This window comes from Mercenaria mercenaria, unplaced genomic scaffold (genome assembly GCF_021730395.1).
Source record: "Mercenaria mercenaria strain notata unplaced genomic scaffold, MADL_Memer_1 contig_3175, whole genome shotgun sequence".
NCBI classification, from domain to species: domain Eukaryota; kingdom Metazoa; phylum Mollusca; class Bivalvia; order Venerida; family Veneridae; genus Mercenaria; species Mercenaria mercenaria.
The window spans coordinates 1-63,463 of record NW_026461291.1 but is presented as its reverse complement, the minus strand read 5'-3'; the positions used below and the strand labels follow the sequence as shown (position 1 = coordinate 63,463).

Sequence of the window (63,463 nt, the reverse complement as noted above, 5' to 3'; positions counted from 1 at the left end):
GCGTGGAGGCCCGGGATCAACCAGATTTACTTTTGGGGTGTATGTCTATAATTATTCTTCTTGATGAGCGGGCTGATTTATCTCAGACGAGTAAAATTAATGTAAAAATGTTCAAACAATCTTCCCTAACATCAAAGCTCCGTCTAATGTTGCTCTCATGCTGAAAAGGACATTAGTTTTCTATAAAAAATGTTCTTTCATACAATGATAAGGATGTTGCTACAAAGACTGGATATCAGTATAACACGCCACAGAGGTAAAGGCAAAATGCGTTTTAACAAATTGTTTGCGGCGTGAAATTAAAATAAAACTTCGTTAGGTTGAAAAGAACATTCAAATCCATATTAATTAATGATTACAGCATAAACTGAGTTTCATCAATTGCTCACGATACCACGTGTTCTACCTATCGTCTGCTTCAACAAGAATTTCGCGCTTAATATTCTTCAAAATAAATGAAAATAAACTGCGCCGTTCTCCATCAATGATATTTTGATAAAAATGAAATACATATAAACTATAATGATAAATCATTAAGTTTCAAATGATTTTGCTTTTGGCACCAGCAAATTCATCGATTTATTTTGAATCTTAACCATACTTTGAAATAAATTAGGTTTAAAAAAAAAAAAAAGATTTATATTGTAGGAAATTAGACATAAAGTAGCTAGAAAACGTAGGTTTGTAAACTTTTCTAGTGCTTCTACCTCCCGATCGCGAGGTTCCGTAAATCACTGCTCCGGTTATAAGTGCCCAAGTACGAAATGACGATGGGAGGGATGCGAATATTAATTCGGGATCCGAATGTTTCACGAATAAAAAATACAGTCCTTGTGAATGTTTAGAAATAGCTTTTTGGTTGGTTTAACAGCCATATTTTATCACATATAAAGGATATTTATGTTGAACTGTGATAGACGTATTCAGTACATTTTGCCTTAGCGGTCACTTACAGGTATTAATCATTAAGTAGCCAGTCAAGAAGTTTCGCAAGCGGACTATTCTATTGTGCCGAATAAAAAATACTTAGACATGTTTTTGATATACTTTATGGGCAACACTTCGGCTGATACTACAATAATGGAGCTTATTTGAAACTGAATAGGGAAGATCAAAGTTTAGACTAGTATCTACAATGTTTGACATAATTTGTTTTAGACAGGCACTATGGATATATATATATTTCAGAAAGTCGCATATTTGGCATTAGAATTAAGCACACATTTAAAATTGGAAAAAGTCCCATTTTTAAGCTGGATATTTTTCCAATTTTTAAAGTTGGAAAAAAAATCCAGCATTTAAAATAAAATAGGAAAAAAGTCCAATTGGATTTTAGATTTTTTAAAAACAGTTTGTTCTGCCCACAGAGTATTATAATTAACGTTTTATGTATAAGAGTATTTATTTTATCATATTAATTACCGCCAACAATAAATCTGATTTTTTTTCCTGAAAATGTCCAATCGGAGTTTTTCCAGCTTTTAAAATGGGATTTTTTTTTTATTTATCGCTGAATTCGTCTCAAACCCAGACAAAATTACAGTACAACATAAAACTTAGTTAAATATACAATTAACTTCTTTGATTAAAATTCGGAAAAAATCCAGCACGCCGAAATATGGGCAAAATGTCCGATTGGATTTTCAAAAAATCCGACCGAACACCATATATCCAATCGGATTTTCGATCGGACAAACTTTTTTAATTGATTTTTTGGTACATAAATAAATTTGAAATATAACAAAACTCATTAATTTATTGCTCAATGGTCCCTAAACTACCATCCAAACCAAATTATGATTTCCTCTGCCCATCTATTTCAGTTGCATTTTTACTTGAAAATGTGCATAATTCCACTTTAATATTCATTCAACTGAATAGTCGAGCGTTGATGTCCTCTGACAGCTTTTGTTTTTAGTATTATAAATTTATAGTGTTATATGACATAATTTAAATATTAGAATGAATTACATTCTTACCTTGAATGACAAAAACGTGAAGTATGTGAAGAACAACATGCATTTAGTCAATCCCTGAAAGAAAGACAAATAATTTTCAAATAAAGTTATAGTCGCTTTCGAAATCCTTTCTCAAAACATAAAAAAAAGAAAAAAAAGATAAAAGAAAAAAATAAATTATGCGGTTTTCAATTTGGTATCGAAAGAAGTTTCTGCAGGAATGCCTGTAATAAAATCGTTTCAGAAGGCCAGCTTTTATTGTTTTAGTTGGACGATACAGTACTTTTCATTGTCAAATTATATGCAAATCAAAGGAAGCTATGTTTGATCTTTCGATTTGACTTAACAATGCGTAATTCCTCTGTCTGTGTTTTGTGTAACACATTTCATTTAGTACTGCTGAGAATTTAGAAAAAAATAAAAGTGAACAACTGTTGGGAAAGAAAAGTGTGAAATAAGAAAACAACTGAAACCATCTTCTTCTTCAGTTCATCATTCTGACAAGTAAGGTAGTGATCTCTTTAGGGTCGGGACTGCGCATGCGCGATAATGATGTCAAAGCAGGTCCGCGGCAGTCATTTTGTTTTGCTATTTAATATTTAAATTTAAATTGTGACATTGGCCTACAAGCATAGATCATGTATGCGACACATTGTCTCATTATAGAGAACATTTTTTGTGCAGTATTAACACATTCAGTCAATGCACATAAAAGTTATAGATGTGAACCAATTTTACGTGACCTCCAATAATGGCATTTACCTTTGACCGAATCATGGGGTACATTTTTGTATAGTAATGAGAATCCTTCAATGCATATAAAAGTTATGAAACGGGAACAAATATTTTCTTGACTGAACAGTGACACTGACCTTTAACTGAATTGGCTCATCATGATGAACGTTTGTATCTAGCTCTAAGATAATCCATTAATGCCAGTGCAACTATGGAGCGGAAACTTGACCTTTAATGGTGACCTTGATCTTTGATCTACAATCATATGTGTATGCATACTCTACATATGGTCTTCTATTTACAAATCAAGTTTGAATCTAGCTTGAATACTATTTGAGTAACTGCAGGATCAAGATTTGCCGATGAAAATATGCGAAACGTTGAAATGTTTTTTCTTTACAAAAAGTTAAAATTCATCGTTTCAACACAAGTATTTTCAGGCGACATTAGTAAATATCTTACCTTTATCGCGTAAAAGACGCATTGTAATTCCATTAAAGTCATGTTTTTTGGCTAAATTTTATCATAAAAAAGTGAAAAATAAATAAACAAGACGGGAGTCATTTTAAACTATTCCACTTCCTGTTGTAGTCATTCGTCTTTGTATAAAGTTAAATTACACCAAAGAAAGCAAATAAATAGTTTTAAGTATAAATAGATAAAAATACGTATAGGGAGATAATTCTATAATTAATTAACTATTATATTTTTTCTTATGTATCTTCCCTCTCAATGCAACCAAGAAAAGAAATAGCAGAATGATTCGGCTTGAATGAGTTTGTCCATGAAAGGCAAGGAATGGAAAGTGCAACACCCCTAATGTTTCGGCTTAGGTGGATCCCTATTACATAGATATTGAATGGACTAATTGTCCCAAAGGACCAGAAATAAACAACACTGAGCCTAACTATCTAATAAAGTCAACTTTGGCCTTGACCCCACTTTTCAGGAACCATTTATAGCTTATATTGTGTGATATACAAACATTTAACGAATAAAACCAGTTATTGATAAACCAGTTATTGATAATAACAAAATAGTTTTCAAACAGGTGTCTTTTTACGATTTTATGTAAGTTTGACTTTGAAATTTTACAGTTTGACCTTTATTTCTTAAGAAATGAAACATTTTTATCGGTGTTCATGCGAAATGAACGACAAAATAGGATTTGAACATCCATGGATCACTCTAGCGATTCATGTTGGATTTGAATCTTCAAACTCATTGGCATACTTGTTGAGGTCAATATGGTTTCATATCACCCTCTCAGGAATGCAATATTTATATAATAGTAAAACACTTCATAGATACATTGATTTTAGTCCTTGGTCAGTTGACAAGCTCTTACGGTTATAAGGTCAGTAAGGTGAAAGGTAAACGACACAGAAGCATGATTTTCAGAAATAGGTTTCAAGCAGTAACTTCAGTGACCATTTAAACATATCACTCACAAATGACCCACTCTGTTCTTTTGGAGAAATGGACACTGCTTTTCGTTATTTATAGCTTTTTTCTGTTGTTCTAGAAGTTAGAAGATAAATATATCAAATTAGTTAACTATTGCATAAACCATGCATTTTAAATCATACTGTAATTACTTTTTCATTATTCTTACAGTAATTTATATTATGTCTTAAAAAATGCCTATTATATTGATTGTAGGTAACGCAATTGCATGAATTCATACGAAATATTACTGATCCAACCAATTAAGTATATTATACAAGTTATAAGTCAGACGTAATGCACTTAGATTTAAGAGATAAGATACATTGCATGTGTGAATACATCTATTGAAATTCATTTGAAATGCTTCTATCAGATTTCATTCTAATGTCCAAAAATACCCACAGAAGCTTTGAATAAACATTAAACAAGCACCGATATAACCTAATTAGTCTTAACAAATGCGTAAAGTGATCTGAAAGAAGATCCTTAAGAAGAATAGAATATAACAAAGCAAAACAAAAACATACTCTGTTTGACTGAACCTTTTCGTAAGAGATAAAGAAACCTAAACACTTTATACAGTAGGACTAAATTGACTCCGAAATCCCAAAGAAATATTAACAATACTCTGTCAGTCTTTGTGTAGTTTGTACACATTTTTGTTTGACAACTATTTTATAAACAGAATGAGGTATTTTAAAGAGCTAAACTCCAGTGTTAACTTCTAGTATTTAAATTTAGAAAACGCTGAAGAAGTAATTTTACGAAGGTTTAAGTCGTCAACTTGACGGCAGGTTCTGGTAAGTCTTAAAATCTTAAAAGCTGTGAAATATAAAATCCATAAGACGTTGCAATAAATATACAAGGGGTATTCAGTTTAGTTCCTTGCACAGAGACAAACTTTTGGAGTCTTGTTATCCATGACCTAAATGCTGCAAAGTAGCCTCCCAACGCCCTGGCACCAGATAAGAAAGAAATGCTTCTGTACACCCCTAGGTATAATAAAAGAGCCATGGTCTTGAACGGCAAAGTGCACTAACACATTTCAAAAGTACACCTCTCAGCGTGCAGTTAGGTAAATGTGTACTATGACTGTTAAGTAAGTGGTCATTTATCTTGCATTATATATTGTTCACACTTCTTCAATATTTCTTATCTTAGAGAAACAATGCGTGACCTCTCTCTCTCTCTCCCCCTCTCTCTCCGTATATATATATATATATATATATATATATATATATATATATATATATATATATTTTTTTTTTTTTTTTTTTTTTTTTTTTTTTTTTTTTTTTTTTTGATTTGGGTTTTACGGCGCACCAACACAGTATAGATTATATGGCACACAGGACTACAAATTTTGGTTTCACATCTCATTTACATTGAAATGAAAACATGAGGTATGGAATCAAAATTTGCATAGTTACCTGCCTGAATCACAGAGTTACAGCAAAACCAAGTGTTAAGACCCTATTAGTCGCCTCTTACGATCATGCAAGGGTAAGGCAGTGGTTCCAATTCTTTTCATACACAGATCGTCCCAGAACCACTTGGGGCCTATAGATATATTTAAAGCTGTAAGATTTAAAGTATACTACACGAATATAACTTTTTCTAGTATGATAAATATATAAATTTTTATTCGTATAAAATACTCACGAGTACAATTTTGAAACAATGGTAAGGGTAAACATGTAACAAGAAGTTATCATTAGGTTCAACACATCTGACCGAAAGAGTTTTGCTATTGATCATTTAAATTCTAAATTTGACTGGAAACTTATTCTGTCACGCTCTTTGGAATAAAAGTAGCTAAATACGTCTCTAATTGGTATAAGACACTGTTTTTTCCTGCTATTTTTGAATTACCTTACATTTACAGTATTATGGTTTCTTTCTGTTTATATTATTCGAACGCAGTTATTAGGATATTTTTTCTCTCATTTTGTTTTACAAATGCAATGACACTGCAACTTATGCCCATATTACCAAGTAATGAGATCCAAGCAACTAAAACGGGGGAAAAAACCACTTACCTTGTGGGTATGCATTTCGCTATTTACATTTGAAAGCAGTTTCATCATTTTTTTTTTTTTCATATTATTTTAGATACTGTTTTTGCATTTAGCGGCGTTTGGATTATGTCGCAAATGTATCTGATAACATATTATACTGTTATTTTGATACAGGCAGTAGACATTTTTGACCGGTAACTTGATTCAGTATTATATCTTATAAATCTTCTGAAGATAATACTAAAATTTCTTTACTGGCATGTCTGAATCATGAAACGACCAACCATGAAAGGATATCAAATTATGTTAAACTGACATCCATTTCTTGTAAAAGAGGTAAAACTTTTGTTGGTATTAACCAGTATGGTATCATCTACATTTAAGCAAGATGAACATTTACAGTGAAATAAAGTTCTACAGTAGAAATTATTAAATGAATTACAGTTGTGAAATATTTACTAAGCTGTATGACTAGGAGTACCAAATCTGCATTAAGCAAATATAAAACATTTATTTTGACCGTATCCCAGAGTTTCGGATATGCATATGCAACAGAAGTGTTTTATCACCCACTGCACTTGCTAATATAAATTTCATTAAAAAGTGGAAGACTTAACTGAACAATTGAAACGTCGAGGTCTGATAAATCTACAAAAATACAGTTTACTAATATATGCGCAAACATTTGCACTAACCTCATACCCTGGCCTGATCTGTTTTATTGCTTCTTTCGATATTTGATAGAATTAAGACCAGCTCTAGCTGAGAAAAGTCGAGATTGAGCTTTAATGTAATTTTAGGTCGTAAGTTATATCAGTTTTTAACTAACGATTGGCAACTTTTACAACATCTTGGTTTTAACACAGTAATTACATGTACATGTGAGAGGTAGACATAGTGTAGTATCGTACAATCTTGAACAATACATTGTATGTAATGTAGCAATGTAATTATACTCCACACCGCTGCCCGAAAGAGGTTTAAATTTTAAATCGGAAAATTGTTTCGCTACTCTTCGTGGTATAATCATTTCTACAAGACGTTGTCTTCAGACAATCTTTTGAATTTCACATCTTCCATTAAATCATTTCATTTACAGTATGAGGCTGATGTCTGTTTCTATTATTCGAACGGAGTTATCAAGTGCTTTTTATTACTATTTTACTTCACAAATTCAATGACACTGCAACTTATGCCCTCATCACCAAATAATGAGTTCCAAACAACTAAAAAGGCATAGAAACTTACTTTGCGGCATTCACTACGCTTCATACATTTTAAAATCATTTTTCCACAGTATTGTATATATTGTTTCATTTAGCGTGTTTAAATTACGATGCAAGTGTAACTTAATGAGTTTTTTTTTTGACTGCAAAACTTGATTTAGTATTATATTTGGTAAATCGTTTGAAGATTATTAAAATTTCCTTTCTTTACTTGCGTGTCTGAATCATGAAATGATATCTTAATATGTCAGCCTGACATAGCCTTCAGTTCTATACTTAGAATTTTAATTTTAAGTACAGTCAAACTTGCTTGAGAGACCACAACACTCAATCATCAATGACTCAGATAATAATCCTACCTTGCATTCATCCAGACATCTGTATGTCACAGCTTAGTGAAAAGTCATTTCAATGTAATGTTAATTTTCATAGTAAATATTGAATAGTTTTTCTTATTTCTAAATATGATATATGATATGGTTTGATTAACATTATATCTAAATTTCAGATTAAATAGTCGATCTGAATTTATTTTATTAGACTTACAACATTTTCTGATATCATACAATATGCATGTATCTTACAATTTTCCCTCATTGAGAGAAGTTATTCCCGCAATAATTATCAATAGCTTGATAGGTAGGACTACCTGCAGGAGCGGCTACATGGAAATTAAAAAAACCCATTAAAACAACATGCTCAAAATGATAAATTCAAGGTTTTTTGGTCTTGCATATTATATATAAGAAACAAACATGAATTTTTCAACTGCTTTTCATAATTTAAAAATTTGGGTACCATCTCTATAATATGAGACCACTTGCATTAAGATATCTGAAATGCGCGCACCAACTGAAGTATGATACTGAAATCTCACAAATACCACATAATTATAACGTCGTATCGTGTCATATAACATACCTATTCGAAAATGAAAATTGAAGACATATTTGTCACACCCCATATAGCTCCCTTCGGATATAGCTTCCCGGGGAGCTGTATTCGGCACACGTTTTCGTATATAGCTCCTTGGGACAGAGGAGTTGTATACGACAAACCCGAATATGACATGGAAAAATTAAAATACTATAACGGTACTGTTCGAGTAATAAAAAGCATGAATATTTGGCAGAGTGTCATTTTGATATATAATTTTCCACACCACTTGGGAGACAGGCAGGGATTTATAGATTTTATTTCTCGTGGCATTCATACGTATGAGCTAGAAAGCGAGAGTGCGTAGGTACACATTCCCGAAAACGGATATAGTTAGACCAAGAAACGCCAACCTGTACAAGAAAATAATAACTGGCAATTTAAGTTAGAAACATGGGTTTAAAATTTTGTATCTGGTCTAGCAAATATGACCTCGAGTCCAAATACATACTTGATCATACTGTGACAGGCATTCATCTTCTGTACTATGTGACAGAATTATCAAATTTGGAATAAATGTTAATTAGGTGTACCTGAAGATTTTAGTTTTTTGTCGGACTTGACGAAATAAGGTAGTTGCCCCAAAGTTCCAAGACTGTCCAGAAATGTTGACAGGCAAATAGTGGTTTAGTACTAGTTATGACCCTTGCATCAGAATTAAGGCATCATGTTTGAAATATTTGACACTATCTGGTCTTTAAAAATGCGACATAACGAAATGTCCTAAATAAGCTACGTGGTCCATGTTGCATATAAACCCCGAGGAGCTATAATTATACGGAACAAAGCTAAAGGTGTTCCGATTATAGCTCCAGCTTAAGCAAGGGAGCTATATACGGAGATATATACGGAGAATAAAGCTCCGCAGGAGCTATATACGAAAAGGTGTCCCGAATATAGCTCTCCGAGGAGCTATATCCGATTGGGAGCTATATCGGATGTGACATATATTACTAAACCAAGATTGGACACTACCGGAAAGCCTGGTAATTCATACAGCTGAGGCAAACAGAAAGACGGAGACTAAAGATAATAAAAATAAACTACCGAGGCAAATGAGGCAGAAAAATGGCCGAGGCAAGTGCAAGTGTCTCGGTTGCCTCAATAGTCGCTACGGCCATGCTATATAGCATAGTTTTAGCACAACCTATGCGCCCGTTAGTTTATATTCCAGCTTTCACTGTCGCTGTCAGTTGGTTCATGTTCTTGCGAAAGAAGTTTTAGGTCATGCATACCTGAATAAAACCTGGCGCTTATCTGACTGAATGTTGATATATTTTCTAAATTGATTCATTTTGACATTACAACAGAATGAAGTCTTGCAATCATGAGGTTTTGTTCTTGACACGCCTTTGAACATATCATTTCTAAAAAGTCACGATTATAGATCTACGTACAGAATTTCAAAACTTCGTTATAAGATTTCTCTCAAAAATATATGGTCACTTAAAAGTTAAGAATTTATATCAGATACACTTATTAATTGTTCGTAAGTATCGAATCTTCCCGTTTATACTTTTTTAAATATATGTGTGACATTTTAGATTTTGATTAACTTATAGGTATAACGTTATGACAACATTTGATCTTTTACATCTGACATGTGATACGCACTTTTTATCCAAGTGCTGAATTTCAAAAATGTAATATTATTCTAAGAAGATTGACAAAATATATTATGTACTAAGTGCATTAATTTTGTATTACGTTTCTGTATTGTATTTGTATATGCATAAACTGTGTTGCTTCTTTCAAATTTTCGTTTCAAGTCAGCGATGCTCAAAAGTGTATACATGAACATATATACATTTACTCAACTGAAGATGTAAGAACCAAGCAAACATGACCATATGCCTTTAAATTAGCGTTTTAGAGTGACAGTAATCGCAAATACGTTGGCTATTTCAAAACTCTTATTTTTCTGTAGGTCTATATTAACTAAAATGTACGCGAAACTTTTTAACGTCATTTATTTTTTCCGAAATCGGTATCTTAAAAGTAACAAAAACATGTTTAAAATGCAGAAAAACGCACAAAATGGCACCCTCGAAAAAACAATCCAGGGGACCATGCCCCCGGGCCCCCTACCAAATGCCTCCCAATTTTTTTACCTCTGGCTACGGGCCTGAAGTGTGTGGAAATATCGACAAGGTATGCATAAAGTTATTTGATAATTTGTAACATACAGTACTAGTATTAGATTAAACTTTAGATCTACTATAAAGTGATTTTTGCTGGATGACTTATTAATGTCAGGATTTAGATGGATTTGTCTGGAACCTCTGTTGAACCGTGTCGGGCGCTGTTAAAATTTAGGTCTTGAGCAAAAAGAAAACAAGATAGAGCATGCATTTGAATTTCATAAATTTCTGCTAGCTGCATCATATATATTATGTCGGCTGAAAATATAAATCTGGAGGTAGAAAAAGATTCTGTGTGGGCGGGCGCCGTATGTGGCCCCAACCCCTGTCCCCAGCCCGTATAGCCAAGCGACGAAGCGTGTAGTATAAAGTCTATCAGCCATAATATGTGGTGTTAAATTAATTTGATACCGGGCACACAATTTTTTATTCCTAATAAGGAATGTATGCATTGTAAGATCACGTGGTCGCTCGGCCTTGTAAATGATCGTTAACCTATGAATTTAATCTAGACTTACAGTGATGTATTTTTTTTTTAATTTTCGTTTCATGATGTATAATGCTACCCGTCTGCACGGTCTGGTTGAGGGGCAGAGGACAAGAGGAGCTCTGAAGAAGGCCGCGGCTGCACAGTTGGAGATTGACACAAGAACCGTGACCAGTACTAGCGGAATGACATGGGATGTCAAGTAGAGGCTCCTATTTCTGATCCATTGGTGAATCGTAGGGATTGTATTACATCCGGACCTAATACTGGATCTTCGGATAGTGGTGTTGGTGCGAGATCCGGGGAAGCAGTAACTTCCGGTGGCACCTTGCAGTTATATGAAGGTAATAGTATTCTCACGTGCTCTTTTGAACACAAAAATTGACAGCGGTTACCAAACTCTAAAGTTAAATTTAGTAGGAGAGCTTGTTGCAAGTACGAATTCGCAAGTTCCTAAAATAAACACAATTAAAATGTGAACGGACGCTTTCATTGTATATGGTCAGAGACCACCAATTCAAAAAAGTACAGGGAACTTCCTGGGAATGAGGTAAGTGTATACCTGGGAATAAGGTAACTTCTGTGCGTTCTGATTGGTCAGTCATTTAAACAAACCCAGGAAGTGATTATTTTTTCAAAATTGATATTTTTTCACTGCATTTACAGTATTTTATTATACATTTTGACAAAATTTGCTACATTTTATGTGTATTGAAAAAAGTTTTATCAAACGAATTTCTCACACCATGTCAATGATGTAAACAGGGGGTCATCTCATTCACATGAAAATTACTTAAATAAAGTATCACTATTCATATGTTTTTCGTCCGATATTTTGGTAGAACTAAGATAGTTCTTGAAAAACGTATAATAAGATATACATGTTTCGATGTATGGAAGGCCGTACACGTCATAATGTTACAATGTAAGTCTATGGGAAACCAACTGGTGGTCTCTAACCATATGCAAGTGTTTATACTGCAGCACACCAGAAAAAACGTCTCATATATTAAAATACATGAACACAATAAGAAAAGCCGCTAAGCGGTGTAATAATATGGGATGGAGAAACTATGACGAACAATTTCGTCATCGCATTTCTGCAGATCCTACAAGGCCGTGGTCCATTATTGACTATGATTTATGGTTGTTGTTTATTTCGAGCTCTGGTTGAGCCGAGTCCTCCATTATTCGCTTTAAAGACAAAAAGTGTTTTGACTTTAATTACGGTACATGTGCTCGGTATGTATGTTCGTACAAACATGCTTGTTTGAATTGTAACATGGAACATTTTTTCAGATTGTGTTCAGCAAGCAGAGCCAGTTATTTCAGTAATAAACAAAGCTTCACGGCACGACCACCTGGGTGGGCCCTTGCCAACCAAGGTCAACTCAGGTACCCCCCTGTCAGACAGCGCGGTCCGTCGTCAAGGTTTATGGCACCTAGGTCGTTCGCCAGTAATAATTACCTATCTTAAAAAATACTTAAATACGCATTACCCTCATAGAACCGATGCAACTTTACTATTAAATGGGTTTACTTATGGCTTTAGATTACAATACACAGGACCAAGAAATGCTCACTTTGCAAAAAACGTGCGATCTGCATATGAGAACTTCAACGAGATTTCTGAAAAAAAAAAATTGTTAAGGAAGTTACTCTTGGTAGAATTGCAGGACCATTTGAATTACCTCCCCTGTCAAATTTACGAGTTTCTCCAATAGGGGTCGTTCCCAAGTCAGACGGTGGCTGGCGGCTTATCACTCATTTGTCATATCCAAAAGACAACAGTATAAATGATGGAATTAATGCAGAGTTGTGTTCAGTTAAATATACACCTTTTGACAATGTTGTTGACATGATATTTAGTTTGAGCCCAAACTCTTACTAGCCAAACGCGACATTAAGTCAGCTTTCAGGTTAATGCCTGTGCATCCAAGCGATTTTCATTTGTTGGGTATGAAATTAGGAGGTAAATATTATTATGATAAAATGTTGCCAATGGGTTGCTCAATTTCTTGCAGTTTGTTTGAAAAATTCTGTACATTTTTACATTGGTTGATAGAAAGTATAAGCGGGTATGATTCGTTAGATCATTTTCTTGATGATTTTATTTTGGCTGGCAAGCAAGGTACAGATCAATGCGAACAGCTGATAAGCTGTTTTGATAAAATTTGTCAGGACCTTGGCGTGCCAATTGCCCATGAGAAATCGATAGGCCCTACTACAGTACTGATATTTCTGGGTCTGGAGTTAGATACTGTGTGTATGATGATTCGAATTCCGTAGTTAAAAATCCACTAACTTTCTGAAGCATTTTCTCAAATGATCACGCAGAAAAAAAGCCTTGCTTAAGCAGTTACAATCGTTAACTGGAAAACTTAATTTTTTCGGTCAAGTAATACGCTCCAGTAGGGCATTTCTGAGGAAGATGTATGATGCAATGTCAAAATTAAAGAAGCCCCATCATAGGCTGAGATTAACTCATGATTTAAAGCAAGATTTGGAAATGTGGCTTATCTTTTTGCAGAAGTTCAATGGTAAAGTGCACATTTCCGAGAAAGTATGGTTTACAAACGAAACCCTTGAATGGTTCACGGATAGTGCTGGCGCGGCTGACTTTTGAGCAGCGTGCTATATGCAAGGAAAATGGGCATTTTATCAGTGGCCTGCAGACTGGCGGGACAACATTATCTTAGGGGATATGACATTTTTAGAAGTGGTGCCCGTAATTCTTGCGCTAAATTTATGGGGTAGTGTTATAGCAAATAAAAAGATTATAATGAGTATTGATAACGCAGCTCTTGTTGAAGTTCTCAATAAGCAAACCTCAAAGTCAAAAAGAGTAATGTTTCTTGTTCGGAATTTTGTACTTTTAGCAATGAGGAACGGCATTATCTTTAAAGCAAGATATATCGTTTCTCCACGCGTTAATTCAATATGTGACTCTATTTCTCGTAAACAGTGGGACAGATTTCATTTATTGGCACCAGAAGCGAATCGTTCACCGGAAGAAATACCGGAGCAGTTTCACGCGATGATTTGTACAGCGAATCAGCAAACTTGTTAAACCACTCGGTTGCAGAGAATACTAAGCGATCTTACAGCACTAGGCTTAAACGTTTTTCGGAAGGTAGGAAACTATTGATATGGTAGAGTGTTGGCCACCGTTGTTAGACCATATTGTGCAATTTGTTGCATATTTATCACTAAATGCTATCGCACACTCGACCGTCAGATTGTACCTATTAGCAATCAGATTTCATTGTAAAATTAATAACTTAACCGATGCAATTAAATCATTCGTGGTTCAAAAAATGCTAGAAGGGCTTCGTAGAATTAAGTCAAGTTAAGACACAAGACTTCCTATAACTCCGCCATTACTGGCTTCAATCTTAAAGTATTTGCCACTGGTATGCAAATCCAAGTATGAAAGTCACTTGTTTTCTGCTGCATATACTTTGGCTTTTCATGGATTTTTACGTGTAGGAGAAATCACTGTAAAGAAGTCCGAGCAGTAGGCACGGGTATTGTCTTTACATGATTTGAATCTGGACATTCAGAAAAACTCGTTTACTATAAATATTCGTCACTCAAAGACTGACCAACATGGCAAGGGAGTTACTTTAAAAATAGCTGGAACGAATAACGCCATTTGTCCAGTTCGGGCCATATTATATTATTTAAGTGTGCGACCAGATAACGGGATGCGATCGGGTCCTCTTGCCACAATAATTCCTTACCATTAACACGTTATCAATTCTCTGCTGTCTTGAAAAAGACACTTGCGATAATAGGTTGTGAATATTCAAAGTATCAGTCGCATTCATTTAGGATAGGGGCTGCTACAACTGCTGCTGTCATGGGAGTACCTGTAGAGGACATAAAAAGGGCTGGCAGATGGAGTTCGGATGCAGTAAAGTCGTATATTAGAACATAAATTTAAGGTTTACAATTTTATAAGGCTGTAAAATGATGAGCAAATTGTATCAATATTGAATTGCAGTAAACGTTTTAAGTTTAAACTTTTTAAATCGTATTGTAGGCAAAAAGATAATCTGGATGCTGGGGTCTTCCATAGTTAAAAAAGCCTTCATACATGCAAGGTCACGACCTGGGGGAATTAACCTTGGAATGCGCAACGCTGAAATATGGTGGCAAGGTACGCAAGCCTCACTCTTAAAACACTAAAGTATAAAACTCCCATGTTCAGTAAAGTTTGGGACGGACCGAATCCAGATTATATTGTCATTCACTGTGGTGCTAATGACATTGGAAAACTACCTCTCGACCAAATTTTGAGAACAATTGACGACATCATCTCTCATTTACGCTTAAATTGTCCATCCACCCGTGTTGTCTGGTCGCAGCTGTTGCCTAGAAACAAGTGGCGATATTCCAATAATTTAAGGGCAATGGACAAAGCTCGTAAACGGATAAATAACTATGGGGCTAAGGCGGCTTTGAATATTGGTGGGAATTATATTTTGCACCCAGAATTATGCATTTCTTCTGAGAACAAGGGCTTGTTTTTAGACGATGGTGTTCACCTGACAGTCCTGGGTAATGACATCTTCCTAAATCAGTTTAGGGCAGGATTTGACAGGTTCACCTCTACTGCAGACCGTGTGCACACATAGTTCTAAGAAAGTTATAAATGACTACATGTTTGTTCATAAGCACTTTCGACATAATTAGATAGACACAAACATGTAACTGAAGTTTATGAATCTTTGAAACGGCAAGTTGCCGAAGAGTAAATTAATGCTGTGTTGTTTATAGCGGCAATTTGCCGAAGTATAGAAGTGTTGTCTTGTGACAAAATTGCCGGTACATTATATATCAAACTATAACAATAGTAAAAGTTCTTTACGGCAAGTTGCCAAAATATCAAGTTAAATATGTTACTTTTTGTAACTTCCCAATAAAGTCTGAGTTTAACTCAATTTCGGCATGTTTTTGATTGTGGTTTTGCACGGCAAGTGGCCGGCAGTTAAGAATTAGGGTTAGCGGCTCTGGGTATTGCAGGTTCGGTGCCACCAAAAAGAACGTTCGGGTTCCAGTTTCGCTGTTATAAAACGGACGCAAGTACGTTTAAGTAGAAAGTCTTTGGGTTACTCCACGCGTAAATGCTTGCTTTGTTTTATGTCTTTTTGGCGATGGTCCGTCGCTTGTCCTGCAACGCTTAATCAGCGTTTGAACTGCGCATCGCCCCAAATGGCCGAACATCGGACCTGCAATATCAGTTGAATGATAAGGATAGTAACATATTGTTGCTGCTCTTGTTTACCAAAGTCAGCATCACCTGATAATGTAATTACAAAAACAAATGTTATGAACAATATGTAGTTGTGCTTCAGGGTTCGCCCATATGGTCGATTGTGATGACCTGGTGACGACAGAGCCGCGCATTATTTCGCAAAAAAATTTAAATTCATAGGACATTACTTTAAAGTAGATAAAGAAATATTTTACAATATATATCACTGAATTGAACATTGTATTGGTTTTGCTATTTTATATCAATAAATTTTAAACCTTCTGTACGTTGTAAAATCTTTTGCATTAACATATGTTCTGATTACACTGGACGCATTTTTATCTATTCATTTGTGATTTTAAGCCAGTTATTCTATTCAACTTAATTTTAGTCAATTTATAATACAAACTACGTCTTTTGTTTTTCTCTGTAATTGGATACCTTTTAAATTGTTAAAATTATAAAGACGTGTTCTCCAGTCAAGTTTTACATTAAAAAATATTTCATTGTATGATTGAAAATGTACTATTACAAAACGATAAAAAAAATAAATTAACAATTTCATTTTACATCAAGGAATATATCATTGTATGACTGGAATCTATTGGAAACGTACTATTACAAAATAAAGGTAGGCCTAATGATTGTATTTTAGTTTTATCATAAAGTACATAAACCATTTTAATCTAAAAAAAGTAATAACACGGGTGGTAAACGCGCAATCCAATTCCCGCTGGGAATACGCTTAATATGGGTTGCGTAACGTCCGGTGCTGGTGTTGCGCACAAAAAAAAGACGAAATTGAGGTATATGAAATTGTGATTTTGCTTAATATGAGACAAGAATAAATTTTCTCGAAAAAAGCAAAATGCTATTCGACACAAATATGATAATACATCATATATGTAAAATATCTGGTTTGTAATTTATGATTATCACAAAAACTCGAAGCGTGAAAAAAGTATGAAATCAACAAAAAATGGAAGTTTCTGACCTCATATGCCTAAACTGAGGACATCTGATGCTTTTTTTTGATAACTCAACGGTTATAAAGTAACGAATATCAAAATTATTTGCTTCAAATCCTGCTTACGGGGACATAATTGACAAAAAAAATCATCGGGAATGGGGTTGCGCAACGGGAATGGAGTTGCTCGTATACATCATAATGTATATACTGTATACGCGCAACTCCATTCCCGGGGCGCAACCCCATTCCCGATTATTTTTTTGCCAATCTTTCCCCCAAAAGCAACATTTTCATTCAAGTGTATGCAATATTCATGACTGTTTTACACATGTTTGATCATTAGAAGCGTCACATTTCCAGAAAGAAGGCACAAGAGTTAGAAAATATGCATTTTTCATGACTCCATGCTTTTTTGACAGTTCGAGCCAGCAGAGTTTTCGTGATAACAGAGCTGATTCTTAAATTAATAAGATTGTATTTCACACATATGATCTTTATTCATTTTTGTGTCGAATAGCATTTTGCCTTTTTTCAAAAACATTCGTAAATGTGTCATAATTTACAAAAACAAAAACCCACCTACCTCAATTTTGTATATATTGATGCGCAACACCAGCACCGGAAGTCGCGCAACCCATTTTTAGCGTATTCCCAGTGGGAATTGGATTGCGCGTTTACCACCCGTGAATAACAGAAACGTTACACATGAGGAAAGCTCAATCACAAAGTTATTGTCCGTAAGTATTGACCTGGCACTCATTAATTTTTGCCAATATTTTCGGGCGTTTTCGTTAATTTACGCAATATTAGTACATTGTATTCTGAAAGTATCTACATTACTAAAGTAACATGTAAAGTTAATCATGTCATTATGGCGTAGAGGTAAGGTGTCTGACTTCCACGCACGTTAACACGGGTTCGAAATTACTTACTTAATAGATCTTCTTCTTTTTTCAATTTAATGTAGATTTATTGTAATTTTATCGTTTAAATTCTTTTATGTATCATATTTCATGAATTTTAATTGTTTTCTCTTGTAATATCTATTTTCTAGAACGCTGGTAACAGGTAATTTGTCTTTTTATCTAAGATACCATTATTATTATTATACCAGATTTATATAGCGCCCTTTTCATGATACTTTTAAAACAATTTCATTCCACTTTTTTTACAACGGGTAAATATGATTACCCTTAATAAATGAATCATAAATATCACGATACGATTGATCAAATGGGAAGTAAGTCTGCATATAAAATTTGGGGGGAAAAAAAGATACGGTCAGACGTAGGACTCGAACACACAATCCTGATAATTTGCAGGTAAACGCTTTGGCCGCACTGCTACCTGCACATGTGGTAGTATATCAATTAAGAATTATATATGTAATATTTAGTTATACCGCTATTTATGTTCGGACGCAGTCGCCATATGACCTATCATGTGTCGGTGCGACGTTAAATCCAAAACAAAAAAAAACAAAAAAAATGTTCGGACACCGAAAATTAATTTACGGAAATATACAGAATATTCATGAGTGCCAGGTCAATACTTACGGACAATATATAGAGGATATTTGTTTGTTTCGAGTGAACACTACAATGTATGGTGGCTGATTTCTGCTATTTTGCGTTTTCGAAAACACCAGAATTAACAAGTTAAAATGGCAGGGGCGCGGGGCGAAAACTCGCTATTTAGCGGGGACACGGAGCGAAAACTTTATAGGATAATTAGCGGGACGAAAAATCGACTCATGATAATTAGCGGGGCGGAAAATCGACATTAAGGAACTATAATGGTGGGGGCGCGGTGCGAAAACTCGATGTCTGAAGAGCGGTAATTATCGTGTTTTCGCCCCGCGTCCTGGCCATTTTAGTTACTAAATCTCGACTTTTCACCCCGCGACCCCGACAATAAGCGAGTTTTCGCCCAGCACCCCCACCATTGTAATACTTAAATTTTGCCTTTTCGCCCCGCGACCTCGCTAATTAGCGGGTTGTCGCCCCGCGACTCCGCCGTTTTATTTCTCTAATTTCGACTTTTCACAGCGCGACATTTTGCATTTTCGTTTTGTAAGTGTTACGTGTTGCAATTATGTATGTGTCTGATTTGTGCCATTTTGACTTTTCGCCCCGCGGCCTAGCGGGGGCGCGGAGCGAAAACACGATAATTAGCAGGGTCGCGGGGCGAAAAGTCGAGATTTAATAACTAAAATGGTGAGGGCGCGGGGAGAAAAGTTGACATTTAAGCAGCGCTAATTATCGTTGTTTCGCCCCGCGCACCCGACATACCAGTTACTAAATCTCGCCCCGGACCCCGTTAATTATCGTGTTTTCGCTCCGCGCTCCCGCTAAATAGCGATAACAATAATAATGATAATGTGATACTACGATAACGAAAACGCAATAATACGATAGTACGATGATGATACTGCGATATACTATCGCGTTTTCACCATCGCGATATCGCGTTTCCGCTATCATGGTACCGTGATTTCGCAATTTCATTACCGTACTATCGCGTTATCATCATCGCACTTTCGCGTTATCATCTTCGTACTATAGCGTTATCGTCATCGTACTGTCGCGTTATCACCATCATACTGTCGCGTTATCATCATCGTATTGTCGCGTTATCACCATTCTCATGTGGCCACTTTGTGGTTAAATGCCCATTTCTCTGTCAGTTATCTATATATACTTGAACACCATAGATCTGAAAAACTAGAGACGTGTTCCTTGGAACACTTGTGTCGCCTTCATTCAAGCAGCTGTCATAAGAGGGTCATGTCCAAGGTTCACACCTTTGACATTAATGACCTTGACCTTCAGCCAGCATGGTTTGCTTGTGGGTTCTGCATAAAGCCTTCACGACGGAAGCATATCAGTCAAGTTTCATGGTAACCCTTCCAATTGTTTATATGAAATAGAGCAGACATGAAATCCAAAGGTTCAAACCTTTGACCTTCACTGATGACCTTGATCCTTAGCGCCCGTATTCAGCGCACAACTATTATATCCGCTATCAAATAATGCGATGATGATACGGTGATAACGCAACAGTACGATGGTGATAACGCGACAGTACGATGATGATAACGCGATAGTACGATGATGATAACGCATGAGTACGATAATGAAACTGCAAAATCACAATACCACGATAACGAAAACGCTATATCATGATATTACGATAGTGAAAACGCGACAGTACGATGGTGAAAACCCGATAGTATATCGCATTATCATCATCGTATTATCGCGGTTTTGTTATCGTAGTATTGCGTTATCATCATCGTAGCATCGCGTTTTTATTATTGTAGTTTCGTGTTTTCGCGTTTTCATCATCGTACTAACGAGTATCGCGTTTCAGATCAACACATTCAAAGGCGATAGCCCTAACGGAATTTCGTAGTATTTCTTTTGATCTGTCATTTTCACTTATTTTTTGGTATATATCTTCGAATTTTATGACATCTATTGAATAGTAGTATCTAACAATAGAAATCGAATTTATGTGTTTTGAAATATGAAACGCACAATTATGAATAAATCGGAAGCTTTTTATATTTTACTTGCACAAAGAACATGTTTTAGCATGGAAACATTGTTGTGGCCGTTAAATGTCGCACCACCGTTAAATGTCGCAACCACAGTTAAATGTCGCAACGTTAACGTGATATGTCGCAACCACCGCTAAATGTCGCAAAATCATCTGCCGCTATATGTCGCACTTTTAAAGCTAAGTTTCGCAAGAATTTGTCCACCATTATATGTCGCAACACCAACGCTAAATGTCAAAATATGTAAAAATATTGCAAAATAAAATATGTTTAAACCAACGCTAAATGTCTCAATGCCTATTCACAACTGAGACATATATTAACAATTCAATGTGTATTTTTTAAATTTTATATTATGTAAAACACTTGAATCTTCAATAATGCGGTGGTAGCCCGACGGAAGTCATACTCATATATTCTTGTATACTTTTTCGAGGGCAGCAGACATTTTAATGTTATACAAATACAGTCGAAACTCGGTATCTCAAACTCGCTTACCTCGAAATTCCGCTTAAGTCGAAGAAATTTTCAAGTCCCGTCAAATTTCCTTCTTTATATATGTAATTCAACTTCGGTTACGTCAAAATTTGACTTACCGAGACTCCGGATATGTCGAAAGGGATTTTCAGTCCCGTCAATAAAATTTAATTGCATTGTAAACTCGGTAAGTCGAAGTGAGGAAAAAATGCAATAACATTTCACACATCTCATCGTGAATGTGGTTGGTTTTTAACACCTGTCCATGCTTATTGCTTAACCAGAGAGCCGTGATGCCGACACATCAAAGATGGGGCGATAATCAAAGTGAGATGATGTCATACTTGTTTGCACGTGCCATAATGATAATTATTTGATGTAAACACTAGATTTCTTAATCAGCGGTCATTTGTTTTTGAAACTTTATGAAAATTGCTTTTAATTTAAACTAATGAATTAAATAGTTTGAACAGCTGGGATCTTTGATAAGGATTAATTAGAGATAATCGCGATGAGAATGTAGAAAAAAATTAACTTCTTGGGGGAAAAGCATCATTCGTTCAAAATGTCAGATCGAAATGCTGTCAGTCCTCCGGGAGAGAAACGTGGTACAAAAATGAAACTTGACTCAAAAACATTTGAGGTCGGTATCATTTTTATTCTTCAAAAAACTGAAAACTTTGGTAAACACAAACTGTACGGAATCGTTTACGTGTATAGTGCCGACAGCGTATACATACATCACGGAAACAGCTTTTATTATTAAAACTTCTCGTAACTAAACCAACTTCTTTCATCATTTTGTCCGTACGTCCCTTCTCATAACTCGAATTTCGGTTATCTCGAAATAAAAGCACGGTCCCTTGAAATTCGAGATATCGAGTTTCGACTGTAATACTAATTGCTGGAATATAACAATTTATAGATGCCTGAGTTTCACAGCTTGATTGAACAGTTTTCATAGAGGGCTACGTAAGAAATACTGAGTATATTTCAGAAATTACTTTCCATATAGTGCTAGTGTTTTCACACAGGAAGATTTTAAAGTTTCCAGTAAACAAATACGGTTTGCTAAAAACATTGTGTTTGTGGGGGTAGGGTAGGGTAGGGGAAGGGGTGATGACAAAGGAATCTAAGACACAATACCAACAGCAAGTAAAATAATTTTCTGTGTAGTTTTAGCGGGAATAGGCTAATGCAGGGTGCATGTACCACGTGCCTTTTTCGCTAATCTAGGGTGCCAAAAACATGGCGGAATCCTCAGTAAAAGTGACATTTTCTTAAATAGCTTTTAACCAACCTGTTCAAATAAAAGGAAACACAGATGAGTGCCGTCTCATATGAAAATCCAACACTTGGCTACAAGTTTTTTGTTTCAAAGTCCGTTCGTTTTCTCTTAAAGTGCAACGGCGCAACTGAAGTGAACAAATTTGATGATGTTAAGACGGGGGACATTTTCGCAAATGCAATAGATAAACCCTTTAAAAAGGCGTAAAAGATTATTTTGCGACACGGATATTTGTACGAGTATTGTCTTGACATATACACTTTAAGAAATTACAAATTAAGAGCCTTACATATCTTCCGAGGCCGGATTTATGAAATTGCTAAGCAGGGGTCCGTTTTTCATGATGCTAAGACGGGGGCATGATTCAACGATTTGGTAATGGAAGTCTTTTGTATTTCATTAACCCGCTTCATTGAAGTTTTCCCATGTTTATACTGCTTACTATAAGAAAAATCCCGTTATATGTATCTTAAAATTAGTTTAAGAATATTTTATTGCAAATGTTACACAAGATACATTCATACACATACAGACAGACATAACAACACAAGCAATAGGATATTGACGGAAGTATTGAAATACGTATCGAGTCAACCTCCGGAAAGATAATATTTACAATACTATGGATGGCTGTTAAACTAATGTGTAACACATTCTTAGTTATTCATGAAAAGGAAAAAAAAAAGCAAAATGAAAAACCAAAAAAAAGGAAAAACAACAAAATGCTCAGAAATGGAAGGTAAAGATGAAATAAAAGTATTAGTACATCGCCTTTTTAGTAATTAGAATATTTTAGCAAAATTAGGTAACCATAATGGTTAAAGTATGAAATAGTACATAGAAGAACTATATTCTCTAGAATGAAAAGGGAAGGAAGAAAATATGTAGAGAAAATGTTCAGCTGCCCCAAACCACTCCTAGCTTTATATACTTAACAGTCTTGTTGTCTGGAGATAATGACAGTATAGGGGTCCGATCACAAGTCAAGCGAACCTATGGCTTCCAAGGATAAATTGTTGGACAGCTGTGAAGATTTGTCTGTTGTCAGTATCAGACAGAGAAGTATCACCATAAAGTAAGGTGTTAACAGTGATAGACTGGGTGAAATTACCAACAGAAATTAACATTACATGCCGAAGAAGGTAATACAGTCTACATTCAAGCAAAAAATGTGAGCTGGTCTCGGGTTGTCCGCAATGACAAAGCGGAGAGTTAACAATATTACGTAAGAACAAATGATAATTAAGACCACTGCATTTCATACGAAGTCTAGCATGAAGAATTTGTGCTTTTCTACTTCCACAGTAATAATAAGAGGGAGTTTGACGCTGGTCGGCCTTAAGACGCCTCTTTAACACACTAAGCGACGGTGCATTTTTGATGTCATCCGAAAGATCGTTCCATTCGCGCACAGTCAAAGGAAGAAAGGAATTGAAGTATTGTGAAGTGCGAGAAGCCACCGAGCGGAGATCACCGGAATTGCGAAGGCTGTAGTTGGAAACGGAATTAACGACTGGCGGGACGAGACTGATCAGATACGAAGGAGAAGTGCCTCTGCACATTTGAAAAAAAAATGATAATTCTGTGATCGCGCCTTCTATCTTCAAGCGTCCTCCAATTCACCTCTAGTCTTAAGTCATGCAGTGATACTAGCTTGGTGGCTCCAGTTACGATTCTGGCACACTCATTTTCAATTTTGTCAAGTTGTTCCTTTTCATATGCTGTGCAGTTGTTCCAGATTACATCTGCATATTCCAAAATCGGTCGTATAAAGGAAAGGTATATCGTTTCAAGAGATCTTCGATCTAAGACAATTTTCAGCTTGCGAATATCATGAACCCTTTTTCCAAGCCTTGCTTGTTATGTAGTTGATATGATGATGCCATTTACAATCGTTTGACAGAGTGACACCAAGATGTTGATGATAGGAAACCTCAGGAATCTGGAGTCCTGCCATAAAGAGGGGTAGATGTAAATGTTGATTTGCTTTGCGAGAAAACAGTAAAGATTCAGATTTTGCAGGGTTGAACTGTACAAACCATGTATCGGCCCATCTGGATATTTTCTGGATGTCCGTCTGTAGTAATGAGTTGCCTGTTCAGGTTGGTCAACAATAATATAAAGGCTAGTATCATCAGCAAACAAGCTAATTTCACTGCCAATGTCAACTACAATGTCATTAATAAAAATCAAGAACAGAAGAGACCCAAGAATAGATCCTTGGGGGACACCAGCACCGATACCTTTCCAAGTAGAAGAGGTTCCAGGAAGGATAACCTGTTGGCGTCTATTGAAAAGATAGTTAGAAAACCATTCAAGTAAAGATCCAGTAATACCTGCATTTTGTAGTTTTACAAGAAGACCTTTGTGCCAAACCTTGTCAAAAGCTTTGCTGATGTCAAAAAAGACAGCCCTTACCTCAAGCCCTTCATCTAGAGCTTTGCAAAATGTATTGTAGAGAAGGGTCAACTGACTGACAGTGGAATGGCCAGGTAAGAAACCAGACTGCACCGGGGTTAAAAAATTTGTGTCATGAAGGTGATTGTAAATATGTTTAAATAAAACGTTTTCAAATGCTTTTTCTACACAGCTGAGAAGGGATATAGGCCGATAGTTGTTTTGGAGAGAGTAGTCGCCTTTCTTAAAAACAGCACACACGTTTGCATCTTTCCAGGACAGAGGAACGTTTGCTGAGTGCAGAGAATAGTTGAATAAAGAACAGAGAGGGCCGGAAAGTTGCCGAGAAGCCTCGCGCAGTAAACGATTACTAATTCCGTCGGGACCAGAGGCCTTCCCTATTTGCAAGTTTCTGAGAACATCCTCAACTTCATTCTGGATAAGAGTCACAGATGATAGCTGGCGTTCAACTGGAGGGACGGTTGGATTCGGTGGAGTTTTACCGTCATCATTTAGTTGAGTCTGATTTGCAAAGTACGTATTTAAAAGGTCAGCCTTTTCTGCATCACTTGTGGTTGGCATATTAGTGACAGGATCGATAAGGGGTGGGATAGAAACAGAAGAATCTTTAGTTATGAAAGGCTTCAATGTATTCCACCAGTCTTTTGAAGAAGATGTGCAGGTTTTAAGTTTGTCTACGAGATTAATGTAGTACGTGGATTTGGCCTGCTTGATGGAACGTATAGTGTCATTACGGATCTTTCGAAATTTAGACCAGTGCTCGGCAGATCCCGACAGTTTTGCTTTTTATATGCACGTTTACGCCTCCGAATACACCGTCGTATTGCGCTTGTCATCCATGGGACATCTCTAGGACGTACAGTAACAGTTTTATTTGGAATAAGGTTTTTACATATCGATAAAATTGTGTCTGTTATGTTAGAAGCGTACGCATTGACATCTGCGTTGGAACACGATTCCCAATCTGCTGACGAAAGACTTTGTCGCAAGAGGTCAAAGTTACATTGATCATACATCCAAATAAGCCTTGTAAACGTAATTGGCGTAGGTTTACAGAATTTAAGAATACAGTTCGTGGGACAATGATATCTGAGCTCCTGTTCCAGGAAGTGATCACTGACACCGGAAGCTACAACAGATCTTGGATTAGAAACGAAGAAGAGGTCAAGTATAGAGCTTGAGTTCTCTGTAAAATGCGTAGGCTCTTGGATCAATTGGGTGAAATTATTTTTTTGACAAAGTGAGGCAATTTTTAAGTTGGAGCGTTGGTCCATAATGTTCCAGTTGAAATCACCTGTTACGATTATGTCATGAATACCGGTATCGATAGCAAGAGAAAATGAATCGTCTAAAAGAGTGTTGTAGACAGAGTCAGAACCTGGGGGACGGTAGAAGGTTCCGAAAAGTATCCGTTTGTTGTTGCAAAGAGAGAGTTCAATCCAAAGGCATTCCAATCGATTGGGTTCGAGGTCGGGTCTACGTTTGAAGTGGATGCAATCTTAAAATTCAAGTGGTCATGACAAATGAAAGCTTTTTACCGACTGTAAACTGTGAAATTTTACCTAAGGTGAAGTACTTAATTTGAATGGTTTAATGAAAAATGCACCAACTTTCACTCTATAGTGTAGGCCCGGTACAATTTCTCCTTCTTTGCTGTATAGTAAAACAAACACTTTTGGACATGGATTCAGCGGCGAATTTCACAACAAATACTTGTATACAGGGTTGAGAGCCCTACATTTCTGAATATTAATAATGTCCTAGTCAATAAATCATAAAGAAACACTATCATCAACAATGAACTTCTTTGCTACATATCAAAGTATTCAGTCACTCTTTATGATTTCCCACTCACATCTGTTATGGCCTCCAGTCTGGAATAGTTTTTAATCCTGCCGCACAGAAATGTAGTCCTGAAAACAACACACGGACAAAACAACTGTTAAAGTCACAAAATGTTTTACAAGTCAAAGTAGAGATGGCTTCAACTCGGAAACTTCAAATTTCAAAGAACTGTTTCCTAGGATACAACGACCCGGAAGTACTTCAATAACTGGGTGACACCCTATGTGGCAAGTTGACGCTTCTTAACAGTTTTAGCTGAAACGGGTCTCTAATTGTTAAAATGTGAACCGTTCTTACTTTTGCTTTGCTTCTTAAGGCAACCACTGAAAATGGTAGTGAATCTGCACAGCAATGTTAATCTCAAAATGTGTCTTTTTAGATCATAGTTGTGTGCTGTTTTAATCGCCTTTGTTGGAAAATATATCTAAACTGCAATTTGAAATGAAATAAATTATCATCGTAACTTTCAAAGCCTTAAAAATGTTATTTAGATACATGTATTGAATTATCAGAGTATGTGCCGGTAATTTTTCCACATGTATTGTGAAATCATAGTAAATTTTGGAAGGTTAAGGTTTAAAGAACTTTTTTTTAAACCATTGAATTACAACAAAAGAAAACGTAATTCAGAGCCAATATATATCATAAAACACATTGCAGGTTAAATAGACGCAGTGATCATTTTGATACTTAATTATACTATATATAAAGAGGTCGATCGCCTCAATCGTTGAGTTGTAAGATCTCTCTCACAGACAACCATGATTCGAAACCCGAAACCGACCATGTCTCTTATGAAAGAAAGTGGACATTTTCTTTGAGAAGATTTGAATATGGTGCCGGTTCTTCACAGGAACGATGGTTCGATAAACTGACCACAATACAACTGGCGTTAAATTTCATATGAAATATAAATAAAGACAAATAAGTTATGAGTAAGGTAAAATTATTTATGAATGTATGCAAAAACGTTGACACTATCAAGTTTCTCAGTAAGCTGTTGCAAAGAAAATGACACAGAAAAAGAATTAAGGCCAATATTAGTCCCATTCGATCTACAAAAAAGATGAGAATCGATTTCAAGCGTATACATCGCAGGCCGATTCTTCATTCACGAACGACTTGGGACATTTACAGGCTCCGTAAAATGATATTCTGTGGGCTGTATAGGCTATTCGATACAACAAAATATATTTTACCAAGAATATCATCGAAACAAAAACGTGCATAGCAACAAACTAACATTTTTGGTAACAATAATTTAAAACATTTGGTTACAATCAAGGCAGTCGAGTACAATCATTCCAGATTATAATGCTTCAATTCACGTTCAAGAATAAAAGAACTCTTATCAACAAGAATTTTTCTTAAATGCATTTTTGTCACAAAATTTCCTTTTTGAAATCGAAAAAGGAAGTAGCCCATTTATTAATGTACTAAATGCACTTCACTTAAAATTAATGAAGAACAATGATTAACAATAAAAATAAATCGGAAAAGCGCTACCTTTCCGACCAAAAGTAAATCATAAACGACTATATTTTGAAATTCGAAATGATTTTCAAATTTACTTTGATTGAGAAGTTGGACACCAAAGCATACTGTATGGGAATAATTAAGGGTCATTGAAACACAGGACCAAAATATCCACTCTTTACGATCTCCTGCAAACCACGGCATATCAGCTGTGAAAGATTGAAAGTAATCCACATTATAGTCAAAACAATTTCTAGAAGTAAGAAGAGATGGACAAAATGTGCAATGCTTAATATAACCGCCCGCCGTAGTTATAAGGTCCAAGATTTCTGTGGCCTCTTTCGTGGCGCAGAAGGCCTTTTCTGGAGTTATATGCCCTTCCGTATTCCTGGCACACAAATGTCTGAAATGTAAATGCGCTTTAGTAGTACAGTAATAATAATATTTCATATATTTTAAACCAAAAAGGACATTCCGAACAAAATGTCTTAAAATACGATATCTGGAAATAGCATATACATTTTATGACCAACGAAACCAGTACAATTTCCGATTTCTTTTGACAATTGTTACTGACGCTCATGTCAGATGCGCAAATATATTCTATTCAGCCTAAAAAGGAATTCAAAGTTAACGCGAGTGAAACAGAATTTAATATAAACTGTTGCTTTTTCAAAAACTTAACAGTATTTGTTACAGAGGTTACAAAGAATGATGTAGACATGACATTTTAGTCTACCTAGAAATGTAGTACATAAAGTAAACGTTGGTGCATTTTTAATTAAATCAGTCAAATTAAGTAGATATCTACTAAGTAGTTCACCTTCACAGTTTACAGTCGGTGAAAAGCTTTTATTTGTCATAACCATTTGAATTTTAACATGCATATAACGAGTTTTTTCTTACAGTAAGCAGTATAAACATGGGAAAAACTTTAATGAAGCAGGTAAGTGAAATACAAAAGACTTCCAATAACAAATCTTCAAATCACGGCCCCATCTTAGCATCAAGAAAAACGGACCCCTGCTTAGCAATTTCATAAATCTGGCCTCGGAAGCTATTGAAGGCTCTTAATTTGTAATTTCTTAAAGTGTATATGTCAAGACAATACTCGTACAAATATCCGTGTCGCAAAGTAGTCTTTTACGGCCTTTTAAAGGGTTTATCTATTGAATTTGCGGAAATGTCCCCCATCTTGGTAAAAAGCATGGTCGCCAGGACCGTAACTTACCGGAAGTTTCTTAAAATATTTTGTCAAAAAAAATTAACGCAAAAGATTCTTCCTGATACTTAGACTGTTCACGCTGTATGGTTTGTGAAAAATGACGGCCCTTGCTAAAACATGTGTAGCAATATCTATTTGAGTGGTAAAACTCAGGTGATCGATCTAGAACCATCATGACCCATTTCTTTTCAGAAAAAAATATCGCGAGCGCTCGACGTCTTACCTCGAGCTCTCGTAATCTTATCTCGAGTGCATGACATCTTATTTTGATCGCACGACATCTTAATTCGAGGGCACGACATCTTATCTCGAACGCTCGAAGTCTTATCTCGTGCGCACAATACATTATGTCGAGCGCTCGAGAAAACTTAATCTAAAAAAAATTCGTGTCCTAAAAATACCATCATATGAAAAAAACATGTAATGTATTGTTAACTTATAATTTTGTTTGAAACCAATGCTCATATACATATGACGGGGGCACGACGCACGACATAAAGTCACATGAGCTAAACAGGACTCAGTAGGATTCAGTAGTTAAGTTGTAACAACTGTTAAACTTACCTTTTACTTGGTCTTCTTTTTCTGTGCGTCATTTAGCGTTGGTATTGCAACATATAACGGTGGACAGATTATTTCGACATTAAGCGTTACAGGTGCGACATATAGCGGAAGATGTGTTTGCGGCATTTAGCGGTGGTTGCGACATATCACGTCAACCTTGCGACATTTAAGTGTGGTTGCGACATTTAACGGTGGCGAAAGTTTTGACAAACATTTTGCAAATGCGGTGGTGCAATTCTATATTTCCGTAAAACAACTTGTAAATTAATATCATTATACTGTTATATTGATAATTGTAGACATGTCACAAATTCTTCTAAAGCATTTCAACAGTGTCGAAGACAATTTAAATGAAACTTATAAGGCATCAACATGAAATAAAAAAGATTTCATGTCCGATTATTATTTCCTGGAGTTATGCCCCTTTTCCGGACTTCTGTACTCAACTCCATCCGATATGGAAGTGAATCTTGTGATACATTTTCAAAATAAAGCGGGCTTACGCATAAAATATGGACTATTAGATCCGATAATTTTCTTTGGAAATATGTCTGTTTTTAGACTTTGAAATATTACAACTACATCAGATCCTTGTGAAGTCAACCCCTCCTACAGTTTACATCCGGTGACAAACATCACCAACAAGAAATGAACATATGCATGTTTTTCATGTCCGATTATTTTTTCTGAAGCTATGGCCCATTTGTGGACTTAAAAATATTACATCTGCAATTTGTTTATTCAAATCCCCTTACAGCTTCCATCTTACTGAAATTAATCTTGATGTACATCAACATGAAACGGACATGCATATTTTTGGATATTTTACGTCCGAGTGATATTTTTTGTAGTTATGGTCCTGTTTCTGTTTGAAATATTACAATTGCATTTGTACATAATTTACTCAACGCATAGTTTCAATCTGATAAAAATGAAACTTGGTATGCATAATCAAGAAAACATGCTCATTTTGTCTGCAGTTCTGTGGCCAGTCTTTTCCAGTTATGTCCAACTTCTGGAATTCATAATATCATTCTATTTAGCATTTAAGGAAGTATGTGATATACTGTGTTGACATTCTTTTGATGAGAAAGAAATATATGCTTTTTAGCACACCTAAGCACGAAGGAAGTGCTCAAGGTGAGCTTTTGTGATCGCCCTGTGTCCGTCGTCGTCCGTCATCGTCCGTCATCGTCCGTCATCAACAATTTGACTGTTTACACACTAGAGGCCACACTTTTGGCTCAATCTTAATGAAACTTGGTCAGAATGTTTCTCTCAATAAAATCGTAAACGAGTTAGATATTGGGTTATCTGGGGTCACAAACTAGATCACGAGGTCAAATCAAAGAAAAGCTTGTTAACACTCTAGAGGCCACAATTATGACTGTATCTTCATGAAACTTGGTCAGAATGTTAATTTTAATAATCTTTAGGTCAAATTTAAATCTGGGTCAGGTGGGATTAAAAACTAGGTCACCAGGTCAAATAAAAGGAAAAGATAGTTAACACTCTAGAGGCCACATTCATGACCATTTCTTAATGAAACTTGGTCAGAATGTTAATCTTGATCATCTTTAGGTCAAGTTTGAATCTGGGTCAGGTGGGGTTAAAACTAGGTCCCCAGGTGAAATCAAAGGAAAAACTAGTTAACACTCTAGAGGCCACATTTATGATCATACTTGATGAAAATTAATCAGAATGTCAATCTTGATGCCCTTTAGGTCAAGTTCAAATCTAGGTTAAGTGGGATCAGAAACTAAGTCACCAGGTCAAATCAAAGTTAAAGCTTGTTAACACGCTAGAGGCCACAATTACAATCATATCTTAATGAAACTTGGTCAGTATGTTCACCTTGATAATCTGTAGATAAGATTCGAACCTGGGTCAGGCAGGATTAAAAACTAGGTCACGAGGTCAAATAAAAGGAAAAGCTAGTTAACACTCTAGAGGCCACATTTATGATTATACCATAATTAAACTTGGTCAGAATGTTAATCTTTATAATTTTTAGGTCAAGTTCAAATCTAGGTCAAGTGGAGTCAGAAACTAGGTCACCAGGTCAAATCAAATGTGAAGCTTGTTAACACTCTATAGGCCACATTTATGATCATATCTTAATGAAACTTGATCAGAATGTTAATCTTTATGATCTTTAGGAATAATTCGAATCTGGGTCAGGTGGGATTAAAAACTAGGTCACCAGGTTAAATCAGAGGAAAAGCTAGTTAACACTTTAGAGGCCACATTTATGATCATACCATAATGAAACTTGGTCAGAATGTTAATCCTGATGACGTTTAGGTCAAGTACAAATCTGGGTTGGGTGGGCTCAAAAAGTAGGTCATCAGGGCAAATCAAAAGAAAAAATTGTTAACACTCTAGAGGTCACATTCATAATCATATCTTAATGAATTTTGGTCAGAATGTTAATCTTGATGATTTTTAGGTCAAGTTTGCATCTTGGTCAGGTGGGGTTAAAAACTAGGTCACCAGGTCAAATCAAAGGAAAAGCTAGTTAACACTCTAGAGGCCACATTTATGACCATACCATAATGAAATCTGGTCAGAACGTTAACCTTGATAATCTTTAGGTCAAGTTCAAATCTAGGTCAAGTGGGGTAAGAAACTTGGTCACCAGGTCAAATAAAAAGTAAATCTTGTTTACACTCAAAAAGGCCACATTTAAGACCATATCTTAATGTAACTTGGTCAAAATGTTAACCTTGAAGATCGTTAGGTCAGATTCGAATCTGGGTCAGGTGGGATTAAAAACTAGGTCACCAGGTCAAATCAAAGGAAAAGCTACTTAACACTTTAGAAGCCACATTTATGACCGTATCCTCATGATACTTGGTCAGAAGATTAACCTTGATGATCTTTAGGTCAAGTTAGAATCTGGGTCATGTGGAATGTGACCTACTGACCTACTTTTTTGTCTTTAAGATAAAGCATTGAAATTTGGAAGACATGTTCAGTTTTGCACACCGATCTTAAAAATGACTTCAGTGACCATGAGGGTGACATATACTGACCTACTTTCTTGTGTTTCAAGATACAGCCTTGAAATTTGGATGACGTGTACAGTTTAGCACACCGATCTTAAAACGTTCTGACTTTCAGTGACCATGAATGTGACCTACTGACCTACTTTCTTGTTTTTTAAAACACGGTCTTGCAATTTGGATGACATTTACAGTTTTGCACATCGATCTTAAAACTGACTTTCAGTGACCATAAATGTGACCTACTGACCTACATTCTTAATATTTTAGCATCAGTTTGACATTTGAAACATGTAGCTCATATTACTCAGGCGAGCGATCCAGCGTCATCATGACCCTCTTGTTCATTATTTTTATGTGATTATTCGCAATCATGTTTTATATTTTAATTAACAATGATTATTATTGACGATATATATATATATATATATATATATATATATATATATATATATATATATATATATATATATATATATATTGTTCCAGTATTAAGATTGACTTTTTGTGTTTGTTCTCATCTATTTTTGGGATCATTTTAACTGTTACTTTTTATGATTCTTTGTTTTTCAGATCTCCTTCTTTGGTCTTACCTTTCTCAAAATATGGAACACAATATAATTGTACAAAAGAATAAGAAGAATCTGAAGGTAAAGTAGACACATCTTTATTTTGTTTTGTCCTTAGATGCACTATTAGTGTTACTATTTTGTATTCAAAACAGAGCGGTTTTATCTAAATACAGGTCACCCAACTTGATCAACCTGTGTATTAAGTGATCGAACGTCGCACGCATTTACAATGTATAAGTGTATGATCAGCAAACTCCAGCACAGTGTTACTTCACCTTATCGGTACATTAGACACTGCTATTACGTATAAATTAAGCTGAATTTCAGCCGAGTTGTATTTCAATTAATATTGTACAAATTTGTATCTCAATGGATAAATATTACATGTTTTGCTTGTAAAACACGCAAAATAATTTCTAAAAAATAAAGCAGTAATTATACTAATATTAACTAAGCAAGTGATAGATTCACTATAAACAGCAGGCAAGTGATAGTTATAGTAGAAATTTCAAGCAAGATATTGCTGAAGCATGAAGAAAAAGCAATTGATTGTTATAGACTAAGTATAAATACTAAATACTACAAGTGGTAGTTGTAGCACGAGAAGCAGTCAAGTAATAGTTGTAGCACGAACACAAAACGAGTGCTAGTTATAGTATAAATACCATGCAAGTAATAGTTATAGTAGTAATTTCAAGCAAGATATAGATGAAGCATGAACAGAATGCACGTGATAATTATAGTATGAATACCAAGCAAGTGATAGTTGTAGCATGAGCAACAAGCAAGTGATTGGTATTAGTATAAATACAAAACAAGTGATAATCATAGTATAAACTGGGCAAGTGATAGGTATAGCATGAGCAACAAGAAAGCGATTGGTATTAGTATAAATACCAAGCAAGTGATAGTTGTAGCATGAGCAACAAGCAAGTGTTTGGTATTAGTATTAATACAAAACAAGTGATAATCATAGTATAAACTGAGCAAGTGATAGTTGTAGCATGAGCAACAAGAAAGTGATTGATATTAGTATACATACTAAGCAAGTGATAGTTGTAGCATGAGCAACAAGCAAGTGATTGGTATTAGTATAAATACAAAACAAGTGATAATCATAGTATAAACTGGGCAAGTGATAGTTATACAATGAACAATCCGCAAGTGGTAGTTTTAGCACGAACAGCTAGCAAATGATAGTGAAAGCATGAGTAACAAGGAAGTAATAAGTAAATGATGAACGCTAAACAAGTGGTAGTTATAATGAAGATATATGATATAACGACTGAATAAACACCTTAATACTTCCCAAGGATATCATTATCAGCCGTTAGTCTGTAGACTTGAAAGGCCGATGATTTTTTGTTCCGTATATTGTTTCATATTGAACGTTCAATAACAAGGCTAGTGACGGACAGTAAATGGTATAATTCACGTGTATTTCCAGGAAATAAAAGAGCTCAAGACAGCACAGTCTTTTCAACGTGATCAGTATGGTTACATCATGTCCAAATTAGGTAATACTTCCTTACTTCTCAGTCTACAAATATACATTTCTGTAATGAAGCTAATATATTGTTTCTTGAAGCTGCCTCTGCGTCCCGACCGTACCAAAATAAACCAATGCTTGATATAAATCATTATAATTAAGTCCAATTGCCGCCCTCCATGACAGTTTGCTTTGTCATGAGACTGGACAACTGAGCTTGTTCAACATAACATATAGGTTTTTGTTCGGGTGATAAACTTTGGTACGGCTCGGCAAATATATCTACCAAATTTCGTTACAGAATTTTACCCCTTCGTTATTTTCCATTGTTTGAATCATGCTTTGAATATTATTATTATATTATACCAGATTTATATAGCGCCCTTTTCATGATCTATTTCACGTTCAAAGGCGCTTTACATAGTTCAAATGCAGCCACACAGGGCGCATAATTCATCCTCTACTAGTACAGACACAGAGCGATCTGACCAGAGGGACAGAGTGAGACAAAGCCCCCACGATAGAGAGATCAGTAATCAGATACAGGCTTGTCCGGCTAACTTAGCCTAGCTCGTTGCGAATAGACAGCCTGGTTCTTTAACGTGCCCAGTGTATAGCACTGATACACGTAAGGATTGCCTGGGTTCCTGACTAGCGTTTCTGAAAATTCCCGAGTAGCTGCCGGGAATCGAACCCCCGACCTCAGGATTGGAAGGTCAGTGTGCAAACCACTGAGCTATCCGTCCACCTTCTCAACTAATTGGTCTTGGTAAGTGGCAAATATGTAAAAGTTTAGGGTCAGGTATCTCAAAGGTCACTGGGGTCAAATATTGTAATAGTGCAGCTTTTACTTTTATTGCAAGCTTCTCAGTTTCATTACATCTTCTTAACTTTTGCCCCTGTTATCATCAAAACATCACATAGTATTTTATAATGCCATTACAATAACAACTGCCTGATAAAGCCTGTCTGAGAAAAGCAGCTTTTCTCAAGTCAATGACCTGAGAACACTTTACACTGTGTAAACCTATGATAAAGTCCAAGAACATCAGATTGTAAGAGCCCCAGTAATTTGAGCTCCTATTTTACACATTATAAGTTGATAATAATGGCATGATAAATAGAATAACAGGTTACTATTTTTTGAGAAAGGGATTTCTCAGACTCGGCCAGATATGGTCCGGAAGAACCCCAGTCTGAGAAACCCTTTCTCAAAAGACAGTAACCTGTTATTCTCTATGATCGTAGTATAGGCGCTACACCATTTTGTTCAGGATAACACCGCCTTTCCCTACATTTATTTTTTTTTCTTTTCTCACACTAACTTATTGCTTATACTTATTGCATTCCGTCTTACCCATCCACACCCCAATCCTCACCTCCCCCGAATTCATATTTTTACATTCCTTACACTTACTGATATCTTATATGGTTTCTTAGTATCCTTCATCCTGCACCCTCTGTCCAACTCCGTCCCACCCCATCCCGTAGATTTTTATGTTCCGCACGCTTACTTCTCATTATGAATTCTTAGTTTCCTCCCAACCCTCGCACACACAGAGCTACGCCCTCTCTCTTCGAAACTTCCTGACAAAAAGTTGATTTCATATGGAAGCTATATTCATATTTTGCACAACTAGAAACAAAATTAAAATCGGATCCCTACTGAAAAAGATATGCCATTTTGAATTTTAAGAAAATGTCTGGTCATAGAGGCGTTCACATTAAACATTTTTGCCACTAACTTATGGGATATTACATTGCTTATATTGTTCTTTGCGTTCCTCATATCGAGGGCTTAGAGCGAAACTGGTCTATCTGCTTCTATTTCTATATACAGATAGACCAGTTTCGCTCTAAGCCCTCGATATCCCCGCCTATACTCCCCCTCCCCACCCCCAAAGAAAAGAATCTGTATTTCGTGCTCTACATTGAAAAACTTGAATATATCAGAGAAATATCGTTTAAACGACATCTTCTCCAAATCCACGGAATGTATTTAGATGCAACTTGGCCTGGATGTTTATTGCATAGACCTCTTCCAAAGTTGTGCAAATGGTTCCGCTTAGTTGCACATAGGGACTGTCAGAGCTAAAAGTAGAAAAATCTTCAAATGACATCTCCTCTTAAATGGCAAGTCCGATTTTGAAATTTCACAGATGGTCCTTATGTAACGCTCTAACAAGAGTGTCCAAATCATCCCGTCAAATAAAATCAAACACAAAAAGCCATAAACGCCAGGGACGTGGTAACTTTTCCCTATTTGTATTTATTGGAAACACTAAAAATCTTCTGGTATGTAACTTCGGGTCGGATTTCGAAATAATTTCACACAAATGGTCCTTGTGTGACCCTCTATCAAAATTGTTCAAATGTTCAAATAAGTTCGATGGCCACCAGAGGGCGTGTTCATTTTTTCCTATATATATATATACATAATCCCAACATTTTTAGTTCACTCTTAACTACATATTGTTCTACAAATACGAACATCAACTAAATAAGCCAATGAAATAACCTGTAACAATAATTTTGACGGACTATAAAAATGAGACCGAACTGCAGAATTTAATAATCAAATTATTTTATTTAAACAAAATGCAAAACATTTTAACTGCGTTTTTAGCATACACTTCCTTTTCCATAAAGAATATAAAAGCTTTGTCTGTAAAGACTCATAGATCATTACTACTCAAAACGTAGATATACATTATGATACACATAATAAAATCATTTACAATAATTGCTAAAGAATAGTGAAAGCAAGAGAATAATATTTCCTTGTTAATGTTTCACTTATAGTTTGTTTAGCTTCTCAGCCTTTTGCTACTTTTTCTTTGATTGAATTGGATCATTTCAAAAGATATTTGAAAATATGCAATCTTTGGAAATTCCCATAATACTTCACGTATCATGAAATGGTATGTTTATATAAGTGTGATTATTGCTATAGAAATAATGCATTATCATTTTTGTAAATATTTGTGTACACTTGGTCCAGTTCAAGGAGGTGCGTATGCGTACGAAATCTTTAACGTCGAAACATTTTGTAGACGAATGTATATTCGTAGTAAGCACAGTTAACATTATCCTTTGTCTTTTCGTTTCCGGCTATATCAGAATTCATTAACAAATTTTAAATCAAATTTTTCCATCGTACATATTTAAAAGAAGAGACGCCTGGCAGAGGAAAAAGAGCAAGGAAGAGGCACATTGCTATATGTGAGGATCAAGAACGGGATGTAAAGAGGCCGCGTTTAACAGGGAATGATCAGGGAAAGTCACAACCGGACATTAGCCACGAGACACTAGACGAGCAAGGAACAGAAAGGTTGCAATTGTTAGACGAGAGACCGTCAACTAGTGGTAAGCGTAAGAACAATTTCATTGATTTGAAAAATAAGCACTGATAATGTAGTTAGACAAACAAATCCAGAAATGATGAGGAGTGGTAGGGATCATTCACCCCTGCATGTACCTGATTCCGTACGAAAAAAAATAATGACCAATGTTGCTATGTTGCTTAAAGGTTGTGTCGAATTGTCCCAAATTGAGAATGGGTGTATTTTGACACTTAGTGATAAAGGTCATTTGCAAACTTGTAATCGTGGGACGCAGTCGAACGCTGGACTGATGCATTTCTTTATATATAGCAGTATATACCTGTCTGCTCATCCTGATTCAGGGCATGTAAAAGTATACACCGCAGATTTTACAAGTTCTATATTAAAGAGAAAGCGCATTTAGGACACTAGCAGGAGTAGAATGTCTTTTTGCACTTTTTCTTTGTTTTTAGTTGCATTCAACCCATGAGACCTTATTCTATCACATGGCAAAAAATTGGATTTTAAAGTTCAAATATAAGACCTTTTTTGATGATTTTATTTTAGAATAAACGGTAATCCTTTGATAGTGTTTACAATAGCACCTTCTTAATAGAAACAGATGAGCTATGAAATTATTCATGTGTAAATAATTTTCTTTTAAGTTTGAGAATACTGAGGTCAGTTCTTTTGAAGGGTGTTTTATAAAAGTATATCACATTTCTTTTTTTATAAATGAACCCATTCTTGAATTATATCACTTTTAATACATTGGGGGGAAGGAAACAGATACCCAAAAAATTGATTTGTCTGTAACGTTTTATCTGGTAATTTAGGGAAAATTTGTGATACACTTTGATTGTTTATGGGTCTCCCATACTAGTCAGGAGTCCATCAGGAGAAAATGTGACGAGCCATGGCATCAGAGAGTAGAATTTGGCATGCATGCTATATGTTATCTTTGATATGTGTGTAATCTCAAATTGCCCCATGCCATCCATGATTTTGCCTCGATTTCTCAGAATTGGGTCAAAGGTCAAGTAAGTACATTTTCATATATCTCACTTGAAATATCATTATATCTTTGTCAGTTTTGGGGGAAAAATACAAAATGGTATGAAAATAAAGCCAACCTATTAGGCTTTAACTAAAATAACTTTTTGCAAATTAGCTGATTTGCATACTCATTTATGAGTACATCCAAAAAAATGGCAAAATTGACGTGTATGAACGATACATATGTCATAACATCGTCATTGTTGCTATTTTAAGATCTAAATTGTACTAAATTAAAGGTGAGACTTAAAGCTATAAATATATATTCTTGTCAATAGTCATATTTATCAAATTACGGGCAAAAATTTACTGCTAAAAGTGGGTGGGGTAAACTGACATAAACACGAAAATTCTCAGTACCGTAGTATAAATAAATAATATAAATAGTATTTGATCTAAATATGATTTATCTCGGGCACTGGCTTTGGATTTGTACCAATTAAATTAAACTAGGTCAAAGGTCATTTAAGTGCAAAGGACAATAAAGTTCTTGTTAATTTCGAACAATGTATCAATGTAAGAAAATGCTACACATCATCCATAAAAATAACATTATATGTATTATATGCTATAAAACAGAACTAGTATACAATGCTGCAGTTTATTTTGTAATTGACCGGGACAGTTTCATTTAGATGTATTCAAATTCTGTACAGAAATGTCTACATGTATCGTTACTGTCAAAATCAATCGTCTATTGGGTAAGCGCAATTGACCCCATCACAGCCACATGCTGGTGTGCATTTCAATGATGCTTTGAAACATTTGCTCTTGGTTTTACATCCACAACTTGTTAGTTCAATGCAAGCATCAGGTACAGTTGGTAAACGTTTCCAGGCAACTTTTAATCCTTCTGCACCATTTTGCCATGCGTTTTTATCTGCAGGCTTTATTTCTGTATCCATAATCGATACATCAGCTCTGATCCATATACCTGCTTGATAATTTGCTCTTGCAATGTGTAGTTCCAGTGCATCACTTGTTGGCGGAAGCATTTCAAGCAGTTTCGTAGCCTTAACAAACAGAGAATATCTTGCATCATCAACGGACTCTTCATTGACGCCATACAACAAGCATACAAACTTCTCTGCCTTATCTAACTGTGCATCTCTTTCAATATCCGACAGAAGGTCAGGTCATGTGTAATACTACTTCCAACACGTCTTCTTGCCAATGACCATCAATCACTACAGCCGTTGAAAAAGTAGCCACTGGGTGCTGCCTCGTGACAGGAACTGAATTTTCAGTTGTAAGGACTGCAAGTAGATCGGATTTGGCTGTTTGATTCACCACTCTGCCAACTTTTGCAAGTGAAGTGGAACTTGAGACAACTCATGTTTCAATACAGATGTTATTTCTACAGTTTTCCAAGCATTTGCAGCGTTGAATGTGCAGCTTTGTTCTCCAGGTCTTTCATTTCTGCTTAATACTCTGGTCCCCATCGTGCACAGTTTAAGTGATCATACGTAGTCATCCAAAGCAGCATGGCAGCAAATGCTTCAATGTGAAGTTTCCAGTTCCCTTCTCTATCTGCACGGATAAACAGAAGCAGTATACCGACCATATCCATATATGTCTTCCAAAACACACAGCTTGTATTGCCAATGAACAGCTTATCGAAATCTTCCATCTGGCAGATCAAGATTAACATTCCTAATATCTTCATTTAATTTAGCAGACTGGGCCATTATCTTTTGGTCATATCCAGTTATCTTTGATGTTTTGAAGACATTAGTTAGCTCTGTAGATGATTCTTCTATCTGTTCAATGTGTGTACTAGTACAACCAGTCTTTTGATTCAACCAGGATCTGACCATTCTCTACCTGAGTCGCCATAAAGCCTCATGAATACGTTAAGATATGTGCCCGCACTGCTCTGTAGTAGGCCTTCCCTTCCAGCATATTTGCAGTCGCATTGGGAGGATAAACCCTAGCATCAACCCAAAAATAATCAAGGCCGGCTGATTCCATGTGTAAATATCAGTATTCATCAATCTGCAAATGAGTTAATTAACATAAGATAATAGGTAAGGGTAGATTTCTCGGAATCACAGAGAACTAAAAACACAGCCTCAGAGTCACGCATTTGCAAAGTAGGTCCACAACAAAAGAAGCTGTAACGGAAAAATATTACAGACGGGTTGCTTCAAAAATCCAACAAGTATGTTTAAATTTTATGCAAAGTATAGACAGAGGGGGAGGAAGGGGTAAGGGGTAGAAAGAGGGTAGGGGGAGGAGGTTGAAGGGGAAAGTAGAACAAGGATGAATATACACAGGGAATGCTACGTTCCTTAATCACTGTTACGCTACAATGCAAACCACAATTGCGAAGACATTCGTGTACAAATGATAACCCACACAACCACACCCAACTAACTAACATAGATAAACAGACAAGTAAGATACAACAACACCGTAGGGCACCGCTCTAGACACACAAGCACACAAACGCACACATATAAACAGGAAAAAACAATCGGGTACCGCCTTAGGATTCCGGAAGCCAAAATAATGGGGGGTGGGGGGCACGAAAACTAACTCATAGTAAAAGGGGGAGGGGATGCCAAAACAAGGGAGCGCAATTGCAAGGGGCAAGGAGGGGGCGATAGGGGGAGTGAGGAGGAGGAAAAACACGCTAACAAAAACATGACAACATAGGCAACACAAAACACAACACAGACAGAAATCCAGTTGAAAATAGGGGCACCGCCTTGGAACGGTCAGTTACCTATAAAAAGGAAATTAAGGGTTTACACGTGTTTCGGGCATTCCAACCTCACACTTACCCTATTTTCAACAAGTTAGACAACACAATGTAAATAAAATCCCCGCCGAGAAAGGCTCTAACATTAGCGACCAAGATATAGTGCAATTTTAAGTAGATGTATAACAGATGCACTTAATTGACCTTTGACCTCTATTCTGACATTCACAGAGGGTTTTGCGCGTGGCATGGGTCAGAACCATAGACAAGTGATATTGGGCAAACGTGTGATCAATAGCATAGCATATCACATACAGTCTATCATATTTTATTTAGGAACACCATTGAATGAAAACCAGCAAATACAGACAGAAATCAAATCGTCGCCAAACTACAGAGCAGTTGGAGATGACGATGAAGAGTTCGCATGTCAAGGTAGTAAAGGTACATGTATTGTACAGCTTTTTTTTTCAATTATACATTGGTTTATATCATCAATTCTAATTGACGTGCAGTGACGTCAACATTTTGTTGCGACCAAGAAAGGGCGCTACTATATTTTATCTACTGTTTTAGATTAAGGGCATATTAGAATCGAAATAATCTAAAGCAAACTGTATTTTAACACTATCTATACATTCGGGCGGTAATACGTCGTACAAATAATTTCACGTCCGGCGTATAACCGCCCATCATGCATAAATAGTGTTAAAACACTCTTTTTCTATAAATTATTTTTAGTTCGACTATACGAAGTATATGGAGAGTTATCCCACTCACCCTGGCGTCGGCGTCTTTCCGCGTCCCCACCTTGGTTAAAGTTTTTTAACACTTTCTCTTTTTTCTCCTTATTTCTGAAATTACTTGATGGTTTTGCTTTAAACTTAAAATTATTTAAAGAGTTATTCCTCATCATCACCCACATCATATGGCACAAGGGCCATAACTCTGGTACCAATATTTTATTAATTATCCTCCCTTTTTACTTAGAATTTCAGGTTAAAGTTTTGATGCACTTTCACTCTATCTCAGTTATTCCTGAATGGATTTGATTCAAACTGAAAGTAGTTGTTCCATATCATCTCTCACATCAAATGACATAAGGCCCATAACTCTGGTACCGATATTTAATGAAGTATGCCCCCTTTTACTTAGAATTTCAGGTTAAAGTTTTGTTACACTTTCACTCTATCTCAGTTAAAGTTTTGTTACACCTTCACTCTATCTCAGTTATTACTAAATGGATGTGATTCAAACTTAAAAGATTTGTTCCACCTTATCACCCACATCATATGACACAAGGTGCATAACTCTGGCACCAATTTTTCATGAATTATGCCGCTTTTACTTAACATTTTAGGTTAATTTTGATGCATTTTCACTATATCTCAGTTATTACGACATCCATTTGATTCAAACTTGAAGCAGTTGTTCCACATCCACAAGGTGCATAACTCTTGCACCAATATTTCATGAATTATACCCCCTTTTTGCTTAGAATTATACTTATATAGTGTTTTGATACACTTTATCTTTTCCTCTCTTTATTACTTAATATTTTTGACACAGACTTGTGCAATATCTTCATCCACCATTGGAGTCATTAAACACTCCAGTGACAGCTCCAGTTTCCTTAGATGTGCCCAGTTCCACTATCCAGCATCGAAATAGCCGAGCGCGCTGTCTCCTGTGACAGCTCTTGTTTAAGTACCTATACTAAGTGATTTTTGAAAAAGGCATATAGATGCCGTAGCCTGAACATTTGGATTCCACCGAGCTACAAATTTCATCTTGTAGAATGATGCATATGGCCACAATTTCCCATGTTATATATCCGCGACTGGGAAGAGTTATGAAGTCATAGAAATGGCTGCGAATGAAAAATGCTTCATGAACACATTTCTTCTCTTTATGCCAAAGTTGTGTTTTAGTACTATATGCGCAGTCTTTTCATTTGTTACTTAGATCCGAGATAACTGTGCCGTATATATTTAGAAAGAATTAGCCAGCACTTGAATATCAGGGCACAGAAAATGTTAAACCTTCGTTTGAATTTTTCAACTTTAAACATGCTTTAATGAATTAACTTTCTGTTGTTAGTATGGGTGGGTTTAAAACATGTTGAGACTTGTTGTAAGACCCTAGAATTTACTAAATGTTTGAATATGTGCTGGAATATGATTGAAAATCAAGATGGCAATGGTTTGCTTTGAATATGACAATTAAAAGCGCGAAAACATCATATATTATCAAACGTGCGGTTTTAATTGCGTTAAGAATATATCTTGACTTTTCCGTTTATAAATGGGTTAAAGTAGATAATTAAATGTTTGTGACATAAATTTATTTCTTGCCAAATTGTGCACGTACATAACATCTGTATCTAAACCTTTGGCCAACAAATACATTTTCTGCACTCTAAACGTTCAGTACCTCTGTATGGTAACTACAACGGTAGCCGTATATTTGGATATGTCCAATATGGTAGCTCAAAACAAAAAAAAGTGGAACATTATTTAGTTCTTGCAGATATTTCCTATTGTTTGTTTATTTGTTTGTTTGTTTGTTTGTTCTGGGTTTACCGCCATTTTATCAACCGTATTTCCTATGTCTTTTTATGTCCCCGAAGGTGGTCATATTAAAATCGCACTGTCCGTCCGTGCGTCCGGTACATTCTTGTCCGGGCTGTGACCCTTCCATCCATAAAGGGATTTTGAAATAACTTGGCATAAATGTTCACCATAATGTGACGACGTGTCATACGCAAGACTCAGGTCTGTTTCATGTCCGGTCCATAACTCTGCATCCATGAAGGGATTTTCAAATATCTTGGCATAAATGTTTACCACAATGAGACGACGTGTCATGCGCAAGATCCAGACCCCTAGCTCTAAGATCAAGGTCACACTTAGAGGTTAAAGGTTAACATGGTCTGTTTCTCGTCCGGTCTAAAACTCTGTCATTGATGAAGGGATTTTGAAATTATTCGGCATAAATGTTCCCTATATTGAGATGAGGTGTCGTGCACAAGACCCATACCCCTAGCTCCAATGTCAAGGTCACACTTAGAACTCAAAGGTGTTTCTTGTCTGGTCCATAATTCTTCCATTTATCAAGGGATTTGAAAATGATTTGACACAAATGTTAACCATATTGAGAAGGTGTTTCAAGCTTATGACCCGGGCCTCTTAGGTCAAGGTCAATGTCACGAAATGATATGTGACTTTTTGCGCTTACAACTGTAGCATTCTTGGGCACGCTTCGGGGGGCATTTGTCACCAATAGTGACAGCTCTTGTTTCAAATTTTGTTACCACATTCTAGTCAGTAACCCTGGTTATATCCAAAGAAGAAATCGTCACATTTGTATTGCATCTTGTAATTCATAGAAATTGTTCAGTGTCGTTTCAGATTTTCTGAAAGGTTGTTTTATTTTTAGGAAAAGCAAACTATTTCGATTTAATGGGTGTGAATATTCTTCACGATAATATCCAGTATAAGTATGCATAAACTGTGATATGTAAAAAGCATTTAAAATTCAAAAGGACACATAGCTTAGAGTGTCGAAGAAACACGAATATAACGGTTTGGATAACAAGTGTACACTGGTTTGGATAACTTAGTCTCTTTGGATGTCTTGGACTGATCTTTCTAAATGCACATTTTAAGGTCAAGAAGGCGTAATACAGCGCCATCTAGCGGGACGACAAACATTATGCTTGACGACGCCACGTCTTTGCGTTCTTAGCGTTGACGGTGAATGGCTTGTAAGCTAAGATTTCATTTCGCATCCAGCTTTTCATTATATTTAAACAATTAAATATCTACTTGTAGTTCATAAAAGTAGTGGATATAACTACTGCCTACTTTACATATATTTTCTGATTTATTCCTTTACACCAAATGAACGCATTGAAGCAAAAAAAGTATTTCTTAGTGTTTAGTGTAAAAATATGGCTAAGATTTTGACCGTATACATATTTAACACTCATCGTTTTTATCAGTATGTGTTTTTTTTCAAATTTGAATAACGTGAATATTATAACTGGATATAGCCGCTAAAGCCCTGTAATTTTCACCTTTAGCTTGAAACAAAACCGGATGATATGAATTAACTGAAGTATAGAATACGAAAGATCGGTGCCGTTTCCAAACTTTTACGCAAAAATATAGAACCCGGGTCCCCGAATCATGACCGTTCAGTCTGTTTTAAAACAGTACAATAAAAATACGGTGAAAAATTAATATTATAAACGGGAGGGTAGTGATAACAATAAACTTTCGCGTTTTAACAATGAAAACTGCATTTAAAACTTCATTTTTTTTTAATTTAATCATATTTGATTGTTCTTTCTTTCATACATAAAATAGTACAAGCATATCTTTTTAACACAGAACACAAAAAAACAACAATTGGGTCAGGCTACAAGTTGTTCCAATATCGGCATAAAAAGCTGTTTGCGCGTTGTTAACTTTCATCTTTTTTAAAAGAACATTTTAAACCATGGTTAAAAATATGTGCAATTCAGACTTTAAAATAATTCCTGTTTTGAAATTTCAAATACAACTGACCCTTCGGGTGCTGTGTGACGCCGTGACCCGCACGTGTGCCGCTCGGTACTTTTGCTCGGCGGGGGGTTCCAAGCCGAATATAGCCATAGGTTACATATAACTGGACTGGTTTAAAGTCATTAACCTTACGTCAGTATACTATGTCCTAGTTCGAAATATCACTCCATTATCACTGGCGTTTCATGTCTATGCTGATACTTCTTCTTCACACTACACAGAATCCTCATCTGATCATGTTTAATCCTATCTTCAAAACTCATCACTTCATTTTTACTTTCTCTTTCTTTTTCCTTAAACCGACCGTGAGGATTTGTGTTTTCCGCTTGATTGCTTTGTACTTCGGACAAGGTATAACATGAAGAAACGGCAATGGAACAATCCAGTTATTATTATTTAATTCAATTTTCAGTCACGATGGCGTAGTTTTAATCTTTTTCATTCACCTCAATTTGTCTGTAATATCAGCCTTCCCGATCCTACAATCGAAAGTCATTGCTTACTCCGACATGTAGAAGTCTACATTCTGTAACCCCAATATCCCAAACACACCGAACAAATATCCTTTTTACACATGTGATCCTATTCTTGTCATTCTATAACATCAGTTTGCACCTGGCTTATCTCATTTACTTAATATGTATGTCCGGCGATGTGCATCCGAATCCGGATCCATGCAGCACAAGATTAAACTCTAACAGCTCCACCTCGTCAAGATCTACTTGTCTTCTTACTATTTCTTTATGCATTAAAATGTGCAAAGCATTAAACAAAACTTGAAACTCTCCATGCAGAATTCAATGCCTTCGACATTCTTTCCTTTTCTGAAACTTGGCTTAACGCTTCTACGCCCAAAAACAATTTTATTTTTGATGGCTTCCATGACCCAGAAAGAAAGGACCGACCTGCAAACAGCCACGGTGGAGTACTCCTGTATGTAAACGAACAATTCAGATATAAGCGCCGATACAACTTTGAAATCCAAGATGTCAAATGTGTTTGGATTGAACTTATCACCGAAACAAAGCGAATTCTCTTCGGTACATTTTATCGGCCTCCAAACACAACAGCTCCTGAACACTCACTCATCCAAGACTCCATACATTTTCCTGTAGACACAGGCATACCTGATATAATCGTCACTGGAGACTTAAACATCAACATGCAAAACCCAGATGTCTCTAGAAAGATAAACAGTTAAGCCCAAATCTCTCTCTTACACAATGCATATCAGACCCAATTCGTCCTCACTCAGAGACATTATTCTTACATCGAACCATAGACTTATACACGTTTCTGGGGTAGGTGTACAATGCCTTGTCCAACAAGTGCGCTTTCACTGTCCAATGTTTGGTCTCTTCAGCTTCAACAAAATCTGAAATTCACATCTTCAAACGACATATATGGCTATTCGACAAAGGCAATTACCAGTTACCAAGAGAGAAAAAAACAAATATAAACTGGCACTAACTCAAACATACAAACATAAATATATAAAAATAAACTCACAGACACTATTCTTAGCATTTCCAAATCTTGTTTTCCCAACAAGGATGTTACCATCAGACCCAACGACCAACCCTGGTTCCCTCAAAACTTGAAAACAAATATCAGAAAAAGGCGTAGATATTACAAAAATGCTCCACACACAAACACAGAACATGACTTGTTGAAACACTTCGCAAGAAAATAACAGCTACCACCAGACAATCTACGGAAAAGCACCAGCTAGCAACAAACCTCGAAACAACACAACAAAACTCTAAAAACTGGTGGGCGTGATTGAAATCTTTCATCAAACCATCATACTCTTCTTCTTCCATTCCCCCTCTTGAAGGCGGGGGTGATATTGCAGAGGACGACCAAATGAAAGCAGATATTCTCAATGACAATTTTAGAGACCAGACACTTCTGAGTGAGCCCGCGAACATTGCACCGGACCTACAGGGTGATATACCTCCTCTGTCCACTATACAAGTATCTCCTGATGAAGTCATGATCGTCTTTGAAACCTTACCTCTTGATAAATCAGCGGGCCCAGATGCTATCATCAACAAAATCCTTAAAGAACTCTATAATGAACTAACCATCCTTTGGCAGATTTGTTCAACAAATCTCTCACTTCATCTGAATATCCCCATACATGAAAGTAAGCATTTGTCTCACCTATTTTCAAGGTAGGAGACCGAGCTGGTCCTGGAAAATATCGCCCTATACGGTAGCTCTCCTCTTTACATTAGGGAAGATCTTTGAAAGAAATGTCTTCAAAAACGCCTTCAGCTATCTAATTTCACACAACCTTCTTACTCCTCTCCAATCAGGGTTCATCCCGGAGGACTCTACGACAAATCAACTTACATATCTGTATAACTTTTTCACTGAGGTCATTTACTCTGATAAGGAAGTCGGAACACTCTTCTGTGATATCAGTAAAGCGTTCGATCGTATTTGGCACACTGGCCTCTTGCTCAAGATGAAGCGATTGGGCATCGATGGAACGTTACTATCCTGGTTCTCGTCATATCTTTTTCGTAGCAGACAATCTGTTGTAATCCCAAGTGCACAGTCTAAATGGAATACCATAAATGCTGGAGTACCACAGGGGTCAATCTTAGGACCTCTTCTATTTCTAACATACATCAACGACATTGTCAGCAGTATACAGGCCAATATCCGTCTTTTCGCCAATGACACGAGTCTTTATCTTGTAGTAGAGGATCCTAAATCTGCTGTATTTACTCTTAACTCTGATCTGTTCACTATCTCAAACTGGGCTAAGTTTTGGTTGGTGAAATTCAATCTGAAAAAGACCGAATCCCTTATCTTTTCTCGGAAACTGGCACAAGGGTTCATCCAAGCTTACAAATGAACAATGAGACGATCCAAGAAGTGACAAGCCACACGCATCTTGGTGTTGTTCTTTCTGCAGACATGAAATGGCACAATCACATCGACTATATTGTAGAGAAGGCTTACCGGCGTATAAATGTCATGCGAAAGCTTAAATTTGTTCTCGATCGCCACTTTGTTGAAGCCATCTATACTTGGTTCATTCGTCTAATATTAGAATACGGGGACGTAGTCTTTGACAATTGTACTGTCCAAAAGAAAGACACCGTTCAAAAGATCCAACATGAGGCAGCTCGAATGGTATCTGATATTACAAAGTTGGTCTCGATTGCAAAACTCATGGGCGAAGTTGGTTGGGAAACACTTGAGTCTCGACGACGAAAACACAAATTACTCTTATATTACAAAATGACCAAAAATTTTGTTCCTTCGTACCTATCTGTTCTCTTCCTATGCCAGTTCAAAATTAAGCATACAGCTCCGCAACCAGGATGACTACAGAGTTCCAAGAGCCAGGACTTCACTATTCTACAACTCCTTTCTCCTTTCTACGACACGAGCTTTCAACGACCTTCCTATCTGTGTTCGTAACTCACCAACTTTGTATTCATTTAAGAAGCATCTTTTGAAAATGTTTAACTACATCATCAATTCTCTCCTCGTTTTCTTATATTCGATGTACTTTTACTACTTATTCATTTTCTTTCTATCAGTACACGCATAACCTAATTTCGTCAACTAGTATTATTAAATTGAAACCTGCCATATGTTTCCTATCTTACTACTTATTCATTATCTTTCTATCAGTACACACATAACCAAATTTCGTCAACTAGTATTATCAAATTAAAACCTGCCATACTTTTAACCGACATTTAGTATGTATTGGAAAAGCTGTTGTGTACAATATTTATTTAATGTAGCTGTATATAGACGAATATTTATGTTTAAACTAATTGACCCTTAGAAAATAGTTCCTTGTCTGATTCATCCAGTCAAAAATTCCACCCATCCCTCATGTCGGACGGAATGACACACCCATCAATCAAGCGATCATAGGTTTGGTGTCCGGTGCGGTCATTCTATCTGTGACTAATATTTTTCAACGGGACAGTTGTGAGTTACAGTGGAAAAAAGAGTTTAGTGCTTGTTGATAATAAAATGTTAACGAAAACGGGCGTAAAACCCAAAAACGGACAATAATTATCCCGGCTAATACTGAGTTTGAAGTTGGTCGGAATATGCACAGTCAAAACGAAATGATCTGAAGTTAACATCAGACGTTTATAGTGTACGGACATGAAATAAATAGATTATTGCGCTTATGCATTTGATAACCATTAACCTTTAGCCTGCTAGGGCAAATGATTTTGACTTTGTGACCAGTGCAGACCAAGAAGTGCCTTCACATCCGTGAAGACTCATCTTGGTCTGCACTGTTAGCTATTCAGTCAGTACATTTTCAGTGAACACTCCTTTGAATAATAAGTGGTACTGCCCAAAATAAATGATAGATCAGTACATTGTAGAAGTTAAGCAGGGTATATGTTAATTGTGTTGGGTTTACGTCATTTCTCAACAACCGTCCAATTATATCACGGCGGTCTGCTTACACAACCTGTCTTTATAGTTTATAAACAGTAGGCACTCTGCGTACGAAATTGACAACTTTACCAATTCTTGGTGCGCTGTAGCTAGTCGGGCTCGAACTAAAAAATCTCCGGATTATGGGGAAAATTATATTTAACTATTTATCATGGTGCGCTGTAGCTAGTCGGGCTCGAACTAAAAAAAATCTCCGGGTTCCGGGGAAAATTGTATTTTACTATTTATAAAACAATTGAAATGGGCTTAAACCGAATACGAAAAATTATTTAATAATGCAACAAGCCGTCAAATAAAGGTGGATGCTCAGTAATTCAAATCCTTCTTTGTTTCGTATAGAAAAACGACAACTTTAGGTCGTCTTTACGTATCTTATTAGAACATCACTTTTTCCTACAGCTATTTTTCATGGAAGTTCTTTCATAAATTAACGAAAACATGAAAAGAAAATAGGGGGTTGAATAGTTCCTAGTGAAATGCCAGTCAGTTGTGGTCTGCTACCTTAAAAATGGCGCATATTTGCTCTTGCTCGCACAAGTTTGGCTGGGATTTCTTTTGAGGACATTTATCCTGTATTGTATACTTAACTAAAGATTATATATCAGCAATAAAACTTCATGTTTGAATTAGTTTGAGGTTCGGACATTTTATCTAGCAATATAACCGGCCTTTTAAGCCTTCTTTACCTTAAGATAATAATCTTCATTTCTAAGAATTATTTTCATATTTTGCATTGAATACATAATCGGATAACAGACGACTTGCTAAATATATCACCATTCGGTGTTTACAACAAGGCTCATACTCTCCAGTGGTAATTTTTCTTACAGTTCCAAGGCAATGCTGAACCGCTTATTTGTTTCTTTTCCGAACTATCTATACAATAAGGTATGTTAATGCGTTTGTGTGTGTACAAATCGATGCAAACACTGTGGTAAGGTTTTCGGTTTGAAGAGACTGCGTTCTTAGAACTTGATTTTTCTTTTTCCCTTTTTTCCATTTTCACTAAGGAACGACCGAGAAAAGCAGTGGTAAACACCGTTCATCGTAGTTCCATCGCACACTCCTGTTACTTAACCGTATGATAGGATGCAAGAATGCATAATATTGCTAATTTTGCATAGTGGCTAGATTAATTAATGACTGAACCCCTTTGCTTTCTCCCGATCCTACATTTCAAGAACTTCCTTACAAAAAAACTCGTTTAATTTGTTATGTATATGTCTTCATTTTTTATTATTTTTCTATATTGATGATTCATTGTTTACTGTCGTAGGTTTTAGACATCATGTATGTCAATACGTTGTTGATATTCTATGTGTTCTGTTTGCTTTAGTAATTTAAGTAACAAGTAATTGTACCCTTAGACGTAACAGAGGGATCAATCATTGATTGCTATTAATTCTAATTTCTATTTTGAGTCTTTTCAGCTAAATTTTACAAATCATTTTGAATTAAAGAAATTTTAATTTCGATTTTCAGTGCGGTACTCATACAATCAGCTATCGACGATATGTCGTTTGATATCGATACGTTTGTGACTGAGCAATCCCAGGAGATGTTCCAGTTAGCTAGGAAATCTGACTTACTTCTACTTTGTGACCATGTTCACATTTCTGAAGTTAAGTCATCCATGCTCAAACAAGAAATTAAGACTATTATTGTTCAGTACTTCATGGATGAAGACATTTTTTATTCTTCTGTTAAGTCACTTATTGTTGATTTAAAATAAAAAGAAATGCAAATCAAGTTGGAATTTCCAGAAAGAGAAAGGGAGAGAAAAGTTCAAAAATACGAACAGCGGAGAAAAGGTTAGAAATGGAGAGAGAGAGAGTAGAAATTGAAAGTGAGAGAGAGTAGAAATAGAAAGGGAGAGAGAGGCGAAAGGAATGGAGAGAGAGAGGTAGAGAGAGAGAGAGAGAGATAGAGGGAGAGAGAGAGATAGAGAGAGAAGAAAAAGAAGAAGATGAAAGCGAATGCAAGTTGAATTAGCTGTCTGTAGATCAAAGCTCAATGATGTTGTCAAATAAGTAATCTTGAAAGGTTATGAGCTTGTTCCTGAGACATACAGGCAAATATTCCGAAATTGCAGGAAAGGTTCAGACTACAACCATGTTTAATTTACCCAAATTAAAGACCCACCACGACCTTGTGACCTACTTTTTCCTTCCACTAAAGCTTCATGCAAATCATTCTAATAATACTGGTATAATACAGCTATTCTACAAGACGACACGTGGACAATTAAGGCCCTCTGTGAATTAATGTGTTTTCACAACTTCATCTGCAAACTTATTCAGTCTTTTCAATATAGTTTTATAAACTAATAATAAGAAGTATCTCACACTGTAGAAACAAAGTGTGGTTAAACTCACCTTAAAACATCAACTGTACATACTACTACATTAGTTTAATATATTTAGACATTAAACTCATTGTCTTGGCCTTATATAGGTCACTGTAAATTTGTAACTAGATACAGTACTATAATTTCTCATTTTCTTCATGCAAAGCATGTATGATTACCATCATGGAAAAACAAAAGAATACATTTATATTGTGGCGCGTTCTCATTTGGTAATTATTCTAACACAGGAAATTTTCAAAAATCAAATTGTACAAGTAATAAACCTACTGAAAAACCATTGTCTCTACCTACTTGTACCTATTGCAAGAAAACTGAAAACGTTATCTCTAAATGTGTCACACTAAAGAGGAAGCAAGACAGAGATGAGGCAAAGCCTACAGGCCCTACCTCTCTGAGATTTAAACCTCGGTCTTATGTTGATAATAATTCTATTACAAAGGTCAAGAACACCAATTCTGGTTTTATCATTATATCTGGAGGTTCTGTATTACTTCTTGGTGATATACTCCTATTAAAATCTTATGGGTTCACGGAGCTTCTCAATTTCTTATTAGTGCAGAAATCCTGCCTTATTCTGAGAAGACTTCTTCTAGTACAAATGTGATTATTCACGAGTTAAAATGTGGCTTTCTTTCCGACCCCTGCATAAAATTTATAAAACTTCAACTGTTACTGTTGGCATAAGACCTGGTTTACCATTTAAATGTGTCCATTTACTGTTACGAAATGACCTAGCTGGAGATAAGGTAGTGGTAAATCCACTTGTAACTGACACAATAATCTGATCCAACTGAGCAGGAAACTCCTGACCTTTACCCCTTGTCTGCAATGACCCGTTCTTTGGCTGAGCATTAACTGACCATTGGCTCCAGAGTTATGGCCCCTTAAAGAGGCAACATTTGCTGTTTTTGCTTTTATGGTTTGATTTGATACAAACTTGCAAAATATCTTGAACAACAATAGAACTTGGATTCAATGATATAATCCAACAGATCCAATCATAGGTTCCGAGTTACGGCCCCTGATTGACTCCAGAAAGAGCAAAAATTTGCTAATGTTTACCTTGTGAACAGGATAGATGTTGCATTTTACATTCTATTTTAAACATCTTAAGTCGCAATAAGATTTGGGTTTTGCTTTGATTTGATACAAACTTGCACATAATGTTTAACTTGATGATCTCTGTGCCACGTTAGAAACTGGGTCATTTGGGGTCAAACACTAGGTCACCAGGTCAAATCAAAGGAAAAACTTGTTAACACCCTAGAGGCAACATTTATGACTCTATCTTCATGAAACTTGGTAATCATGATGATTCCTATGCCACTTTTAAAACTAAGTCATATGGGGTCAAAAATTAGGTTACGCGGTCAAATCAAAGGAAAAGCTTGTTAACACTCTTGAGGCCACATTTATGACCCTATTTTACGAAACTTGGTCAGAATGTTTATTTTAATAATTTCAAAGTTTGAAACTGGGTCTTGTGGGGTCAAAAACTAGGTCATCCGCACAAGGGAAAAATGTTACTACTCTAGAGGCCATATTTATTATATTATGTTCATGAAACTTGGTAAGAATGTTTATCTTGATGATTGCTAGGACAACTTCAAAACTTGGTTATGTGGGATCAAAAACTAGGCCACCCGCTTAAATCAAAGGAAAAGCTTGGTAACACTCTTAAGGCTATATTTATGACCATATTTTTATGAAACTTGGTAAGAATGTTTATTTTTAATTGGTAGGTCATGTTTGAAACTGGGTTATGTGGGGTCAAAAACTAGATCACCCGCTCAAATCAAATGAAAAGTTTGTTAACACTCTAGAGGCCATATTTATGACCCTATGTTCATGATTTGGAAAGAATGTTTATCTTAATGATTTCTAGGTCAAGTTTGAAACTGGATCATATGGGGTCAAAAACTAGGTCACCACTCAAATCAAAAGAAAAGCTTGTTTACACTGTGTTATAATATATAAAACGTTACAAAAATAAAAGTCAGAATAAATCTAAAAGAAAATCCTCCATGGACATGGAGAAAATAATCGAGCCAAATCATAGCAGACTCGATTTGATTCCGTTTACGAGAGATAATGAATAACACGGTACTTCTCAAGCTTTCTAGCACTAGATTAAGCGGAACTTTATAATAAAAGAATACGAAATGGTCTCATGATCTCAAAGAACCAGAAATAATGACATATGCGGAAACATTTTACTGTTGCCGCGTCGTACTTCAAAACAGATGTTGTGCTAGTTTAAGCACGAGGGATGAAGGTCAAGGGGACCGTTATTAAAAATAGAATATAAATTTCCATTCAATAAATTTTGGCTAGCGGTTCAATATCTAATGTGTCATTTATTTTAATTTTGGTAATTAAAGAAGCCGTTTAGATCCTGTGGTGTCAAAATCAATAGCAAAGTTTAACGATTCGAAGTGGCAGGAGTGTATGGTCCATCGCAATTATTTTGAATGTACGATTTCTGAAGGCTAGCAATTTGGGTATTTTAATGGAAATGTCCATTAAGACGCCACAGGGTCAGTGGGGTCAAGATAAAGACAATCGTTACAATGAAATTTAAAAACAACGGTACTTTTTGCATGCTCTGCTCAAGTTTACCCATCATAGCAAGCTTTCTAAGGGCCTTCCCTTCTGCTTGACTAATGTGGGGTCTCCAGGTTAGCCGTTTGTCAAAGGTCATTCCAAAGTATGTTGCCTCGTCTGATTCAGTCAGCGGAGTATTTTCCATCTTGATTTTACCCGCCCTCTGCTTTGACGACAGGAAGAGTAGTCTGGTTGACGATTTCTCTGTATTGATCGAGACACACCAATCGTCAGCCCGAGCTGAAAGCTTGTTGATGGCTTCTTGCATCCTGTGTGTGGCTGTTGTGGCATGTTCTTTCTTACACCATAACACCAGGTCGTCAGCGTAGAGTGCAGCCTTAACTCCTTTCGTTAGTTCAGACACCAGGTCATTGATGAAAAGCAGGAAGAGTGTACGGGATAAGACTCCGCCTTGCGGGACACAATGACGCAACAGGAACTTCCTACTACTGGCATGTTCTAAGCTGACTCTTGCTTTCCTGTTGTAGAGGTATGACTTAATCCACCTCAGCATGTGACCTCCTACTCCATTCCTCATCAGTTTGACGAGGAGTCCATCAGTCCAGACTTTGTCAAACGCTCGCTGCAGATCAATCCATGCTGTAAGCACGACTTTCTGCTCTTGGAAGGCGTCCTCTATCTCTTGCGATAGGTAATTGGTCTGGTCCTCCCGGAAACGGAATTGTCTGAAGCCAGCTTGTTGTGTTGCGAGTAGGTTGTTAGTCTCCATGTACCACTTCAGACGTGCATTCCCAATTCTCTCCATGGTCTTTCAAACACAGCTGGTTAGACTGATTGGACGATGGCTTGTAGCCTTCTTTTGATCCTTCCCTTTCGTATGGATGGGGATCATGACTGCCTCTTTCCATATCTGTGAAGGTAGTCCTTGTGTCCAGCTGTAGTTGTAAATACCCAGGAGTTTGCAAATTGCTGCAGTGCCTAAATGGGTCAGCATTTCATTTGTGACTCAATCTGGTCCAGGAGACTTCTTTGTTTTCAACTGCCTAAAAGCTGTCTGTGGCTCATGTAGTTTAAGACTCTGTATCATTCATTCCGATGTCACTTGAATTGTTTTCCTTTTCCCTTTCTTCTCTTCGGGCTTCCCTTTGCCGTTCTCTGCCTGTTGATAGGGATGTTGGAAACATCTTTGTAGTTGGAAGCAAAAGTGTTTGCCGCTTGTTTACCCGTCAACAGTTCATCATTTTCTTCCAAAGTTGCTGAACCTCTCCTCGTGTCTTCATCGTTCAGCTGTCTCGTCAATCTCCATAGCTTTTGGCCATCTCGCACTAGGTTGAGCGAGGTTGTTTTGTTTCTCCAGCTCTTCCTCTGTGCTTCCAGTTTGTGCCTGAGGAATTTGGCCTTGGCTCGCTGTAGAGAAAGGTTACTTTCTTGTGAGGAATTGTTTTCTGCTTCCTCCCTGGCTTCTGATAGCTTTGCCTGTAGATTCTCCAACTCATCACTCCAGTAGGGCTTATAGTCCTTTCTTGCTCCCCTTGGAATGGCGCTATAAGCAGCCTTAAGTATACTGGTGTTGAAGTCTTTGACAAACCGGTCGCCTTCCACTCTGCTGATGTCTTTACAGAGCTCATCACTCAGACTTTGATGAAAGGTTCATCTGGCCTTCTTGTAATTCCATTTGGGGATGTTAGGTGAAGTAGAGGCTATACGGTCCATAGTAAGATGGACTGGGCGATGGTCGCTACCTCCTAGTTGCTCATCAACCTCCCGCTTGACATGTCCGTGTATGTCATCAGTACATAAAGCAAGGTTAGGGGTTGACGTTGTTCGCCAGCTTCTGGAGTAAAAAGTTCGAGGATCGTCCGGCTTGTTGACGAGGTTAAGCTTGTTATCATCTTGCCAGGTCTCCATTTCCTCTCCATGTTTATCCAGGTGGCCATATCCCCAGCTTTGTGAGTGACTGTTAATGTTTCCTACAATGATGAATCAGGTTTCATCAGTTGCAACTTTTCTTGTCACGTGGTGATTTTATATTCACAAGTTTCAAGTTGAACTCGTACTTTCTGAGACTCAGAACTTGGAACTCGGAATCATCCATATGCATTTTGGTCTGGACAGCACTGATGTTGTTCCTAACCATTGTAGGTCTCAATAAAGACTATACAAGATGAGGATTGAAATCTATATCAAACATAATACAAGTGGTCCAAATCTCTTTGTTGTAGCTTTAAAAACAAGAAAGTAGGTCAGAAGGTCAGAGTTAAGAATAACGAAGATTAAATCTGTATCAAAAGTATAAATGTGATCGAAATTTCTATGCTGTACCTTCATAAACAAGAAAGTAGGTCAGTAGATCATTATTAAGACTATTCAAAATAAAAATTGAAATCTGTATCAAAAATTATAGATGTGATCCAAATTTCTATGCTGTAAACGAAACTGTATGTCAGTAGACCCAAGGGTCATGATTTGAACAAACTTGATAGTTGACCACTAGTCAATACTAAATATCAAATATCTGGTCTGGGCCTTATGATCCTGGACATTGTCAAGAAGATTTTTAAATATTTTCCTTTATAAGTCAATGTAAAATAAGGGACACCACGGGCGTGGCATATATTGACCCCAGGGTCATGATTTGAACAATCTTGGTAGAGAACCACTAGAACATGCCAAATACTACATATCTAAGTTCTGTTCCTTATGGTTTAAAACAAGAATTTTTTAAAGGTTTTTCCCTATACAAGTATATTTAAACCATATGACACCCGGGGCGGGGCCAGTTTCAATCACAGGGGGATAATTTGAACAATCTTGGTAAAGGACTACTATACAATGCTTCATACCAAATATCAAAGTCCTAGGTTATGTGGTTTTGTACAAGAAGATGTTCAAAGTTTTCCCTATGTAAGTCTATATGAACCATGTGACCCCTAGGGCAGGGTTATGTTTGACCCTAGGGGATAATTTGAACAATCTTGGTAGATGACCACTAGATGATGCTACATCAAAGCCCTAGGCCCTATGGGTTTGGACAAAAAGATGTTTTTCCTTTCGGTTGCCATGGCAACCAGAGTTCTGTATGGAATTCAATTTTTTAAATAATTTTTAAAGAAGACCATCCATTAAACATCCCTTTGAGCTTTCATCAAATTTGGCGTGGTGGATTAGGAGGAGATGTCGTTTAAAGGAAAATTTTGACGGACAACGCATGACGGACGACGCACGATGGACAATCACTGACCAGTATAGCTCACCCTGGAGCACTTCGTACTCAGGTGAGCTAAAAATATGAGTGGCGCCGTGGATAGTGAAATTAAGTGAATACTTGATGAATATTTGAAAACAATCAGAACTTTAGATTGTGCAAAAACCTCAGCAGAATATTAAAACAGAAATTTCATGTTGTATTTGGAATAGTTTAAACACGGAAGTGTTGTAATCTTGCATTCATTTGTTTTGTAGTATATTTTTTCTATCTATATCATTGTGCTGCAAAGAAATTAAGGCCTATACTGCATATTGCCATGCAGATACGCAACCCAACAAGAGTTTCGAAGTATGATGTACCACTCCCAGAACTGACTTATGGTTTGCTTGAAACTAATATCACCGAAAGGAACTCAGGTTCAAGGTCATATTTAAGAAAATCGTCATTGCTCTGAAAGCTTATTATATTCTTTGCCTTTAAATTGCGTTTAGATATTTATTTCAGAAGAGTGCCTAATCGCCTGGCGAAAGTACCTAATCCAACAGGAATTGCCATGTCCATTACGGTTCAACTGCCTTGGGTGCACTACCTTTATGCATACACATATGTAACGAAAAGACGACTGTGATAACTTTATCATTAAACTAACTAGAATTCAGCATCTAGGTTTTGAAATATTCCAATTCATCTATGGTACCACTTCTTACAAGTGTCTAGCATCTTAATAAAAATCCCTACTCAAAAAAAGCTCTTCGCCAGTTCTAATTAGTCATTGTATAACTTAAACCTTGAGACGCTACCATATTTTCAGTGTTAATATATTGTTGAATATTCAGGATTTGGTGCTCACAAATTTCAAGTATCCCTGGGGAGGCCACTTGTAACCCCAGTAACAGCCCACCCCCGCCGCCTCCCAACTCCTCTACCGAAATGTAACAACTTGACTGTTTTATATAAAATTGCTTAAATATATGACTACATTAACAAAAACAATGAAAAAATATAAATAACACTTTTATAACCTTAAAGTCTTTAAAATGAAAGTTTTTGAGTTTGAAATAGTACAATTATAAACTTTTCTTAGGTAAAACAACAGAACACACTTGTGAACTTCAGTTTATGACAAAGATGTCTCTTAAAACTAACCAGAATGCAAGATATAAATGTCAAAACGTTTACGGGCTGGTCCACCGTATCCCAACGTGCAGGATAGGGTTCACCCTGCCATATTCTCCCATAATCTGGTCTCCCAGTTTTAAAAACAGTCCTACATCAAGGTATGCATCAAAATTATGTAATACATTCAAACCTGTCTATAAAAACCACCGTTTGGAGACCTAAATTCTTGATTTGAAGGTTGTCTTCATTTATAAGTAAAAATACATTACATGTTTTTAATATGCAATGAAACATATGGTCTTTTGGAACACGTATTTTCTCTTCAAATGCGATCTTTAGCACATGTTTGAATGTACTATATATACACTAACACATCTCCATAAAACATCAAACATACATTTTGATAGACTAATATTCGGATTTTAGGCTCGTTCTGCTCGCAAACAGATTTTCATTACTATTTATAATAAGATGATTTAGAGAAATGTTTGTTTGTTTGTTTGTTTTGTGTTAAAACAGTATTTCAGTTATATAACGGCGGGCAGTTAACCCAACCAGTGTTCCTGGATTCTGTACCAGTACAAACCTGTTCTCCGCAAGTAACTGCTAACTTCCCCACATGAATCAGAGGTGGAGGACGAATGATTTCAGACACAATGTCTTTTATCAAATCGTCACGGAGAACATACGCCTCGCCCAGGGCTCGAACTCACGACCCCGAGATCCGTAGAACTGCGCTCTCCCTATTGAGCTTTTAGTTATACTACATATTTTGCGTTTTCCTTTCTCTGCCTATCCACTCTTTGGTTTTACCCTGTTTGCATATTATATTTATGATGTTCGTTTTAAGCAAAAGTTACTAACATTTTGCTTGAATTTACGCCGGATAAGTCATACAAGTGTGTGCAGTTTAATCATTAGCATAGCTCCCTATAAGCCTCCAATTCCTAGTAGATGTGGCTCTGAAATATTGCATAGGTGATTTCTGTTCGGAGATGTTGATAGGTGAAACTTCATTTGAGGCAATCTGACTGCCCCCTCACAAATTATCATCGATGTACTTTAAATAAGTATTCTGGTATAATCATTTGATCAGTGTGTTGTAAACCTTAGATGGTTTTAGTATTGTTTGTCTTTATGAAGTTCGTTATAAATACTTCATTAATCACATGTTCTACCTTCCGAAGTGCTTATATTTCTATTTTGTTGTTGCTGTGTGTTTAACGCTTTTTAAAATATTCTATTTACCCGGTCATTATTCGCTCGTCATATTATAAAACTATTTTCACACAAAGCTCTCGGGTGGATGGCTGTTCTTAGATATGCGATTTGCACAGGCACGGAACAAATGGGAAAAAACAACATAAATAAAATTCTGATCGGAACTGTTAATAATTAAAGTAGCAGATTACGGCATTAGAATAAAAGCAAAGAGAGGCATTGCAAGTTCATACCTCTTATACGTGGGTCCTGCAAAAAGTTCTGGCATTGGGTTCGGAGTTCTTAAGTGCTACGTTTTATCAAAATTATTTTTAATTTTTATTACAAACCTTCAATGTATTTCCCCTTTATGGAGACACATTTTTGTAATTTACCCAATCGCGAAAAGCAGATGAATAGTCTTCTTTTGGTAAGTATCTGTTTGAGACATTGACAAATGGCGCTGCCAAGAGGATTTCTGGACTCAGGTCAGGTGAATAAGGCGGATGGCTTAAAACTTCCACCTTTTCAGAAGCCAAAACAAACTTAACAACATCGCACTTGTGAGAGGAGGCGTTGTCGTGTATAAGATGGACTCCTGACCATCCTTTGCTTGGACGTTTCTTATTGTAAAACTTTTTCACTTTCTTCAGTACAGTGTTCTTGTAGAACCGTCCAGTGACTGTATGACTAGATGGACAAGGCACTTGAACGACTGGCCCACAAGAATTTAAGTAAACTGCTTACAACATCTTTTTCAATCTCATGGTTCTCTTTGGCAATACAGGGGCGTTTTTGATCTTTTCGCTTCCATTCCCTATTATCAGCCCATCTCTGTGGCTCAAACATGTGCACCCAGGTTTCGTCACCTGTTATAAAGTTAGAAATAGCCCGACTATCACAGCCCTTGTATGCTTTCAAAAGTTCCCGGGTACATTTAAGGCGTTGTTTCTTTTGCTCCTCAGTGAGCAAATGAGGTACCCACCTAGCGCAAACTTTTCTCAGGTGCAAACACTTTTTCAGAACTGTTTGCAATGCCAGTACAACTGGCTGTGTCTTTCACCGACAATCGCGCATCCTGTTTGACACAGCTCTTTTACAACAGCGATGTTTGCTTTGGTAACAGAGGCTTTAGGCCTACCAGAACGGGTATCATCTTCGACAGATAATTTCCCAGCTTTAAAAGCTTTAACCCACCTTAAAATTGCGCGCACTTAAATGGCCTGAGGTCCATATATACCACACAATTCATCAGATACCGGTATCTGCTTTGAATCTATATCAAGCCTAATGCGGCATTTAATATAGCTACGAATTTCAGTCTTTTCGTGCATTTTTCAATGTGACAGGTAAATTGGTCAGTGTAAATGACTGCATGCATTACAAATTAAAATAACTCGGTCATTGTCAGGATACTGGTTATATGACCCAGGGAAATGCCTACACCTTTAGTATCTTGAACAATAGTTTGGGTCCAATCGCTAAGTTTACTATGTCTTAGACTAGCTGACAAACGATGTAGAATGTCCTTTGTTAAAACGTAGAGCTGGTGAGACCAAATATCTCATATATAGAATTTTCCTCTGGCTACCTTGCCTAAATGATTCGTGTACCAATGATTCGTAAATGATTTTAATTATGAGCTAGACAAATTCAGGGATCAGGCAAATCACTAATGTTTCAAACTTACAATTTTCAATTAGCTCAAACTCCTATAGGCTGGAGACTCTATACTTGACTGGTCTTTTTGTTGAAGTTCCCGTCAGACAATGTCTTTGAATCAACAACATACGAGT

At 36.4% G+C, this 63,463-nt stretch overlaps 1 protein-coding gene across 1 annotated transcript; it reads left to right on the top strand.

Moving 5' to 3' along the window:
* The first annotated feature begins 16,629 nt into the window (after positions 1 to 16,629).
* Positions 16,630 to 45,693, top strand: LOC128552806 (uncharacterized). Its single transcript, XM_053533873.1, has 6 exons — positions 16,630 to 16,841; positions 33,614 to 33,690; positions 35,060 to 35,129; positions 38,273 to 38,467; positions 42,521 to 42,628; positions 45,623 to 45,693. Exons 2-6 carry the CDS (start codon positions 33,646 to 33,648, stop codon positions 45,691 to 45,693), a joined length of 489 nt encoding a protein of 162 aa, XP_053389848.1. The 5' UTR covers positions 16,630 to 16,841; positions 33,614 to 33,645.
* Positions 45,694 to 63,463: the final 17,770 nt, after the last annotated feature.

What these genes read in the sequence shown, in the direction of transcription:
- LOC128552806 (XM_053533873.1), top strand. Translation starts at nt 33,646, where the DNA reads ATGGAACACAATATAATTGTACAAAAGAATAAGAAGAATCTGAAG. An exon ending in TTACATCATGTCCAAATTAG is followed by an intron (nt 35,130 to 38,272) that starts GTAATACTTCCT and finishes CATATTTAAAAG; the next exon opens with AAGAGACGCCTGGCAGAGGA. An exon ending in CGAGAGACCGTCAACTAGTG is followed by an intron (nt 38,468 to 42,520) that starts GTAAGCGTAAGA and finishes TATTTTATTTAG; the next exon opens with GAACACCATTGAATGAAAAC.